This window comes from Hippocampus zosterae, chromosome 20 (genome assembly GCF_025434085.1).
Source record: "Hippocampus zosterae strain Florida chromosome 20, ASM2543408v3, whole genome shotgun sequence".
Lineage (NCBI taxonomy): Eukaryota > Metazoa > Chordata > Actinopteri > Syngnathiformes > Syngnathidae > Hippocampus > Hippocampus zosterae.
The window spans coordinates 12,593,187-12,664,755 of NC_067470.1; the positions used below are offsets into that span (position 1 = coordinate 12,593,187).

Consider the following 71,569-nt stretch of genomic DNA (forward strand, 5'->3'; position numbering starts at 1 on the left):
ATTTTTTTCATCCCGATTTTATTAGAAAAAAGGCTTTTTACAATTGGGGATGCTGCAAAATGTATAATATATATATTTTATCTACCAGTTTATTAGACGAAAATGTGTCAGTACCTCTTCCCATCTGTGGTTATGCAAATGGCTCGCCTGGCCGCTATTTGTGAAAATGGCATTTTATATGTTTCCCACACAATATGTCCCATTCACTTTGAATATGTTTAACGATAGACATATACAATTGAGTCGGGTGCCACTGTAGCGCTCCAATTTATTGGGGGAAGAGAGGACTCTCCTGCAGGTACACTGTCGGTCTCTGCGTCACTGAGTCTTAGCGATGGTGGTTTCCTGCTCTCTCTGGACTTCCTCCCTCCATTTGGCCTTCCTCTCCATGTTCTGACCAGTCAGGGACTCATTCCTGCCAGCAGCCTAAAATAAACGAATCAAAGACTTTCTAGTACAATACGGTACAAGCACCAACATAAGGTTGGGTCATCATGTTAAACAAATAAAACAGAATGCAATGATATGCAAATCATGTTCAACTTCTATTTAACTAAATACAAAGATTTTTTTTTTTTAAATCTTCAAACCAATGAAATTTATATATATCAGCAAATCATCATTCACTTAGACATTTATGGCTACAACATGTTAAAAAAAAGTGCAAACCTACCACAATCAAACTGGTAACGGTGCTCATAAAAGCGAACAAAGCCATCCAAATGACTAATATCAAGTGCACAACAGCAGTCACGGATTATCTAAACCAAAGCCACCAAGGTTTGTCAATTAAGCTCATGGGACATTTAGCTAAATTCAAACTTTGACTAACGTGAAGATGTTCCACTGTATTTGGAGCACAATTCCTTCCCACCCACCCAACATGAAAAAACAAAAACAAAAAAACAATTCACCCGTTTGCCCAGGACGACCATCAACAAGCAGGCACCGATTGTGACCACCATCATCACGTAGCAGGCTTTCACTCGTACTTTGTTTCTGGCAGCGTCGAGCATTTCATATCTGGGGCAAGGACACACAATATGGAACAAGTTTATGGCAGACAGGCCCGGTCGTACAGTGATCCCTCGCTACTTCGCGGTTCGTTTATCGTGGGTTCAATGCATTGCGTATTTTTTCAAACATTATTTATTTTATTTAAAAAATAAATAAATATATATACATATAGCTCTGGTGCTCAAGGTCTGCTCCTGAGCAGCCAGGATGAGTGCCTCTGTGCTGTCCTTCAGGCCAGCCCTCTCTAGCCACTGATAAGACTTCTTGAGATCAGCCACTTCAGTTATGGTCCGGTGGTACATCCCGTGTAGGGGCTTGTCCTCCCATGATGGTCCCTCTTCCAGCGCCTCATCTTCTGTTCCCCATTGTCTGAGACATTCTCTGAGTACGTCATCCGTTGGAGCCTTCTCCTTGATGTATTCATGGAGCTTGGATGTTTCATCCTGGACAGTGGCTCTCACACTCAATAGTCCCCGGCCTCCTTCCTTTCGGCTTGCGTACAGTCCCAGGGTGCTGGATTTGGGATGGAACCCTCCATGCATGGTTACGAGCTTTCGGGTCTTAACGTCCGTGGTCTGAATCTCTTCCTTTGGCCACCTTATTATTCAAGCAGGGTAGCTGATCACTGGCAGGGCATAGCTGTTTATTGCCCGGGTCTTATTCTTGCCATTGAGCTGGCTTCTTAGGACTTGCCTCACTCGCTGGAGGTATTTGGCCGTAGCCGCTTTCCTTGTTGCCAGTTCGAGGTTGCCATTGGCTTGTGGTATACCGAGGTACTTGTAACTATCCTCAATGTCTGCTATTGTTCCTTCAGGGAGTGAGACCCCTTCAGTGCGGACTACCTTTCCTCTCTTAGTCACCATCCGACTACATTTCTCAAGCCCGAATGACATCCCGATGTCGCTGCTGTAGATCCTGGTTGTGTGGGTCAGGGAATCTATGTCCCTTTCGCTCTTAGCATACAGCTTTATGTCATCCATGTAGAGGAGGTGACTGATTGTAGCTCCATTTCTGAGGCGGTATCCATAGCCTGTCTTGGTGATTACTTGGCTTAGGGGGTTCAGTCCAATGCAGAACAGCAGTGGGGAGAGTGCATCACCTTGGTATATGCCACATTTGATGGACACTTGGGTAAGTGGCTTGTTATTGGCTTCAAGTGTGGTTTTCCACATCCTCATCGAGTTCGCAACAAAGGCTCTTAGGGTCCTGTTCACCTTATACAACTCCAAGCATTCAGTGATCCATGTATGTGGTATCGAGACATAGGCTTTCTTGTAATAATTCCAAGCTGTGCACAGGTTGGTACGTCGGGCCCTGCAGTCTTGTGCGACCGTTCTGTCAACCAGGAGCTGATGTTTGGCTCCTCTGGTACCTCAACCAATGCCCTTCTGTGCTTCGTTCATGTATTGATCCATGTGTTCACTTATCTTAGCCGCAATGATGCCTGACATGAGCTTCCATGTTGTGGAGAGACAGGTTATTGGCCGATAGTTGGATGAGGCTGCACCCTTCGAGGGATCCTTCATGATCAGGATCGTTCGCCCTTCGGTTAGCCATTCTGGGTGAGTCCCATCCCTCAGCAGCTGGTTCATTTGTACTGCTAGGCGCTCATGGAGTGCTGTGAGTTTCTTTAGCCAGTAGGTGTGGACCATATCCGGGCCTGGTGCTGTCCAGTTCTTCATATCTGAGACTCTTTCCTGCATGTCTGCCACTGTTATGGTAACTGGGTTCTGTTCAGGGAGGTTGCTGTGCTCCTCTCTCAGGGTCACCAGCCATTGTGCATTGCTGTTATGTGCAACCTCCTTCTCCCATATGCCTTTCAGTTTCCAGTCTTGGTGGGTCAGCTCTGTTGTTAGGACCCTGTCACTGAGCATACACTTTCGCAGGTTGTGTTGCGAACAGCCTGTTTATTCGTCTGGCCTCATTCTCTTTCGTGTACCACTTTAGGCGACTTAGCCTCCAACCGTCTTTTCCATGGTGGGTAACGTATCTCATGGCTTCCATGGTTGCTCTTATAGCCCAGAGTCTCCAGGATCACTGATGCTGAAGTGTATATCAGCTCATTGGTTTCTGTGATCGTTACGGTAGGGATCGCCCTCAGTGCTGCATTCACACTTTCCATGAGACTTTCAGATGGTACTTCACATAGCCGTTGTAATCGGATTCTAGGTTGCCCAGCTTTCATTCTCGCCATGATCTTGGCTTTCAGGCCAGTTGCTGCCTCGCTCAGCATTTCATTCATTGGGGGTGGCCACCCAATCTCATCATCTGCATTCATTGGGGCTTCCCTCCCAATCTCTTGTATGACCTCCTCCTCTGATCTGGCAGCCTGGGGCCCTTCACCATGGAACCTGCGTTGTACCTCATCAATCTCAAGTTGTGACAGCAGTTGCCGTTTGTGGATGTTGGAACACTGAGCTACTAGTTGTTTCGTGGTCAACCGTGACTGTGGGTTTCGAAGTAACCATTTAGCCCACATTCTCTGCATGTAACCCCTCTGACTAGGGTTGCTTGAGTAGTAGCATTCCAACAGAGCCATGTTATCGCATCTCGCCCATCTCCGCTTTGTTCCAGTAGCCCAATTTTCATCAAGGTGCTCTGGTTCCCCAGCACCTGATGCAGACCTTGTTTGGCCGGGCGACGTCTGAGACGGCATTTCATTTGTTTTATTGTCTCTCATCATTGTATGAGGATGGCATTCGCGTGAAGGATCTTGCCCAAGGACCCACACTGGATGGTGTTATGTGCTCATTTTTGCCCCAAGCGGGATTCGAAAACCACCGTCTCCCATATGCCATACCGATGCCTTACCAACTGAGCTATCCAGCCGCTATATATATATATATATATATATATATATATATATATATATATATATATTCATTCATTCATCTTCCGAGCCGCTTGATCCTCACTAGGGTCGCGGGGGGTGCTGGAGCCTATCCCAGCTGTCTTCGGGCAGTAGGCGGGGGACACCCTGAATCGGTTGCCAGCCAATCGCAGGGCACACAGAAACGAACAACCATGCACGCTCACACTCACACCTAGGGACAATTTAGAGCGTCCAATCAGCCTGCCATGCATGTTTTTGGAATGTGGGAGGAAACCGGAGCACCCGGAGAAAACCCACTCAGGCCCGGGGAGAACATGCAAACTCCACACAGGGAGGCCGGAGCTGGAATCGAACCCGGTACCTCTGCACTGTGAAGCCGACGTGCTAACCACTGGACTACCGGGCCGCCTATATATGTATATGTAAACAATATTATATATATATATATATATATATATATATTGTTTACATATACATGGAGTACAGTACTGTATATGTTGCTCTATGTGACTCGCTGTTGTTTTGCAGCTTCTCGCGGACTGTTGGCGGACTTTAAAAAAAACGTATTTTTTTTACCCGTTTATGTTAATTGGACGCTACTTCACGGATTTTTGTTTATCGCAGGGGGTTTTGATCCCCATTAACCGCGATAAACGAGGGATTACTGGATAGCGCATTTTTTGGACGACAAGTCAGTTTTTGTTTTTTTCATAATTTGGCTCGGCCTGAGACGTACACACACGTGTGATAAATTTGTTTTTGTCTTCTCCATAGTGTGTGCGTGTGTGTCACACACACACACGGCACTCCGTATTATAAGGTGTGCGTTCAATGAATGGCCCATTTTAAAACGGTTTTCATATACAGGGTGCACTGCGTTATATGGCTCATAGAAACTACAATAATGGATGCAGTTGTGCTATGCATCCACTAGAGGGAGCTACACTAAAGGAATACACTACAATATAGCTTTAGTTATATAGGGCTTTCACAACTGCTCCACCTGTAACAAAGCCATTAGAGGTACAGTGCACTCCGCTTAATAGAACACCGGTTAATAGAGTAATCCGCTTAATAGAGCAAAAGGCTCTGGAACGGATTTGCCTAATGCAATTTCCTATAAAGATACTCCGCTTAGTAGAACAGATCTCCGCTTAATAGAACAGGCCGTAAGCAATGAACATTGTAAACTAGTGGTTTTCGAAGTGTAGCTATCGCGATACTGCACCACTATCGCGAGAAAACGCGGTAGTTCTAGCCGTATACAGTAACAGGTAGCACGCGTCACTCCACACATAGACACACGCACGTCACAATGGCTTCAACTTCATTCAAGAGACGAGAGAGAGACGAAGTGTAGCTATCGCGATACTGTACCACTATCGCGAGAAAACGCGGTAGTTCTAGCCGTATACAGTAACAGGTAGCACGCGTCACTCCACACATAGACACACGCACGTCACAATGGCTTCAACTTCATTCAAGAGACGAGAGAGAGACGAAGTGTAGCTATCGCGATACTGTACCACTATCGCGAGAAAACGCGATAGTTCTAGCCGTATACAGTTACAGGTAGCACACGTCACTCCACACATAGACACACGCACGTCACAATGGCTTCAACTTCATTCAAGAGACGAGGGCTATCACCTGCGGATAAGAAGGACATACTCAGACGATACGATGCATTGCCGGATTCTCAGAAGGTACGCCCGCGGTTTCCAGGACTTCCCTCTTATCCAGCGCATTGAGAGGGAAGTCAACCGCAAAACTACGGACTCCTGTTTCCAGACAAAAGTAACGAAATTTTTCTCGTGATTTGAGATGTTTGACTGAAGTTGATTAAAGTTGTTGTTTTGTTGTTTGATTAAAGATATGGACGTCCACAGTCGAAATATCTCTTCTAACTCGTCAGCAGGGGTTTTTCTGCGTGCATAACTTGGTCGTCGACGTGTCTGAAGGTGTACCTAATAAAGTGTCTCCGGTTAATAGAAACCCCGCTTAGTAGAACAGAAGCGCTTCGGCCCAATGGTGTTCTATTGAGCGGAGTGCACTGTAGTCACAAACACGGACATGAAACAAATTCAAATGGCATTACAAAACAATAAATGAAAGACAAAAATTATGAAGACAACCGATTCAACAAAAAGGCACAGAAATTTCATGGGCTCACATCCAAAAGCGGCGATGTATCCTTCGATGTCTTGCTATCTCCTCAATTTGTTTAGTCAGTAGTTAACGATGCTTTTGGTAATATCTTTGTTTCATAATAGCTACGCAGAGCTCACGAAGTAGTTGCAGGTCAATTAGTGTCGGGCAGAACCTTTATAGGTTACATTGGTTCCTGCTAATAATCACCACTAGATGGCATCGGACCGCTCAATGGGGAATATAAAGTCACTGGGGCACCACATATTAGGTACACCGGATTATCGGTGCATTGTCTGCTTTTGGGAAAATGTTTTTAGGTGTGCCTTATAGTGCTGAAAATAACAGGTATTTGTATTATATCATAAATCGCAGCTCTTCCACTAATAACCTGCACTTTGGCTGCAAATTTCACGAATTACATCTTGTAATCCGCTGACTATGATTATCTTTTGGGGAGCATTTTTGTTCAGACTTTCACTTTGTTTTTCCAGTTTATGTTACTGATGGTCACACCCACACACTATGTTTAATACGATTGCGGTTCATGCACTCAGCCATCCCGTTACCTCTGCGTCCGCGTCCGAGACTCATACATTTCCCGTGGGACGCAGTTCCAAATAATGTGCATTTTTGGTACGCAAGGAAATTTCTCAGTCAAAACAAAACAAAAAAAAACTACGGCAGGACTGAGGATTTCACGGTAACGATAGTTTCTTTGGCATCATTTTGACACTACCGAAAAATAATTTCCCATAAAGTCACCGCACCCAAGTTGACTGTACACGATCGAATCTCTCCTGTGTAATCAACACAATTTCACTGTGCCTGTTTGTGTGTTTGTGGTGTGATGTGTGAGTGTGTTTCTTCTAATTACTTTCGTTTTGTTTTCAGTGTTGGGGTGGGGGCGGAACAGATAACGTTATGTGCACTTGCAGGTTGCTATTTTAGTCCGCAAACTGAGGAATCGCGCGGATGAAGGTTTGAGATGGCGGCGAAAAAAACTCACCAAGGTCTACCAATTACGATATTTAAGAAATGGGAATGCTTGTCTGATTTTTCAGATGAATCGTCCATAGGGCGTATCACTAAACTCACCTGTGAAGTATGCACAGAACGCGAGAGCGAAATACGACGCGAGGCACGATTACGAGGCAAATTGGTTATTAGATTTGTAGGCTATTCGCTGTGAAAAATATTATGAAACAGTATTGGTTATTCTATAATTTACTGGTTGTAGCATGGTAACTTTATGAAAAAACATTCGTCACAAGGTGTAGTAATGCTAATGTTAACTGTTGGTAGAACAAATGATGACTTGTGTTGGATTCCTTCGTCAAATTGATAGTAGATTCCATGTGCATCGTTTTGGAAGATGTCAAGCCACATCAATACTTACCTGTATTAATAATTACCAGTCAATTAATCTTTGCAGTGTGAGACTGGAAAAAAATACTCTGATTTTGTGTTATGCTGTATTCATGATGCCATATGGGGCTGCCCGGTAGTCCAGTGGTTAGCACGTCGGCTTCACAGTGCAGAGGTACTGGGTTCAATTCCAGCTCCGACCTCCCTGTGTGGAGTTTGCATGTTCTCCTGCCTGAGTGGGTTTTCTCCGGGTGCTCCTGTTTCCTCCCACATTCCAAAAACGTGTGTGGCAGGCTGACTGAACACTCTAAATTGTCCCTAGGTGTCAGTGTGAGCGTGTATTGTTGTTCGTCTCTGTGTGCCCTGTGATTGGCTGGCAACCGATTCAGGGTGTCCCCCGCCTACTGCCCGAAGACAGCTGGGATAGGCTCCAACACCCCCCGCGACCCTAGTGAGGATCAAGTGGCTCGGAAGATGAATGACTGATGCCATATGATCCATTTATTTTATTGAATAAACCTGGAGTACACAGCTACTGATGAAATGTTCACTGTTCATGCATAGTTTTCAAACATTGACCCTTGAAACATTATACTTTTGAGCATCAGAATTCTTGATAATGAATATCAGTCAAAATAGAAAAATGGGTTCCCATGATGAACGTTTACGGAACCCAAAATTAGTTACCGTGTTTTCCCATTGGGTAACGCGACGGAACCGAAAAACGGTTTCTGCGAACTTCCGAAATCCTCAGGCCTGCTACAGTACATCTTTTTTCCCCGCAACGATCGGAGTTTGACAATCGCCGCCATTGTTGTTTTGATCTCGCGTGATGAGATTGGTGAGATCGGCCTTCACCACGCGGAAAGCAGACGATTGTGTAAGTTGTGTAACGTTAAAACAAGTGTTGCGAATAATAAGTTTACTTTGAGAAAGCCTTGCATCATTGGAAGCAGAGTAAAGAGAAGAATTTATGAACTCAAAGACTGAAACATGGGATGAAATAATATATAATAATAAATAAATGAAATAAATTATTTTGCAGCAAATATTATATGCTTGAATTATTTAAATTTTTGCAGCATTTTTTAAAATAATTTTATGTATATGTTTGTGTTATCAGATGCAATTGAATAAGTTGACCATTTCAGAATTTGAAATTTGGGACTCTCTAAATGCATAATGAGATTCATACTTTTCTGATCAGCGTGTCTTTGGGACTCGCTGGGGGTAAACCATAACATTATCACTGCATATTTTGCATTCATCTGTACCAATAAGGCTGGGAGAAGCAACAAATTTCACCGTTTCTATTGACCATGAAGTCACATAGCGAGTGGCCATGTAAGATGGCCGCCACTGGCTTCACTTCATGCTACAGTGAGAAAGCAACATTGTCTGTCAATATTGTCACAAACGGTGAAGCGAAATACGTCTCAGCATGCTTGTAAATCGTTGTGTTAAAAGTTGCTCGTTCGCCTGGTTATAAATTGTGCGTCGGACAGCTTTGAGATGGAAGGAGGATCAAAGGAACATTGCAGATGAAATGGTGGGAGTGCTGTGTTAAGTTTGAAAGGTTAGCTGAAGCAGGAGTCTGTGTGTGGGGTGACAGGATGTCAACTGTGGCCAATAGCAGCTCCTGAATGATTGTGCATTCTGTTCGTGTTACTGGGAATAACACAACTGAAGAGGATCGGCAACTGTGTCATCTTTAAACGCAAATTAGGGCATTGCGATACGTGGGTCCGTGCTTTGGCTACTATGTGACGAGTGACTCGAGTTCAAGTCCAACTCCTGCGACCCATTGCGAGGTACTGATGGGAGAATGGAGCGATATTTGATGACTACAGGGGTACCTCTACTTGGAAAATTAATTGGTTCTTAACGAGAAAATGTAAGCCGAGACGCGTTTTCCATGTAAATCCGCTAATTCCTTCCAAGCCCCCCAAAATTCAGACGTAATGTTTCCTAAAGCATAAAAATGCAACAAAATATGAAACAAATACACGTTACAAAAAGATTTTTGCCCAATAAATGAGAGTTGTGCATCATGTAAAAAAAGCAAAGAATAAAGAATATAAATGATGGTCATTTAACTGCATCCTCATCATTTATTGCCCTCTTTACTCCATGTTTTCTCTCAGAAGTGTTTTTTTTCCTGACGTTTGGTTAAAAAAACGGAGCCAAGGACGTTTGCTTTTGTCTGCTTTTAATCTTTTGAAAATTCCAAGGCTAACATCATAATAGTGAGCGATTGCTGGACTGGTCAACACTTTTTCTGGGGATTGACATTTACGTAAAACTATCGGAACACCTCATGGCCCGAGAGGCGAATGACGAGGACGCTGCATCGACATATCTGTCTACACACATAGACACATATGTTAGAAGTCTTTCTTAGCCAATGGGATGCCAGGCAGAGCAGCTATAAGTATGTTGCATTCAGTAAACTCGGAGCTGCGATTAACAGCCCATTCGGTATTTTTACCTTTGGTATCTTGAAATGTATTTCATAACAAGAGGCAATATTTTCCTGTTGAGGCGTTTTGTAACTTGAAAATTTCATATGAAGAGATGTTCGGAAATAGAGGTACCACAGTATCTGGTGTTCTCAGTAAAAATAATGCACCTGGTTAATTTTAACACAAAGCGCGATGCTAAAAACGAATTCGACGTCACGTTGACTGGGCCTTCCTTGCACTCACCAGTTGCTACTGATGTAAATCTGTGTCTTTTCTCTCTCTTGGTAATCGTAATAAGCCATTGGAGAAAAGGTCTTAAAGAAAAGGAGAGGAAAAAAAAAAAGAATATTTCTTCTGGACTGCAGACCTGGGGGACAAATCCTGACTATTGGTTGTGGCAATGCACCAAACAGCAGGTCAGAAGACCCACCCTTTTGGAGTCCTTGGAGGGTCCCCCATGGGGACTCTATCGTTCTGCTGGGATAGTGGGGAGAACAAAACCTATGCCACTACACTGAAACGTATCATAAGAGCATTTCCACCCTCCTGTCTGGAAGCAGTGCAATTACCATGAAAAGAGCCCCCCACCCCCATCCTGTGATGCGACTCGTTGACAAAACACAGATAAACAGAATGAGTCCACTTACGAGACCATCTCTGGGATCTGGTCCGCTGTCTTGTAGCGTCCTGACCAGAGCAGCATCTTCTTATCCATCTCAGAGGGTCTGTAACCAGGGATCTTGAAGCCAAGACGAGGGGAGTCTGCCAAAAGACCACGTCATATTTTATTTTGTGCGTGTGCGTGTGTGTGTGTGTGTGCGACTGCATGTACTCATCAGCATCTTAATGTTACGTTCTGCTGGAGCTGCAGTGGGAAGCTCTGCTTTGACCTCCTGCGGTTTATTGCACATCACTCTGTGGCTCCATGCTTCCGTAACCACTCTGCACCTCTGACCTGTGAAGAAAAATGATTTGGAATTTTAACCATAGAAGAAATCCACTGTACTATCCGTTTATTGGCCATACAACAATGTTGTGTCCAGGTTTGTGCTCTGTACACTAAGTTGGGGTGAGAATGTCAAAAACAAGCACCTGTTCACACAAACCTGCAGTACACAGTAAATGTACTGTGTAAATGGGTCCAAAAAAATGAGGTATGCTTTGATCGCTTCGATAACTAGAACAATTAATAAGGTAAATTACCGTAGCTTGACACCATTTCAGCAGACTGGGAGTATAGTTTAAGATTTATCTGCGCATGTCAATAAATATTTCAGGAATGATTATTGTATTTTTATTGTTAAAATTTTTATTTTTTGTGTAGAATTATATTTAAAACGTGCTATTTATTTTCACATTAATATTTTTCTATTTGAATGTAAAGTAAACAAATGGCCAAAATATCAAGCGTAAGTAGGACTGTTATTCTACATTACTCGACCAGGAAGTTACAACACTTAAACGAAAGCGGGCCGTAAAATATACACTCTTTAGCCAAACGTGTCGATGAAAAATCACATTTAAATTCATACAAACCCAAAAGCTTTGTGACTGAAAGTCGGGATCTCACGAAATTCATATTGTTTGTACGCCTGTGTTTGGTTGTACGTGCAGGTAAACACGGCCAGCCGTCCGCTAATGAAAGTCAAGTAGCCTTGTGTGACAAAGGACCACCCTTTTATACTTGTCCGTGTTTTTTGCCTGATGGAAAAAAAAAACAACAAACTATTCGATTAAACTTAACAGGGTAAGTTTTTCTACTGACAGCACAAATAAAATATTTTGAATCAAATATTTGATTCTAATGTGTTCAAGTGAGCAGAAAATAGATAAATCGACACAAAAGGCTTTGCGTTGAACACCCATGAGTGAGGGGACCGCTTGGTCCACTATGGCGGCGCCCGACGGAGCATTGAATTGTGAGGACTTTTCCATGTTTCAGGTAATTGGAAAATATTTTTTGTTCGTTCTGATAAGCTTTCTTGCACTCGGTAGGTGACCTTCAAGGATCCAACTCGAGACAGTTTCGAGGTCGTTCCTTTTTTTCGACATAATTCATCCACATTGACCCATTCCGAACCGAATGGATCCCGAGTCGAACGTTCATTGAAGAACCCTGGAAAGTGAATGCGGAGATATGTTTAGCAATTCCCTATACATGTTTGAAGGTAATTGCTGACGTACAACGAATGAGAATAACAAGTCCACACGTGAAAAATGCGAACGACATCCCCTTATCTTAAACCCCAGGAAAGCAAGGGAAACAAACAAACAAACAAACAAACAAACAAAAAACGTCTCGGGGAAAAAATGAGAATCCTTGAATAGGGACCACAGATGGGCGAATCCCCGTTTCGGAATGCCCACGCTGCAATGGATGCCAAGTGAGCAGCAACACATTATACGGTTCTATACAATGCAAATTAGAGAGCGTGAGAGTCCATTTGTATAGATTCTCACGCTATTATATATAAAATTGCTCTTCACTAGTTTGGTGAGGGTTTTTTTTTATCAATTTGGAAGTCTCATTGTATATACGCACCCATTCCGATTTGGTACGATTGTTACAGTAACAGCATTATTTTTTGTGGTGTGTCAAACTGAGTGTGTGTGTGTCTGTGTGTGCTCGCCAGAGAGAGTGAGAGAGAGGAACCTTATAAGAACAAAAGCAGGTCTCTGCCATCCTTAATTGTCTAATCAAATCTTAATTGATGAATCATAAACACGATGCAAGCAGTGGGATCGCGGGCCTGTGTGTGTGTGTGTGTTAGTGCGCTCTGCTCAAGCGCAACGGCCCACGTGGAGCATTTTTCTTCATGTATATGTTAATTGGTCGCTACTTCGTGGATTTTTCGTTTATCGTGGGTGGTTTGGTTTGGTCCCTGTTGTGTCTTGAAATGACGAGGCACACACACGCGTTTTCTATAATGTATTCGACCGTCGAGTTGCACGAGTTCCTCGTGGGGGAATTGTGCTTAGGCTTCCCAGGTAACATTTCACACATGCGCAGTAGATGGCAATACAAAGTACGGGAAGTCAATGTGTCCAAACAACATACAAATCTATGATGGTTAATACACCACATTACCTCCCCCATTAGTTTAAAGATACATAACAATTTCACATCTCCTTATCCATCATACTGCATAACATTTCTTCAATAATAAACAAGTGAACATATTTCAATTACGACATCACAATCAATCCCTGTAACGTAAAGGGCGTTGTGCTGTACGTCCTGAACGTCTCAAAGCTACTGTCTCTGGCACAAGTGGTTCAGGCGGGTCTGATGCAAAAGCTGGTGATGTAGGAATTGTGGACTCCAGTTCGTCAAAGTCTTTCTCCTGCTCAGCTGACTGAGTCACACTTTCAGGTCCAGGATCTAAAATGTCAGGTGGGTATCGAAGACGCAGCTGGTCTCCATGGCGCCTGTATACCTGATCAGTTTCACCTTGCACATGGTATGACACTGGTCCGGTCCGTTGTGTCACTACTCCAGGGATCCATTTGGGATGTTCTCCTACTGTGTTGCGGAGATAAATGGGGTCATCCACATCAAACTGTCTTTTGGCAGACTGACGATCATGTTCCTCCTTCTGTTGATACTGTCTCCTCCTCACCGTCTCAGAGATGCTCGGTTTAAGGAAATCCAGCCGTGTTCGTACATGTCTCTTTAAGAGACAAGTCTGCTAGTGACTCTCCAGTTGTACTATTTGGTGTTGTGCGATAACGCAGTAAGAAGTGTGAAATCTTATCCTCAACACTCAGGATCTCTTTTGCAAGCTTCTTCATGTCCGCCTTGAAGGTTGCGATGCATCTCTCAGCGAGTCCATTTGTAGCAGGATGCTTCGGTGCTCCAGTAGTGTGCAAGATTCCGTTCCTTTTCATGAAGAATTGGAACTCATCCGACATGAAGATTGTGGCGTTGTCAGTGACGATTTGTTCGGGTACTCCTTGTGCTACAAACAGTCTTTTAAGCCTTGTGATGGTGGCTGCTGAGGTTATCTGTGACATTTTGAAGACCTCTAGCCACGTGGAGTACGCATTAACCACTATATTAAACATGTGACTCATGAATTGACCTGCAAAATCAGTGTGAATCCTTCTCCATACCCCTCCAGGAAACTCCCATGGGTGCAGTGGAACATGGCGTGGCATGCGTTGTTCTAGCTGGCACGTCTCACACTGCTTGCAGACCTTCTCGACGTCCATGTCAATATTTGGCCACCAGACATATTGTCGTGCAATTGTCTTCATTTTTACGATACCAGGGTGTCCGTCGTGGATCTCTTTTAACACTACTCATCTCATTTTCTCTGGCACCACTACTCTTGTTCCCCACAGAACACATCCCTGTTCTACAGAAAGTTCATCTTTCTTTCTGTGAAATACCCTGAAATGTTCGGGAATTTCAGTTGGCCACCCTAACTGGATGTATCTGTGTAGTAGTGAGAGCTCGGTGTCTTTGCGTGTAGCCTTTGATATTTGTTTTGCACTTAATGGCGCCTCCTCCAGGTGCTCACAAATCAGTGCGTTGAGAGAAGCAGTTATTGTCTTTGTACCATCGTCCATTGTCTCAGGCAGGGGGATACGGGATAGCCCATCTGCATTACCGTGCTCCTCCGATCGCCTGTAGGTAATGTGATAATCATAAGCAGACAATATGATTGCCCATCTCTGTATGCGTGCTGCTGCCATCGTTGGTAGTCCCTTGCATTCTCCGAACAGCACGATCAGAGGCTTGTGGTCGGTTAACAATTCGAACTTCCGCCCCCAAAGGTATTGGTGGAATTTCTTTACTTCGCACACCAGACTCAAAGCCTCCTTTTCTATTTGTGAGTCGTTCTTTTCAGCCGGAGAAAGCGTTCGAGAAGCAAAAGCGATGGGATGTTCTTTCCCGTCAGGCGTCGTGTGCTGAATGACAGCTCCGATCCCATAAGCAGAAGCATCACATGCAAGTGTAAGTGGCAGGCGCGGGTTGTAATGGGTTAATATATTTTCACTTGTCAACAGTTCTTTACAGTTGTTAAACGCGCTCTGCTCATCTTTACTCCATTTCCACTTAGTTTTCTCCTTCAGCAGTCTGTAAAGTCGAGCCAAAACGGTACTTTGGCATGGTACAAAGCATCCATAGTAGTTCACGAGACCTAAGAAGGCTCTTAGCTCTTTAGTGTTTGTGGGTGCTGGAGCATCATGAATGGCCCTGATCTTATCTTTGGACGGGTAGACTCCTTTTCCATCCAGCACGTGCCCTAGGTACTCTATTTGCGTCTTACCAAAGTCACACTTTGTCCTCTTCACTCTCAGACCATTCTCTTTCAGCCGCTGAAGAACTCTGTCCAGGTTCATTAGGTGCTCGGATTCGTCTCGGCCCATCACGAGCAAGTCATCGAGGTAGACCACCACATTGAGGTCTTTCATTAGATTCTCCATTATCCTTTGGAAAATACTGACAGCAGAGTTGACACCAAAACACAGTCTATTGTACACAAAGAGTCCTTTGTGTGTATGGATCGTAGTATACTTCTTTGAGTCGTCTTCGAGAAGAATTTGTTGATAAGCTGCAGCCAAATCAATTTTTGAGAATATTTTCCCACCACAGAGTGTGGCCAACACCTCCTCAATGCGTGGTAGTGGATATGTCCCTGTGTTAATAGCTTGGTTCACCGTTATCTTGTAATCACCACACAAGCGAAGCCCACCATCCTGCTTGGGTACTGGAACCACTGGAGCCGCCCACTCACTGTACTTGACGGGGGTGATGACGCTATCTTTCTCAAGTCGCTCCAGTTCTTTTTCTACTTTTTCTTTCATGGCAAAGGGTAAAACACGGGCTTTGTGAGATTTAGGGACTGCAACAGGCTTGACGGATATTGTTGCCTTAATGTCCTTTAATGTCCCCAACTCATCTGTGAAAACATCATCATGTTTTGCGAGTACATCTTGGATTGACTTGGTTCTTGGAGATGCATGCATTTTGTTCTTCTGTGACAGTTTTGATCATTTCCCAGTTTAACTTTATTTTATCTAGCCACTCTCGTCCGCAGAGTGACGGTCCTTCAACTCCCACAACTATCAGTGGCAAGTCAACAGTCTGATTTTCATACTTCACTTTAGCCATGAACTGTCCTTTTACAGGGATTGTCTCTCCTAAGTAGCCTTTTAGTGCTACACTACTTCCCTCTAGTGGTATACGAGAGAATGATCGTTCATACACGTTTTCAGAGGTAATGCTGACTCCTGCTCCAGTGTCAATTTCCATTGGAACCTTCCTTCCATTTGCATCAAAAATGGCCCTATATGGTCTACGGCTGCCATTAGCACAATACACGTGGACATGGAACATGGGAACATCATCATCTTTCTTTTCATCAGTTTGCACATAGCCAGTCATTTTACTAAATTTTCTCTCATTGCTTATCTTCTTCCCCCTTTTCTTGCTCTCATCGTCAGATACAGGCGCTCGAGCCCGACATGCTTTCTGAATGTGACCAACTTTACCACACTGATGGCATTTTGAAGTCTTGTAGAAGCAGTCACTTGCACTATGATTCATGCCTTCACATCGGTAGCATCCATTTTGGTGTGTGGGTGAGCGTCCTCTCCTTTGGTTTTCCTTAACCTTGTGTACAGGTGTGGCGACATCTTCACCTTTCCTCAACTGCTGCGCATCCCGGTGGGCAGTCTCCATGTTGACGGCAAGCTCCACGGCTCTCGCAAACGACAGGCCATCCTCTGAGAGTAGGCCTCCGAAGCAACACCGCTGACGAAGCCATCACGGAGAGCCTCGTCCAGTCTGTCCCCGAAATCACACCTTGTAGCTAGTTGACGTAGCTCAGCGGCATATTCTGTAACCGTCTGGCTGTTCTTCTGCACACATTTTCGGTACCTGAAACGCTCCGATATCACCAACGGCTTGGGCTCATAATAATTCCTCAATATAGATACAATCTCTGCAAAAGTCTTGTCTCTGGGCTTGGCAGGTTGCACTAAATTACGGAGAAGTCCATACGCTGATGCGCCCAAAGAGCTCAGTAAAACGGCAACTTTCTTGTCGTCGCTGACATCATGCGCCTAGAACAGCAGTTCCATGCGTTCCACATAGGCCGACCACGATTCATTCTCGGGTTTAAACTCGTCCGGTCTTTGAGAAAAGTAAGCCATCTTACCTCACTAAACTTTAGAGTAATGCCTCCTAACCTAAAATCGACTTTTACTCGTCGCCAGATGTTGTGTCTTGAAATGACGAGGCACACACACGCGTTTTCTATAATGTATTCGACCGTCGAGTTGCACCATTAACCTCGTGGGGGAAATTGTGCTTAGGCTTCCCAGGTAACATTTCACACATGCGCAGTAGATGGCAATACAAAGTACGGGAAGTCAATGTGTCCAAACAACATACAAATCTATGATGGTTAATACACCACAGTCCCCATTAACCGCGATAAATGAGGGATTACTGTATGTATTACATTAAACCACAAGAGGGTGGTTAGGCCTGTATTGATACTTCAACATTGGGGGTCACTGATACAAATAAGTGACGTTGACTCTGACGTACGCGACATAGAAGAAGCGCCACATCTTCTAATTCCGAAGTTCGCGGAGTTCTTTAAAAGTGACACAGACGATGAAGATGTAGTGATTAGAAGATTTTGTTTGTCGGATTGACACTGATGGTTCGGTAAACTTGTTAGCATGTTTTTTATGCGCTTGTGATCTGAATAACTCTTAATATGTTACATGTGCAGACCAGACATGTTCTTCATTTGTTGTTTATGCGTCATGTAAAGGTAGCACATTGTACACTTGATTCCCCCCAAAATGCAATTTATAGTCCACTGCAATTTATACCTGTTTTTTTCTTCTTTATTATGCATTTTGTAGTTTATAATAATAATAATAATAATGCATTTTATTTAAAAGCGCCTTTCATGCCACCCAAGGACACTGTAAAAACAATAAGAAAATACAATGTAAAAAATTGTAAACGAGATGTTGTATAAAAACAGGACATAAAATCATAAAAACATAGGAAATGGAAGAGCTATGTGTTGTAGGCAATCCTGAACAGGTGTGTTTTTAGTCGGGACTTGAAAGTGGAAAGAGGTGTGCAGTTTTGGAGGTCCGGAGGTAGGTTTATACTCAGAATCGACTTGTAGTCCGAAGATGGTAGATGATTCGTAATAAACTATCCACAACAAAAAAAAATCACTGTCCCAGAAAATTTGAATCATACTTAATAAGACGATACAAAGAAAGGAGTTTGAGAAATGTTGGGCAACCGAAAAGTATAAACATGAAAAGTATGTAGATGTACAGGATTCAATACTTAGCCGGGGCACCGGTGGCATCGAATCGATCAGTGTGTGGCACTGCTCAGGTGTTAGAAGATCCCAAGTTGCTCGGTGGTGGCATTCGGTATTTCTGCATTGCTGGGTCTGGCATATCGGAATCTTCCTCTTAAACATGATTTGCATTGTATTCTGTTTTTATTTAATGATTCGCACAACTTCCGAACTTCGCTGGAGTTGGGTTTGTAGATCGGTTGCTCTAGGTAGTACCGTACTGGCCCGAATATAAGACGTATTTTTTTGCATTGAAATAAGACTGAAAAAGTGGGGGTCGTCTTATATTCGGGGTCTAGACATAACCATTCACGACGCTATATGATGCCATATATCATTGAAGCGAATGCTGAATTAGATTCCCCAGGCCAAAGTGAACTCCTGCCACGAGGAATAAAAATAAAAATAGCGGTAGCACGAAGAAGAAAAATAAAAAAGTAGCGGTAAGAAGGAAAAGAGAAGAAAATAATAGAAGAGATAAGAGAAAATGGAGAAACGTAGTGACAATCTGGAGAAAAGTGGGTCGAAGATTGGCCAGGTTAACCGGCAGCTGAGATGTTATAATGTAATTTACATTTCAAAAACCAGAAGCCATTCATTTATGAATGTGATTGCACTTTAGATCTGAATGAGGCAAAATAACATGCCTTTTCTCTCAAATATATTGTTATAATCATTGGTTTCAGATGTACTGTTATTATTTTCTGTATAAAAATTAATTTGGTGTTCAAAAAGTATTTTTTCAAACTTGAGTCTTGAAAAAGAGGGGGCCATCTTATAATCAGGGCCATCTTATATTCGGGCCAATACGGTAGTTTCTTTCAGCTCTTTCGTGATGTTTTTCAGGAGGTGTTGAAGCTTATGCGCACCATGGACGATCGCATCGTCCACGCTCTGAACACCACCGTGCCCACGGTCTCCTTCTCAGGCAAGGTGGACGCTACACAAACGTGCAAGCAACTGTATGATTCGGTGAGTGCCAATGTGCATATGCGTGTGTGTTTGTTAAACGTTAATGTACTGTTATCGCTACGTGTTAGATACTACGAGTATGTTAACGCAGGTCAACAGCAAGCCAAACTCTCAAACTTTATTCATGAGCCAGGAAACTGAGCGTCTTGCTCCTTTATTGCGGTCTTCTTGACGGCGTACAGTGAACAACTGTGACATCAGCTCAATGAATTGTAGAGTAAAACTGAAATGAACAGATTTAAAACGTGCATTAATATTGTTTACACAAGTACAACACAAATCGTCAGGTGTTTAACAAAGGACATAATTACAGCTCAAAATGTGACAAACAACGATAAACAATGCATTTTCGCAGCACCTTCACATGCTAATTAGCTTGTTAGCACCGATTAAGCATCGTCGCTACGTCGTTAGCAGTACTCTGAGCTAGCGAGTTTCCAATAACAACAATTGAGGGAAAACAATCTCCGAAACACATTTCTAAATTATGACAAATACGAGCAGACTGACAGCCATTGCTTTCGAAGGTGAAACGAAAGGAATATAAAAAAAAAGGAGGACCAGTTGCAACGACCACGGTCAGGCTTTCTGTAATGACTCGTCTGATGAAACATGGCGTCTGCGACCCACACTGGACCGCTATCACTAAATGAATATTCTAAACAGAATTACTATTAATGAAATGGCCCAAAACTTTTACTGTGGGCAGAACAGTTAAGCTTTTTCAATTCAAAAGGCTTAACGTGCATAAAATCCAATATATCGGGGTGATCGTTCGAATATTTTCGAAGGTTGAGGTTGGCATGAGTTAGCTTTGGGCGATATGGACAAAATTATATGTCATTGTTAAGCCCAGATATCTCAATATTGATACAATAAGGAGTTTACACACCCAATTCCAATGATGTTGCGATATTTTATGAATGTGTTAAACATAAATAAAAACAGAATTTACCCCCCAGGACATGTCATGTATGTGTATGTGGGTACCCGCATAAAATGGGTAAACAGTATTTATAATTAACATACAGTATGTGTGACAAATATTACTGCAGTAGATGTATTTACATACATCTTTATTTATAAAACCATGTACAGTAATTAACATTTATCAACTTTGCTTTCTGGGAGAGGTAAAGGGGCTTGTGTTGGTGGTGTAGAAAAAGGCTCTCTTGACCCGTACTGACTTCACTAGGTTCACTCGGAGACTCGGAGGCCCTGACTGTGTAGCCGAGGTTTTTAATTTGGAGCAAAACACGGTGATGACGTTCGTCTTGTCTTTTCATGAGTTGAAATAGGTTTAAGGTTTCTTTTTTTTATCAGACTACAGTCTTCTTTTAGTGAGGAAAAAAAATCTCATACTTGGCTGACAGTTTTGGTCGTCAGGTCAGCCTTCGTCTGTCACTCCTTCCTTGTGACATGTCTTGGGGGGGGGGGGGGAGGTCCTAAACGGTCAGGAAACCTTCAAAATAAGGCTCCCCAACCCCTATTCAAAGCTGCGAACCACCCCCTTGCCACCGTTGAAGTGTCTCAGGTGTGTGAGAGCATGTAATCCCCCTTTTGCCTGTTGATGGTGCCATCTCTGTGGAGGGACAATGGGGCTTACTTTCACCTACAAACCCTGGACTCATTGCTTCAACAGCAACAAGGTGTTAAGATTAAGATATCCTTTATTTGTCCCACACTGGGGAAATTTACAGCCTACAGCATCAAGAATGTGGGTAGAAAGAAGAAAGAAGAAAAAACAAACAAACACCGTTCAATTAAGTGCAATATAAATACAACATTGATAAATCGCAGTGCTATTTGTTTTTCACATCATTTAATTATTATTATTATTATTATTGTTATTATTTTTATTCAGGAGCCTGACAGCAGTCGGTAGGAATGAGCGTCGGTATCTCTCCTTCTTGCAGCGTGGGTATAACAGTCTCTGGCTGAAGGAGCTACCTTGCGTTGTCAGGGCGGCCGGATGGGGTGGGAGGGACTGTCCATCATAGCTTTTAGCTTAGTTTAGTATCCTGATGTTGCCCACCTCCTCCAGACTGTCAAGGGAGCAGCCCAGGACAGAACTGGCCTTCCTGACCTGTCGCTCCAGTCTCTTTCTGTCCCGGGCCGAGATGCTGCCTGACCAGCAGACAATGCCATAATGGATGGCCGAGGCCACCACAGAGTCATAGAAAGTCTTAAGGAGCGACCCCTGAACCCCAAAAGACCTCAGTTTCCTGAGTAGGAAGAGTCGGCTCTGTCCTTTCCTAATCAGGGTGTCCGTGTTTGTAGACCAGTCCAGTTTGTTGTTCAGAAGAACACCTAGGTCATCGTAGGTCATTGTAGAAGGTCATCAGTGCTGGTGAGGACTGTTTCCTGCAGAAATCCACAACCAACTCCTTCGTTTTCCTAGAGTTGATCTGGAGGAGATTCTGCTGGCACCAGTCCACAAAGTCCTTCGTCAGTCCCTTGTACTCCCGATCGTCCACCTCTGTAATGAGGCCAACAATCGCAGAGTCATCTGAGAACTTCTGAAGGTGGCAGTTTGGAGTGGCGTGTCTGAAGTCCGAGGTGTAGAGGATGAACAGGAATGGAGCCAGAACAGTCCCCTGCGGCGCTCCAGTGCGGCAGAGAAGCCTGTCCGACTCACAGCTCTGCAACCTCATGTACTGCGGCCGGTTTGTGAGGTAGTCTATGATCCATGCCGTGAGATGGTGGTCCACTCCGGCGTTCTGCAGTTCGCCTCCCAGTAAGTTGGGCTGGATGGTGTTGAAGGCACTGGAGAAATCAAAGAACATGATTCTCACAGTGCTCCCAGCCTTCTCCAAGTGTGATAGCACTGAGTGGAGGAGGTAGATAATGGGGTCTTCCACGCCAATGCCAGGCTGATAGGCAAACTGCAGCGGGTCCAGTGCCGAGCTCACCAGCGGTCGAAGGTGGGCGAGGACGAGTCTCTCCAGCGTCCTCATCAGGTGAGACGTCAGCGCCACCGGTCTGTAGCTATTCAGCTCCTTAGCGTGGGGGGTCTTGGGCACTGGGACCAGGCACAAAGTTTTCCACAGCTATGGAGCTCTGCCCAGCTTCAGGCTCAGGTTGAACATGTGCTGGATAATGTCACACAGCTGGTCAGAGCAGGTCCTGAGGAGCCGGGAACTGATCTTGTCTGGACCTGCTGCCTTCCTCACATTCATCTTCCTCAGTTGGTTCCTCACCTGCTCTGTTGTGACAGACAGCCAGGAACCAGGTGACAGACTGGGTTGTTGAGAGCTGGTCGAAAGAGGAGGGGGAGGAGAAGAAGTCCTCAGTGAGAGTGGGTGCAGTTGGTTGGGGGGAAGGGACAGACGACTGGTTGAAACGGTTGAAAAAACGGTTCAGTTCATCTGCCCAGTCCTTGTCCTTCTCGGTCAATGTCTTTGGGCCGTCGTGGCCTGAGATGGGCCCCTCCAGACACCAGTGACATTGCTGGCCTGTAACTGGTAATCCAATTTCATCCCGTATGTCATCTTCCCCTCTCTGATCTTTCTTCTCAGCCAAATCTGCACGGCCTTCAGCGCCTCTCTGTTTCTCGACATAAAAGCTCTCGTTTTCTCCTTCAGGAGGGCCTTTATGTCAGGATTAATCCATGGTTTGTTGTTGGAAAAACACTGCACAGTTCTGGTGGGTACGGTGTTCTCCTCAAAGAAGTTTATGTAGTCCGTGATGGTGTCAGTGAGTGCATCAATGCCCTCCCCATGAACCTCGCTGAAGAGTTCCCACCTGGTTGTGTCGAAGCAGTCCCGCAGAGCATCTTCAGCTTCCGTGGACCATCTCCTGACCATTCGGGTCACAGTTGGCTGCCTGTGCACGAGGGGTTTGTACACATGCTCGAGAAATACCAAGTTGTGGTCTGCTCTTCCAAGAGGGGGGTTTATATGCCTCCTTCGTATTGGCATAAAACAAGTCCAAAATTTTATTTTCTCTTGTGGCACAGGTTACATATTGCGTGATGGTTGAAAGGGAGGATGACAGAGAGACATGGTTGAAGTCCCCAGAGATGATCAGCAGGGCGTTGGGGGACTGTGTTTGCAACCTGTTCATGACAGTCATCAGGGCATCACACGCTGCATCACCATTAGCCGACGGGGGGACGTACACTGTCACAGCTATGACGTGTGAGAATTTCCTCGGGAGATAATGGGGCCTGAGGCTAATGGCTAGCAGCTCAATGTCCCAGCTGCAGAGTTTGTCTTTGATCATGATATGCCCCGGATTGCACCATTTTTCGTTCACAAAAACAGCTAGTCCCCTACCTTTTCTCTTTCCACTCCCTTCATTCCTGTCTGCACGTATGAGTTGGAAGCTTTCCAACTCGGCATGTGTGTCCGGAGTGATCGCTGTTAGCAACGACTCCGTGAGTATCATGAGGCTAGCCTCGCGGTACTCCCTTTGATGTTGCGTAAGCGCCGCCAGCTCATCCATCTTGTTAGGGAGCGATCTTGCATTCCCCATGATGACGGATGGGAGGACATGTCTGTACCTTCTCCTCCTTGTCCGGCGGTCCTTCCCGGCTCGACACTCTCGTCTCCTCCTTTTCAACCCGCGTTAGCCCCCCATGCTAACAGCTGGTCCTTACTGTAAACAATGGTGTGTGCTATCGGGATCTCCGTTCACAGGATACGTAAAAAGATAAAAGCAAATAAAGGAGATGAGCAGAATGTAATGTAAGTGAACCGTAGTGCGGTGGTACCACCCAGTTACAACTGTGAGACAATGTGCAAAGTATCAAGCCGAGCTAAAGTGATCAGTGGTCGAATACAATACGATGACAGTTTGTACAGTCGGTGCAGAAATTCTTTCTCCATTGCGAGACTAATAAAGGTTTTCTTAATCTTAATCTTAAAATCATTGAACCATTTTAGAGTGACCGTATTGTGATGGTATTTGTTGTACAAGAAGAGTGACTACATCAGGGAATGTTTAGGGAGTTAATGGCTTGAGGGAAGAAGCTCTTTAAGTGTCTGCTGGTTTTGGTGCGCATGGATCTGTCGCGCCTGCCTGTGGGGGAGTAGCTGGAAACCTCATGCAGGTAATCCTCTCTCGTACATCAACATGAAAACAACGCATGAAAAATCTTTCTGCAAAATGGCTGCCGATATGGCTTTGTTTTTATTTTTTGATTACTTTTTTTGTGCTAACAGTATTTTGGAGAAAACCTTGAAGCACCAAAGCTGCAAAACGAGAAACGAGAAGTGAAAACGGATTACAGTACAATAATTTGCAAATCATGTTCAACCTTTTAATTAATTGAATACTCAACAAAGACAAGATATTCCATGTTCAAACTGATATATTTGATTGGTTTTAGCAAATAATCATTCACTTCGAATTTTATGGCAGAAACGCATTCCCAAAAAAGATTGGACAGGTGTCAAAAAAGACTTATAAGGATGACGAACGATGATCACACACCTAATTGGGTGCTCACCCATTGACTGGATTTAACTGTCAATGAACTTAGCTTGAGTTGGACACATGAATCGTGGTGACAATTGATCATTGTTTTGGTACATCAAGTGCCCTAAAGCGTTAAAAATAAATATGTATATATAAAAATATCCTCGTCTCACCCCCCCTCGGGTGGTGTCCGTCCCTCATTCAGCTCGGGTCCTCTACCAGAGGCCAGGAAGCTTGAGGGTTCTGCGCAGTATCCTTGCTGTTCCCAGCACTGCACATTTCTGGACTGAGATGTCCGATGTTGTTCCTGGGATCTGTTGCAACCACTCATCTAGTTTGGGGGTCACTGCCCCGAGTGCTCCGACCACCACAGGCACGACTGTCACCTTTACCTTCCAGGCTCTCTCCAGCTCCGCTCTGAGCCCTTGATATTTCTCGAGTTTCTCGTGTTCCTTCTTTCTGATGTTTCCATCACTTGGGACCGCTACATCCACTACTACGGCTTTCCTCTGCCCTTTATCTATGATCATGATATCTGGTTGGTTCGCCATTACCATCTTGTCAGTCTGGATCTGGAAGTCCCACAGGATCTTCGCTCTGTCATTCTCAACCACCTTCGGAGGTGTTTCCCATTTTGACCTTAGAGTTTCCAGTCCATACTCCGCACAGATGTTTTGGTAAACTATGCCAGCCACCTGGTTATGGCGTTCCATGTAGGCTTTCCCTGCCAGCATCTTGCACCCTGCAGTTATGTGTTGGATCGTCTCAGGTGCCTCTTTGCACAACCTACACCTTGGGTCTTGTCTGGTGTGGTATATCTGGGACTCAATGGCTCTGGTGCTCAGGGCCTGCTCCTGAGCAGCCAGGATGAGTGCCTCTGTGCTGTTCTTCAGGCCAGCCCTCCCTAGCCACTGATAGGACTTCTTGAGATCGGCCACTTCAGTTATGGTCCGGTGGTACATCCCGTGTAGGGGCTTGTCCTCCCATGATGGTCCCTCTTCCAGCGCCTCTTCTACTGTTCCCCATTGTCTGAGACATTCTCTGAGTACGTCATCCGTTGGAGCCTTCTCCTTGATGTATTCATGGAGCTTGGCTGTTTCATCCTGGACAGTGGCTCTCACACTCAATAGTCCCCGGCCTCCTTCCTTTCGGCTTGCGTACAGTCTCGGGGTGCTGGATTTGCGATGGAACCCTCCATGCATGGTTTACTAGCTTTCGGGTCCTAACGTCCGTGGTCTGAATCTCTTCCTTTGGCCACCTTATTATTCCTGCAGGGTATCTGATCACTGGCAGCGCATAGCTGTTTATTGCTCGGGTCTTATTCTTGCCATTGAGCTGGCTTCTTAGGACTTGCCTCACTCGCTGGAGGTATTTGGCCTTAGCCGCTTTCCTTGTTGCCAGTTCAAGGTTGCCATTGGCTTGTGGTATACCGAGGTACTTGTAACTCTCCTCAATGTCTGCTATTGTTCCTTCAGGGAGTGAGAGCCCTTCAGTGCGGACTACCTTTCCTCTCTTAGTCACCATCCGACTACATTTCTCAAGCCCGAATGACATCCCGATGTCACTGCTGTAGATCCTGGTCGTGTGGATCAGGGAGTCTATGTCCGTTTCGCTCTTAGCATACAGCTTTATGTCATCCATGTAGAGGAGGTGACTGATTGTAGCTCCATTTCTAAGGCGGTATCCATAGCTTGTCTTGGTGATTACTTGGCTTAGGGGGTTCAGTCCTATGCAGAACAGCAGTGGGGAGAGTGCATCACCTTGGTATATGCCACATTTGATGGACACTTGGGTAAGTGGCTTGCCATTGGCTTCAAGTGTGGTTTTCCACATCCTCATCGAGTTCGCAACGAAGGCTCTTAGGGTCCTGTTCACCTTATACAGCTCCAAGCATTCAGTGATCCATGTATGTGGCATCGAGTCATAGGCTTTCTTGTAATCAATCCAGGCTGTGCACAGGTTGGTACGTCGGGACCTGCAGTCTTGTGCGACTGTTCTGTCAACCAGGAGCTGATGTTTGGCTCCTCTGGTATCTCTACCAATGCCCTTCTGCGCTTCGCTCATGTATTGATCCATGTGTCGACTTATCTTAGCCGCAATGATGCCTGACATGAGCTTCATTGTTGTGGAGAGACAGGTTATTGGCCGATAGTTGGATGGGACCGCACCCTTTGAAGGATCCTTCATGATCAGGATCGTTCGCCCTTCGGTTAGCCATCCTGGGTGAGTACCATCCCTCAGCAGCTGGTTCATTTGTGCTGCTAGGCGCTCATGGAGTGCTGTGAGTTTCTTTAGCCAGTAGGTGTGGACCATGTCCCGGGCCTGGTGATGTCCAGTTCTTCATATCTGAGACTCTTTCCTGCATGTCTGCCACTGTTATGGTAACTGGGTTCTGTTCAGGGAGGTTGCTGTGCTCCTCTCTCAGGGTCACCAGCCATTGTGCACTGCTCTTATGTGCAACCTCCTTCTCCCATATGCCTTTCCAGTACCTTTCAGTTTCCAGTCTTGGTGGGTCAGCTCTGTTGTTAGGACCCTGCCACTGAGCGTACACTTTCACAGGTTGTGTTGCGAACAGCCTGTTTATTCGTTTGGCCTCATTCTCTTTCGTGTCCCGCTTTAGGCGGCTGGACAAGGCTTGCGGCCTTTGTTTGGCAGTTTCGAGTGCTTCAGGTATGGTCATCTGGATGTACCTCTCGGGTATCAGCCTTTTCATCACACCTCTCTGGGCCTCCGTCAATTAACTCACATCTTTCCGGGCCTCCTTGATTTTAGCCTCCAACCGTCTTTTCCATGGTGGGTAACGTATCTCGTGCCTTCCATGGTTGCTCTTATAGCCAAGCATCTCAAGGATCACTGATGCTGAAGCGTATATCAGCTCATTGGTTTCCGTGATCGTTACGGTAGGGATCGCCCTCAGTGATGCATTCACACTTTCCATTAGACATTCAGGTGGTACTTCACATAGCCGTTGTAATCAGTTTCGAGGTTGCCCAGCTTTCATTCTTGACATGATCTCAGCTTTCAGGTCAGTTGCTGCCTCGCTCAGCATTTCACTCATTGGGGCTGGCCTCCCAATCTCATCATCTGCATTCATTGGGGCTTGCCTCCCAATCGCTGGTATGACCTCCTCCTCTGATCTGGCAGCCTGGGGCCCTTCACCATGGAACCTGCGTTGTACTTCATCAATCTCAAGTTGTGACAGCAGTTGCCGTTTGTGGATATTGGAACACTGAGTTACTAGTTGTTTCGTGGTCAACCGTGACTGTGGGTTTCGAAGTAACCATTCAGCCCACATTCTCTGCATGTAACCCCTCTGACTAGGGTTGCTTGAGTAGTAGCATTCCAACAGAGCCATGTTATCGCATCTCACCCATCTCCGCTTTGTTCCAGTAGCCCATTTTTTATCAAGGTGGTCTGGTTCCCCAGCACCTGACGCAGACCTTGTTTGGCCGGGCGACGTCTGAGCCGGCATGTCATTCATTTTATTGTCTCTCATCATTGTATGAGGTAGGCATTAGCGTGAAGGATCTTGCCCAAGGACCCACACTGGATGGTGTTATGTGCTCATTTTTTGCCCCAAGCTGGATTCGAACCACCGTCTCCCGTATACCAAACCGATGCCTTACCAACTGAGCTATCCAGCCGCTATATATATACTAGCTGGTTCGCCGCCCTCCGGGCGGCTCATCAGCTAGTTCCTGCAGAAGGCTGGTAAGGTGGTGGTTCACCGCCCTCCGGGCGGCTCATCAGCTAGTTCCTGCGGAAGGCTGGTAAGGTGGACCTTCGGCCCCCAAAAGTGTTGTTGCTTGGTTCAACTTTTTGTTCATCTTCATTGCTTATCGCGAAAATAAAGAGATGTTTAGCTCTACAAATAACTAACAATTTCATTGCAATGCTTGTGGGTAGACAACATTTCTTCGCTAAGATGCCCGCGCGATCATAGTGAGCCACTGCCTGAGCGGCGCAGTGGCGGCGCGCAGTGGCGGCGCGCAGTGGCGGCGCGCAGTGGCGGCGCGCAGTGGCGGCGCGCAGAGGCGGCGCGCAGCGGCGCGGTGAAGTAGGTACGTTTTGAAAAGGGACAGACGGAAGGACAGACCGCGTGCGGGACGACGCGCAATATATATATAAGATATATATATATATATATATAGATTTTTTTTTTTTTTTTAATGAAGCATTTTGGACTGTTCTGTTTGAATGCCCATCCTTGAAACGCAGATGATGGAGGCCCATCTCAGCCGGAACAAAGCCATCAAGGGGTGCATCACGCACACGTCCGAGGTGGTGGCGCAGCTGCGAGAGGCAAGAGCAAAAGACAGTGCCGACATGACTCTCATCAAACAGCTCAGGAAGGAGCAAACCAAAGTACACTTTTTGAAGAAAAAAAACATTCGCACACTCATGATTTCCGCTTCGGGGTCACGAATCAATCTTTTTTTTTTTCCTCCAGCTTAAGCTTATGCAGTCAGAGCTGAACGTTGAGGAAGTCGTCAATGATAGAAGTCTGAAGGTAAGAAATTAAATAAAATCAACTACCATCATAATGTAACCAACTCACGCAATATTACAATATACGGGGCTTTAAATCACTGCGTGATACAAAACTGTTGACCACATAACTTTGGATCGTACATACTGTCCAGTTGGTCGTTGAGAGACGAGTGACCCTCCTGAGTTTTTCGAGATCAAAGCTTTTGAGAGACGGTTTTAAATTTAAACTTGCAAGTGAAAACTCAAACTCATTTCACAACAAGCAGTAATTCTTCCAAAAAGAGGCTTCAAGCTGTTTTGTGACACTCTCAGCTGAACGATCGTGTCTAACTATATGCCAAACAAAGAGAATGGCCATAAAATCTTCGAGGTTTTACCAATGAATTTCATAAGTAGAGGTACCACTGTATATTTTTGTATGTACGAGATCCAAATTTGAAACAAATTTTGCATAAAAATGTCCCCTTTTGGACACATTGACTCCCATTATAAATGCCAATTTTCAATTTTATGTACCGTATTTTCCACACTATAAGAGGCACATAAAAGAATTCTATTTCCTCAAAAGGTGACAGAGTTTTATAATCTGATGTGCCTTATATATAGATTAATGTTAGGATTTATCGGATGCAGTATTTAAAATGTTCTGTAAAGTGCTTTGTTACAGCTGCAGCGGTTGTGAAAACACTTTTAAAATGGTGCATTCATTGAACCCCTCCGTGAGTCGTCACCTTACCGTGGTGGAGGGGTTTGTGTGTCCCAATGATCCTAGAAGCTAAGTTGTCTGGGGCTTTATGCCCCTGGCAGGGTCACCCATGGCAAACAGGTTCTAGGTGAGGGGCCAGACAAAGCACGGCTCAAAGACCCCAATGATGATTACGATAAATGGATCTCGGTTTCCCTTGCCCGGACGCGGGTCACCGGGGCCCCCCTCTGGAGCCAGGCCTGGAGGTGGGGCTCGTTGGCAAGCGCCTGGTGGCCGGGCCTACACCCATGGGGCCCGGCCGGGCACAGCCCGAAGAGGCAACGTGGGTCCCCCTTCCCATGGGCTCACCACCCATGAGAGGGGCCAAAGGGGTCGGGTGCAATGTGAGCTGGGCGGCAGCCAAAGGCGGGGACCTTGGCGGTCCGATCCTCGGCTGCAGAAGCTAGCTCTTGGGACATGGAATGTCACCTCTCTGGCAGGGAAGGAGCCCGAGCTGGTGTGTGAGGCAGAGAATTTCCGACTGGATATAGTCGGACTTGCCTCCACACACAGCCTGGGTTCTGGTACCAGTTCTCTCGAGAGGGGTTGGACTCTCTTCCACTCTGGAGTTGCTCACGGTGAGAGGCGCAGAGCAGGTGTGGGCATACTCATTGCCCCCCGGCTCAGTGCCTGTAAATTGGGGTTCACACCGGTAGACGAGAGGGTTGCCTCCCTCCGCCTTCGGGTGGGTGGACGGGTCCTGACTGTTGTTTGTGCATATGCACCAAACAGCAGCTCAGCATACCCAGCCTTTTTGGAGTCCCTGGAGGGTGTGCTGGAGAGTACTCCTGCTGGGGACTCCCTTGTTCTGCTGGGGGACTTCAATGCTCACGTGGGCAATGACAGTGAGACCTGGCGGGGCGTGATTGGGAGGAACGGCCCCCCCGATCAGAACCCGAGTGGTGTTTTGTTATTGGACTTCTGTGCTCGTCACGGATTGTCCATAACGAACACCTTGTTCAAACATAAGAGTGTCCATATGTGCACTTGGCACCAGGACACCCTAGGCCGCAGTTCGATGATCGACTTTGTAGTTGTATCATCGGATTTGCGGCCGCATGTTCTGGACACTCAGGTGAAGAGAGGGGCGGAGCTGTCAACTGATCACCACCTGGTGGTGAGTAGGCTCCGATGGTGGGGGAAGATGCCGGTCCGTCCTGGCAGACCCAAACGTATTGTGAGGGTTTGTTGGGAGCGTCTGGCGGAATCCCCTGTCAGGAGTTTCAACTCCCACCTCCGACAGAGCTTTTCCCATGTTCGGGGGGAGGCGGGGGACATTGAGCCCGAGTGGACCATGTTCCGTGCCTCTATTGTTGAGGCGGCCAATCTGAGTTGTGGCCGTAAGGTGGTTGGTGCCTGTCGTGGCGGCAACTCCCGTACTCGCTGGTGGACACCAGCAGTAAGGGATGCCGTCAAGCTGAAGAAGGAGTCCTATCGAGCCTTTATGGCCTGTGGGACCCCAGAGGCAGCTGACGGGTATCGATTGGCCAAGCGGGCCGCGGCTTCGGTGATCGCCGAGGCAAAAACCAGAGCGTGGGAAGAGTTCGGTGAGGCCATGGAAGCCGACTCTGGATTGGCAGACCTGGGTGGTAGTCCCTCTTTTTAAAAAGGGGGACCGGAGGGTGTGTTCCAACTACAGAGGGATCACACTCCTCAGCCTCCCTGGTAAGGTCTATTCAGGGGTGCTGGAGAGGAGGGTCCGTCAGGAAGTCGAGCCTCAGATTGAGGAGGAGCAGTGTGGTTTTCGTCCCGGCCGTGTAACAGTGGACCAGCTCTACACCCTTAGCAGGGTCCTTGAGGGTATGTGGGAATTCGCCCAACCAGTCTACATGTGTTTTGTGGACTTGGAGAAGGCGTTTGACCGTGTCCCTCGGGGAGTTCTGTGGGGGGTGCTTCGTGGGTATGGGGTACCGAACCCCCGGATACGGGCTGTTCGGTCACTATACCACCGATGTCAGAGTTTGGTTCGCATTGGCGGCAGTAAGTCGGAATCGTTTCCAGTGGAGGTAGGACTCCGCCAAGGCTGCCCTTTCTCGCCGATTCTGTTCATGACCTTTATGGACAGAATCTCTAGGCGCAGCCGAAGCGTTGAGGGGGTCCGTTTTGGGGGCCTCAGTATTGCATCCCTGCTTTTTGCAGATGATGTGGTGCTGTTGGCTCCTTCAAACGGGGCTCTCCAACTCTCACTGGAGCGTTTCGCAGCCGAGTGTGAAGCGGTTGGGATGAAAATCAGCACCTCCAAATCTGAAACCATGGTCCTCAGTCGGAAAAGGGTGGAGTGCCCCCTCCGGGTCGGGGAGGAGATCTTACCCCAAGTGGAGGAGTTCAAGTATCTTGGGGTCGAGTGGGGGCAGGAGGGAGCGGGAGATCGACAGGCGGATCGGTGCAGCGTCTGCTGTGATGCGGACGTTGTATCGGTCTGTCGTGGTGAAGAAGGAGCTGAGCCAAAAGGCGAAGCTCTCAATTTACCGGTCGATCTACGTCCCAACCCTCACCTATGGTCACGAGCTATGGGTCGTGACCGAAAGAACGAGATCCCGGATACAAGCGGCTGAAATAAGTTTTCTCCGCAGGGTGTCCGGGCTCTCCCTTAGAGATGAGGTGAGAAGCTCAGTCATCCGGGAGGGGCTCAGAGTCGAGCCGCTTCTCCTCCACATCGAGAGGAGCCAGATGAGGTGGCTTGGGCATCTGATTCGGATGCCTCCTGAGCGCCTCCCCGGTGAGGTGTTCCGGTCATGTCCCACCGGGAGGAGACCCCGAGGAAGACCTAGGGCACGCTGGAGAGACTATGTCACCCAGCTTGCCTGGGAAGGACTCGGGATCCCCCGGGGAGAGCTGGAAGAAGTAGCTAGGGAGAGGGAAGTCTGGGCTTCCCTGCTAAAGCTGTTGCCCCCGCGACCCGGCCCCGGATAAGCGGTAGATGATGGATGGATGGATGGATGGATGGATGGATGGATGGATGGATGTCATTCATTGAAGGTGTGCCTTATAATGCGGAAAATACGGTAATCCTGATGGGGTTTTTTCCGTGCATTTCCCGTGATTTTGGTGTTCATTTCTACATATGCGATTAAAACATACGAACAAAAAAAATCATTCTGTGAAACACAATAATTTTGAATTTCAATTAAAAGAAGACAGAGGTGATACTGTTTGGTCCCATTGGCCCTTGTACATACCATCCGCAGTGATTTTTAACTTGACCAGCAAATTGGTGCCGTTGTTAAATTCAGCTTCTTTCATCTGAGACAACTGGCTAAAGTAAACCCGCTCCTTTCTCATGAGCACCTTGAGACAGTAATTCATGCCTTCGTCACATCCCCGCTCGATTACTGCAGTGCACTTTACTTTGGAATCAGCCAATCCTCCATAAAGCGTCTCCAGCTGGTCCAGAATGCTGCTACTCGCCTCTTGACTTGTACTCGTAAGAGGGAGCCCATAACTCCTAATCTGGCATCCCTTCACTGGCTCGCTATACATTTTAGAGTTATTTTCAAGATCCTAATATTTGTTTTCAAATCTTTAGATGGCCTCGCGCCACCTTACCTCTCTGAGCTCATCCGCCCCGACGCACCTGCCCGGCGGCTCAGGTCTGCGGACCAGACATTATTAGAAGTACCAAGAACTAAACGGAGGTTCAGAGGGGATTGAGCCTTTTCCATTGCTGGTCCCTCTCTGGAATGACCCCCCCACTGAACATTTGGCAAGCCCCCTCGCTGCCCATCTTTAAAACCCGCCTCAAAACTCTCTTGTATTCTTTGGCATTTGACTCGGCATGATTTTATCTTAGTTTTACTGTTTGGTACCTTCTACCATCTTTGTTCCTGATTTATTGCTTTATTGTAGGGTATATGTTAGTTGCTCCATGTACAGCACTTTGTATGCGGCGATGGCTCTATAAATACAGTTGAGCTGAGAGTTGAGAATAACCACCAGGTAGTGCTGCAGGTTAAGTAATGATAGCGATTACATTGCATCAGTGCTCTTTCAGGGAACAAAACATTCCGCACACTGCTCGCAATTTTTGCAGATGGCTGGGTTACTAAGTGTATTTTTGTGCTTTTGCGTGTGTGTGCTTGTGTGTTGTTTGGTTCGTGTAATAGGCAAGTGTACTTGTCAGCGACTGCACTCTGGTCAAACAGATGGATTTAAATTCCTTTGTCCTTATCAAACCATGTTACCAAAGCAGGTTCGAGAAACCCGGTGAGAGCAAATCGCTACCGTTGAATCCTTTGGGGGATTTTTTTTGGTCAAGCATGCACCGATATTTCCCATTTTCACAAAAACAAAACAAAGTCAAGTCAAGTCAACAGTATTTATAGAGCACTTTCAAACAGCCATCGCTGCTTACAAAGTGCTGTACATGGAGCGATTTAACATATACAATGAACAGTAAGACGAATCAGTAATAAGTACTAAGTAATAAGGCGGTAGAAAGCACCAAGCAGTAAAACCAATAGCAAATCTAAGTCATGCTGAGTCAAACGCCAAAGAATACAAGTGAGTTTTGAGGAGGGCTTTAAAGATGGGCAGCGAGGAGGCTTGCCGAATGTTCAGTGGGAGGTCATTCCAGAGAGATGGACCAGCAACAGAAAAGGCTCGATCCCCTCTGAGCCTCAGTTTAGTATATAAACCTAAAAACCTAAAAAATAGTAAAATAAACCTCGCTCCTCCGAGAAGCTAACGGAGCAATTTACCGGTACATAATCCCTCACTTGTCAAAAAGCGCCAACAGATCGGCTCAAATGCACAACACCAATTGCAGACAACTAAGAATGAAGTACCGTATTTTCACGACTATTCGACGCATCGTACTAATGGCCGCAGTCTCAGTAATGCGTGACATTTCTGTATTTTACACATACACAGGACGCATCGTACGAATGGGCACAGTTTTACAGTGGTAAAACATACGCCAGCTTAAACATACGGCATGCATGCGCGCACTCTAACACGTTAGCTTGAAGCATACGGTAGCACGGCAAGACATACAGATAAGATAAAAACACGTTTTTAAAAAGGCAACGAAAGCAGAACTGAGTTTGGGTGTATTTTATTTAGCCATCGTACAATGTTCTCATGTTTTTCGATCAATCATCACCCAGAAATCCATCAAAGTCCTCATCCTCTGTATCAGAAGCAGAGGACTGCACATCTCGGTTGTCATTGAATGCATGCTAGTGTGAGTTGCCACGCATTGCCGAGCGGAAAGAAAGAGTACCAACAGCAAAGTCAACATTTCTCTCGTGTGAAGCTTTCCCACATTTGAAAGTAAAGAACAGAGCGAAACATGGTGGCAGCGCGTGTGTGTGTAGAAAGAATTGAACAATTGTGCAAGTACCGTAATCCATCAAAAACGCCGCGTTCCCTCTCGTTGTTGCGTATTGTGGCGTAACTCGCCAAGCGCTGCCTCTCACTCTTTGTAAAGTTGTGTTTGCCACCGATCATCCATTGTTCCCATGCCGTTTGCAACTTTACTTGAACGCCCGGTTGATGCCAATGTCCAGCGGTTGGAGTTCTTTAGTCAAGCCTCCGGGAATAACGGCAAGCTCAGAGTTCATTTGCTTGACTTTTTTTTTCACCGCTGCTGTGAGATGGAGGACGCATGCCAAAAGCATAACCGGTGGCTTTAAGTTTGAACTGAGCTTCGTAGGCGTGTCTTTTTGTCGAATTTATTTTCAGGGGTTCTTAGAAACCAAAACCGGAGTTGTTTTGCAACAATGCACATTGCCACACTCTATACAAGTGTTGGTACTGGCTTGAGGCGTCCACTTACACGCGCACCCTTCACCATTGGCGGACTAGCTTGTCTGTCCTCTCTCTCCCTCTCTCGCTCTCGCTCTCTCTCCCTCTCCATATATGTATATATACACGCCCACCCTTCCCTGATTGGCCGACTTCTTTCATGCCTGGCCACCGTCACTTCCGCCTTTTCTCTATATAAACAGCGTGTCGGCTGTCAGTCAGATTTTGGAACTCGGCGCATATAAAGGACGCTCCGCACCATAAGGCGTCCTGTCTATTTTGGAGAAAATTTAAGACTTTTAATGGCGCCTTATAGTCATGAAAATACGGTACTTTTCTTCCTATCGAGCCATGGTCCACAAAAGGAAATAAAACCCTTGCTAAACTCTTGAGAAATTGTCACAGTCTAAAATCTTCACTCTCTGTTTCAGGTTTTTAACGAAAGGTGCCGAATACACTTCATGCCTCCCAAGGTGAAATGATGCTCAGTTCCATCCAAATCACTGAGGCCGATCCAGAAACTGTGACCATGCTACCGCCATCTTGGCTCCAGAATGACTGCTCAGATGCCTCTCTCTATCACTCATTTCCGTCGTCGATGATTGTGTTTTGAATGACCTTCCAGTTTTATGTTTTGTTTGGGGGGCGGAGGGGTTCCCCAAAAAAATATACTGTACTGCACTGTTTCAAAGACAGTCCGAGTGTGCAGGGAGGATGCATTTTATCAAGCACACCACCAGAGTGCAGTCGCGCATCAACAGGAGACTTCTGGCATGCTTTTCCACTCTCAATCAACTCATCCTACCCAACTGATGCCCAACCGGTGTGCCATGGCACATTCGTGTCCTACATCAGGAGTGCCATGGGAAATTTTCTACCTAGTTTGTCTGAAAATGATTCTTCCTTTCACACAAATATATCTAAGTCGAGCTTTGCCGGTGAGATCGTGACATCCAGAAAACGCACTTCCATGAGATGGCAGAAAGTACTGTTGGATCAATTCTTGCAATTAACACACAATAAATCATGGCTTCCTGCAAATAAATCAGCTTGGTGTCCAATTCAACCGGGACCAACCGAAGTCAATTTGTGAGTAAATTAAGATGACATTATCATTTTTTTCTGTTATCATATTTCTTTCCAGGTGGCAATTTGGCAAATATGCTCCAATTTGATTTGGCAATCCACGCACACACAAACACACAAAAAGCGTCATTCAATAAATAAGGTGAACTTTTCGGTATAGGGACTTCTAATTCAGATAGAAGCTTCCCGGGACTTTTTTGTTTGTTTGTTTGTTTTTCGCTGCCACTTTGTCCAAGAGGATGTTTCCTCCCCAGACACACTTTTTATGCACGTCCGCTGGCAAAGGTACCAGTGGCGACCCCCCTTTTTTTGGGTGCTTTTCAGGATGCTGGGGCTTAATTCCAGGGAGCTCAGGCTTACATCACCCATGACACTTCGGATTTTGCCACAGACACCTGCCCAACGCAGGTGTCCTTTGCCCAGCCACAGTTTGACGTAGACCAGGGGTCAACAACCTTTTTGAGAGTGAGAGCTACTTCATGTGTCCTGATACTGTGAAGGGCTACCAAATACAGATACATGCCTGAAATAACATTTGTACAAATTACATTTAATAATACTGTATTGGATAGATACTGTAGCTAGATAGCCAAATAGGTAGATGTAGAATTGATACTAATGCCCGTGTTAGCATTTTGAAATCATTTCGACTAGCACAATCCCAGCACTGGCAGGCTACTGGTGTGGTTCTTACGGGTTACCTGGTGCCCGCAGGCACCACGTTGGTGACCCCTGACGTAGACGTACACCGGCCTGTCGCACTCGGAGCTTGGGCCACAACACTTGGAATTATTCCATTGTTCGAGGCAAGTGTCCTTTGCCTGGCCACACTTGGACACACACTGGCCTGCTTCACCCGGAGCTCAGGCCATGGCACTTTGAATTATTCCACTGCCAGAAGCAGGCTGTCACACCGCGGTGAGAGTTGTTTGTTTTTGTATGGTCACTTCCTGCTTTATTTTGAAATAATGACTCTCCGCTCGTTTCAGCTCACTTACCCTTCCTGCTGTGCCAATCTGATTGTCAGCCCCGCTCAGATTGTTTCCACCCTTACCTTGTGTTTTAATGATTCTTTGTTTCCCTTTGTCCTGTCCCAGTGTGTTTCGTCCTTATGCATGCACCCCATCCTCTCGCCGCAGATCTGACCGGTCCTTGCCCTGGTTCCACAGCTTTGTCATTTTGAGTAGTCAGTGGCTGATCTTCAAATAAATCTTCTTTTACTCTGAACCCTGCAACTGTGTTCTGTGTCCAAGCCTGGTTCTGACACAGGTGTCCTTTGCCCTGACGCACTTAAGATTCAGGCCTTCCTGCCCCTTCGTACCTGCCGTCGGAGGTAGAGAGGGAAGGGTGTGGTTGGAACTCGCCAACAAAAACTCGGATCGAGGAATGACTTTCAATGCATTGGAGCAAGGGAGCTGCTCTGCTATGAATGAAAGCCTGACCCAGAATTGGTTTGTCTGCAAGTAATTTAACACCCAACTCTCCACACACAAGTGCAGTAAACCGGAGAGGGGGCACCCATCGTCCAGGCGCACCGCAGCCCAGTGTTGAATGCCGCCGGCGCTGCTTACCCTGACCAACCGGGGGGCCGCATCGAAGCGGGATTCTGACTTAAAGGCGTTCAGTCATCATCCTTTGCACCATTGGTTCCTCAACCAAGCACATTCCAAATGTCCGAACCTGTGATTCCTGTCGTACTGAGCAGGATTTCTTTCACGACAACACATCCTAGGTAGGGTCAAACTAAACTCATGACTATCTCATGGCAGTCTAAACGTTATCCGTACCGTGGCGCTTTCCAGGGAATGTGCCCCTCACATTCTATGGTGTCCTCACTGAAAAAATATGACTGTCACGGGGGCACCCGAGAGCTTATCCAGATCTATCAATTAAAAAAAAATAAAATAAAGCAATTGTACAGTGAATTTTGGGACAATGGTGGGAGTCACAATGAACTGAATACATTTCCCATGGAGCACATTGAGACTTTCTCTCATAATGTAAATTTTGCTGATTAAGCTCGCTGCTGGACTTTATTTTTTTCTTCTTTGGCTTTGCATAGGAATTAACAGACAAATGAATCCATCAAAAACTAATTGCTTACCGAGGTAACCACCACTGAGTTAGTTTAGAAGTTCAGAAAAATGTGAAAAGAAAAAAAAATTCACATTGTTGGCTGTTTTTTTTCCATCATAGTATGTATGATTTTTTTCCATCAAAATTCCCCACACAACACCCCAATGACATCAATAACATTTTCCTCCATCCATTCATCCAGCCTTCCATTTTCCAATCCACTTATACTCACTAGGGTCGCGGGCGTGCTGGAGCCAAGAACATTTTCATTCTTTTCAAATATGTTCGTTGTTGTTTTCTTTTGTGCACATTTGTTGAAAATAAAGGAAAAATATCACATTTTTATTATCAGCATTTGCTCATTACTTTCCCCATGCACTTCTGGCATCAATTGCAGCCTCATCTAATTTTGAATGTGATACCGCAAGCTTGGCACACCGAACTTTAAGCTGTCTTTTCTATAACTTATATGTGCATATCTATTTTAGATGAGCAGGATACATGTTGTGGTAAATGTTTCATTCATTTGTGTTGCAAGGTTATTAGAGTTAACCAAAAAAAAAAAAAACTAAATAATAAAAAAATGATACTGAGAAAACATTTTTGTTAGTGGTACAAAAAAAAAAGATTAAAAGGAAGGTTAATTGTTTGAGAAATATAATTTATTACACAATACGTTTTTAAAATCTTGCACGCTACAAACATTCAGTGTATAAAAAACTATAACAAAGCATTTAAAAAAGGAATATATATATAGATATATATATCTATATATATATATGCACTATATATATATATATATTTGTGGCAAAAATTAGCACATCACACCATCCAGTGTGTGTCCTTGGGCAAGACCCTTCACGCAAATGCCTATTTCATACAATGATGAGAGACAATAAAACGAATGACATTGCCCGGCCAAACAAGGTCGGCGTCAGGTGCTGGGGAACCAGAGCACCTTGATGAAAAATGGGCGAGTGGAACAAAGTGGAGATGAGGTGGTCATACCAGAGATTGGGAGGCCAGCTCCAATAAATACAGATGATAAAATTGGGACGCCAGCCCCAATGAATGAAATGCTGAGCGAGGGAGCAACTGACCTGAGAGCTAAGATCATGGTGAAAATGAAGGCTGGGCAACCTAAAACCAATTACAATGGCCACCTGAAAGTCTCATGGAAAGTGTGAATGTAGCACTGAGGGCGATCCCTACCGTAACGATCACGGAAACCAATGAGCTGATATACACTTCAGCATCAGTGATCCTAGAGATGCTTGGCTAGAAGAGCAACCATGGGAGCCATTAGATATATTACCCACCATGGAAAAGACATCAGTGGGAGGTCATTCCAAAGAGAGGGAAACCAACGGAAAAGGTTTGATCCCCTCTGAGCCTGCGCTTAGTTCTTGGTACCTCTATTAATGTCTGGTCCGCAGACCCGAGGCACCGGGCAGGTGCGTAGTGGTGGAGGAGCTCAGACAAGTAACGTGGAGGCCATTTAAAGATTTGAAAACAAATAATCGGATCTTAAAAAGAACTCTAAAATGCACCGGGAGCCAATGAAGGGATGCCAGAGTAGGAGTTATGTGCTCCCTCTTATGAGTACCAGTAAAGAGGCGAGCAGTAGCATTCGAGACAAACTGGAGACACTTAATGGAGGATTGGCTGACTCCAAAGGAATGTGCATTACAGTCATCCAGCTGGGATTTAACGAAGGCATGAATCACCGTTTCAAAATGGTCATGAGAAAGGAGAGGTCTTACTTTAGCAAACTGCCGAAGATGAAATCAGCTGTATCCGGATTTAACAACGGCACCAATTTGTCGGTCCAATTTAAAAACACTGTCCAGTTTATGACCCAAGTTTGAGACTGTTTGCTTAAGATAAGGACCCAGGGGGCTAAATTCTACAGAATGGGATGTACAAGGGCCACTGGGACCAAACACCATCACTTCTGTCTTCTTCTCATTGAAGTTCAAGAAATTTAGTGTCATCCAGGTCTTGATTTCCTCCACACAGGACAAAAGTGGCCTTTATGTCCTTTGTGGCCTTAGTCATCAGCATAGCAGTGGAAGGAAATATCGTTTCCTTCAGATGGAACCCAATGGGAGAAGATGCAGTGAGAACAGCCAAGACCCCAAAATTGAGCCTCGTGGAACACCACACAATAGTTGGGCAGTTCATGAGTCAGCGTAATGAAGCCTAACACAGCACAGCAAAAACATGCTGGTCTTTGATGGTTTTTTTTCTTGTTTTATTTTTTTTGTTGGTTTGTTTTTTTTTTTAAAGGCAATATTTTTTTCACAGCTTAATACATCTTTGTATTCTGTTAGCTAGACTTTTGCCAAAGTCACAAATCACAGGCACCTTGACTTGCAGTGCTTACACAACGCCAAAGAGCAATTATATTTTGGGAGTACAGACTATTTATATGAAGAATAAATTCAGTTTTGACAAATAGATCAACTGTTTTGGCAGACATATGACCTTTTGCAGGTAATCGATGTGTTGTGCTGAATCCTCCAGGTCATTTGAACCATCCACATTATTTGGTTTTGGTTTGGTTTGTTTATTGAACATAAAACATATAATTTGACAGAAAATAAGGTAAATAAAATAGTAAAAAGAAAGATATCAGTCTTCATTCGACAGTTATTATGTTCAAGACAGTAGGAAGAAGTAAAAAACTTATCTAGTCCTACCCCGTTATGTGTTTATATCTAATAAATCATTTTTATATCAATCAGAAAAGAAAGTAAGTAAGACGAAAGAAGTCTCCATTAAGGCTCATACTTTACCCTTAACCGTGATATTTTTACAACTTTTGGTTTGTATCCGGATTATATACATCCACACCCTGGCACTCTTGTGTCAATTTTATCTTGTATTCATAATGGATATTTCAATACCTTTCTCTGTTTATCAACTTAGTTCTGATTTATCATTATATTTAATGTTTAGAATTTATCATTTTAACTCTGATTGATGTAGGTTGTTTGTACTATTTTTTTGAATTTGTTTTTGAACTCAGCAAGCGATTTACTCATTTTCAGGTCCGTTTTGAAATTATTCCACGGATTAACACCTTTGATAGATACACTTCTTTGCATGATGTTTGTTCTTGTTTTGAGTTTTTTGAATAAGTTGGTACCTCTTAAATCATAGCTGCTTTCTCGAATTTCGAAAGACTTCAGAATGTTTTGGCAGAGCAGGTTATTGTGTGCTTTGTACATTAATTGGGTGATTTTAAAGTCAACCAGGTCATAAAATTTACATGCATTTAATTTGATAAATAGTGGATTTGCGGGTTCCGTATATTTTGATCTATTAATAATTCAAATAGCTTTTTTTTGGTTTTAGAATAGGGGGTGTGTTTGTTTTGCAGGCATTTCCCCATATTTCCACACAGTAGGTCATATATGGTAATAATAATGAAGTGTATAATGTGTACAAAGATCTCTTATTTGACACTTCCTTGGTTTTGTAGAGGATTTACGGTGGATCCTTGTTATATTGGTGGTACTGACTCTTTCAAATCCAGTTTGAAGCTTTGTAATTAGTTTTGAGAGAGGTTTTTCAAATAACTGTATTGTTGCCCAGAACTGTAAAACTGTTTGGCCAAATGGCTTCTTAGTTTTATAAATGTCATCTCTGTTTCAGGAAATTAGCCAAACCATCGGAGAAAAACTGTGTAAGAAGTATCAACAATTTTCCATATCAGAACATTTCATGCTTCTGCTGTATATTTGTGCAGTGAATACTTTTGCTCCAACAAACAACTGAAGAGAATTGTTAAGAATGTTTTTTCTCAAACAAGTCTTGCCATACATAAGTCATGTGTTTTGACACTCAATCAATGAGGTTTTATTGACATTTGAAGTGACATTTTTTTTTTCCCCTGACAGTTGACAGGGCACTTGTGTCGTGGGCCTGCAATGTTGATCTTGCGTATTGTGCATAGGGGTGACGGAATGTAGTTTTGAAGGCGTTGATTGATGCTTGTGAATAAGAGAACGTCTCACACAATGGATGGATTTTGGGTGTGTGTATGGCAAGGGTGTGGCTGAGGAGGAGGAGGGTGGGGAAGAGTGACGATTATGTGTTCACGTACAGTATAGTTCCCATACATATAGATTCGATTAAACAAAATGAAATGTCAAGTATGTTTTTATGTCTCCACTACAGCAAAAATAGTCCCCACATTCAACATTACTAACGGCAAGTATTTTTTTTATTTTTTAAAATTTGTTTGGGTGGGGTCGGAGTAAAATCCAATGTGCATATCAAATGTCATTACATTACATTATGCCTCAGTGTTTGTTGGACTGCCAGGGATACAAATAACAGAGAACAAAACATAGCCTTGGGATTCCGATTCCAAACGATTCTTGATGTCAATTCTTTTCAGGTTGTCCATTTATTATTATAGCAGCCTGCAGGAGAGACTAAAATAGCATTTGACACAGCCCGTGTCATTTTCGTGCTTTGCACTATGGTACTACACTGAGTGACAAGAGAGGAAGTTTCTTCTCTTCTCTCAGTTCCTTATTTCAAACAAATCTGTCTTGACAGAGCAGTTATTGAATAAGTCCTGTGTTCCTCCATCACAGTTTGGTTTGTGGCCGCTACAAAAAAAGGTCAAAATCCGACGGCATCGGACAATTAGTACTGCGGAAAAAAATCATTGGCACCGCCCTACCCACTCTTGAGGACTTGCACACCGCAAGAACAAAGACAAGGACGTGGAAAATCCTATTGGACCCCCCACACCCTGCCCACCACCTTTTCCAACTACTCCCCTCAGGCAAGCGCTACCGATCCATACGCAGCAAAAACAGCAGACACTCAAACAGCTTCTTCCCTCTCAACGCGGACTAAACCCACACAGGAAGGCCGGAGCCTGGAATCGAACCCAAGACCTCAGTACTGTCAGAATGACCTGCTAACCAGTGAACCACCATGCCTGACCGATACGGTGTATATACAAATCAATACTGTATGATAAACTATAATATATCTTTACCTACACTAATGAATTGGTTTAGTGCTGAATGAAACATGCTTCCTTTGATGTTTCCATCGTTGGCCCTTCAAAGTTTGGAAGACAATCGAATGGTTGTCCAGTCGATTCTGGACGCCACATGCCCAAGTAAATCTGACCAACATGATATCCAACTGCAACCTCTCTCGCTGAGGACTTCTTCTCCTCCCCCTCCTCTTTCGACCAGCTCTCATCAAGCCAGTATGTCACCTGGTTCCTGCCTGTCCGTCACAACAGAGCAGGTAAGGAACCAACTGAGGAAGATGAATGTGAGGAAGGCAGCAGGTCCGGACAAGATCAGTTCCCGGCTCCTCAGGACCTGCTCTGACCAGCTGCGTAACATTGTCCAGCACATCTTCAACCTGAGCCTGAAGCTGGGCGGAGCTCCACAGCTGTGGAAAACTTCGTGCCTGGTCCCAGTGCCCAAGACCCCCCACCCTAAGGAGCTGAACAGCTACAGACCGGTGGCGCTGACGTCTCACCTGATGAAGACGCTGGAGAGACTCATCCTCGCCCACCTTCGACCGCTGGTGAGGCCGTCACTGGACCCGCTGCAGTTTGCCTATCAGCCTGGCATCGGCGTGGAAGACGCCCTTATCTACCTCCTCCACTCAGTGCTGTCACACTTGGAGAAGGCTGGGAGCACTGTGAGAATCATGTTCTTTGATTTCTCCAGTGCCTTCAACACCATCCAGCCCAATTTGCTGAGAGGCAAACTGCAGAATGCCGGAGTGGACCACCATCTCACAGCATGGATCATAGACTACCTCACAAATTGGCCGCAGTACGTGAGATTGCAGAGCTGTGAGTCGGACCGGGTTCTCTGCAGCACTGGAGCGCCGCAGGGGACTGTTCTGGCTCCATTCCTGTTCATCCTCTATACCTCGGACTTCAGACACGCCACTCCAAACTGCCACCTTCAGAAGTTCTCCGATGACTCTGCGATTGTTGGCCTCATTACAGAAGGGGACGATCGGGAGTACAGGGGACTGACAAAGGACTTTGTGGACTGGTGCCAGCAGAATCTCCTCCAGATCAACCCTAGGAAAACTAAGGAGTTGGTTGTGGATTTCTGCAGGAAAAAGTCCTCACCAGCACCGATGAACATCCAGGGTATGGACATAGAGAGGGTGACCTCCTACAAGTACCTTGGTGTTCTTCTGAACGACAAACTGGACTGGTCTACAAACACGGAAACCCTGATTAGGAAAGGACAGAGCCGACTCTTCCTACTCAGGAAACTAAGGTCTTTTGGGGTTCAGGGGTCACTCCTTAAGACGTTCTATAACTCGGTGGTGGCCTCGGCCATCCATTATGGCATTGTCTGCTGGTCAGGCAGCATCTCAGCCCGGGACAGAAAGAGACTGGAGCGACTGGTCAGGAAGGCCAGTTCTGTCCTGGGTTGCTCCCTTGACACTCTGGAGGAGGTGGGCAACAGAAGGATGCTAACTAAGCTAAAAGCTATGATGGCCAGTCCCTCCCACCCCCTCCAGCCCGCCCTGACAGCACTTGGTAGCTCCTTCAGCCAGAGACAGTTACACCCGCGCTGCAAGAAGGAGAGATACCGACGCTCGTTCCTACCGACTGCTGTCAGGCTGATGAATAAAAAATAACAATCATAATAAGATAAGATAAGATATCCTTTATTCGTCCCACAATGGGGAAATTTACAGCCTCGTTTACAGAATCGTTTCCAGTGGAGGTAGGACTCCGCCAAGGCTGCCCTTTGTCGCCGATTCTGTTCATAACCTTTATGGACAGAATCTCTAGGCGCAGCCGAAGCGTTGAGGGGGTCCGTTTTGGGGGCCTCAGTATTGCATCCCTGCTTTTTGCAGATGATGTGGTGTTGTTGGCTCCTTCAAACGGGGCTCTCCAACTCTCACTGGAGCGTTTCGCAGCCGAGTGTGAAGCGGTTGGGATGAAAATCAGCACCTCCAAATCTGAAACCATGGTCCTCAGTCGGAAAAGGGTGGAGTGCCCCCTCCGGGTCGGGGAGGAGATCTTACCCCAAGTGGAGGAGTTCAAGTATCTTGGGGTCTTGTTCACGAGTGGGGGCAGGAGGGAGCAGGAGATCGACAGGCGGATCGGTGCAGCGTCTGCTGTGATGCGGACGTTGTATCGGTCTGTCGTGGTGAAGGAGCTGAGCCAAAAGGCAAAGCTCTCAATTTACCGGTCGATCTACGTCCCAACCCTCACCTATGGTCACGAGCTATGGGTCGTGACCGAAAGAACGAGATCCCGGATACAAGCGGCTGAAATAAGTTTTCTCCGCAGGGTGTCCGGGCTCTCCCTTAGAGATGAGGTGAGAAGCTCAGTCATCCGGGAGGGGCTCAGAGTCGAGCCGCTTCTCCTCCACATCGAGAGGAGCCAGATGAGGTGGCTTGGGCATCTGATTCGGATGCCTCCTGAGCGCCTCCCCGGTGAGGTGTTCCGGTCATGTCCCACCGGGAGGAGACCCTGAGGAAGACCCAGGACACGCTGGAGAGAATATGTCACCCAGCTTGCCTGGGAACGACTCGGGATCCCCCGGGGAGAGCTGGAAGAAGTAGCTAGGGAGAGGGATGTCTGGGCTTCCCTGCTAAAGCTGTTGCCCCCGCTACCCGGCCCCGGATAAGCGGTAGATGATGGATGGATGGATGAACAATTTTAAAGTTGTGGTCAAAAGATCGCCGAGCAAGAACAAGGAACGTTGCAAAAAGAAAAGAGATCTAATCTATTTTATTTTGGGTAGAAAGAAAAGGCAAGAAAATAACATCTTTTAATTTGATTTAACATGAGATCAGACGATGAAACATTCATTCAAAATTGAAATGAAAAACTAGAATTTGAACAAAAGTCACTTATTGGGTCATCTTTTAAACAAGAGCTTGTATTAATAATAATAATAATAATACATTTTATTTGCGGGCGGTTTTCTAGAAGCACACCTTACAACAAGCAGTTAAAATCACAAATACAATGCTAAAAACAACATCAAATAAAATAAGAAAAAAATACAACAAAAATAAATAAATAAAAATAATGGCTTCATGGTCCGAGTGAATAGGCTTGTCTAAACAGATGTGTTTTGAGGCTGGATTTGAAATGTGTTAATGAGTCTGTATTACAAAGGTCAGCGGGGAGTGAATTCCAGAGCTGGGGTGCAGAGCAACTGAAGGCTCTGTTTCCCATGGTGACGAGGCGAGCAGGGGGAACAGAGAGGAGGAGAGAGGGGGAGGAACGAAGAGAGCGGACAGGTGTAGGAATATGGATGAGGTCAGATAGGTATGGAGGGGCTAGGTTATGGATGGATTTGAATGTGAGGAGCAGGATTTTATATTGAATGCGGTGTAAAATGGGGAGCCAGTGGAGATGTTGGAGGACAGGTGTAATATGGTTTATGTATAGTATGAGTGTGATAATGCGGGCGGCTGAATTTTGGACCAGCTCAAGCTTATGGAGGGTTTTTTGAGGGAGACCGAGCAGGAGGGAATTACAGTAATCGAGTCGCGAGGTGATGAGGGTGTGAACAAGTATAGCAGTGGACTGAGGAGAGAGAGAAGAACGGAGCCGGTGGATGTTTCGAGGATGATAGTATGCAGAACAAGTGATGTGGTTGATATGAGGTGAAGGAGGTCCTATCAAGGATGACACCCAGACTCTTGACCTGAAGGGACGCGGCGATGAAAGAGCTGTCGAAGGGAATAGAGAAATTGTTTATTTTGTTTAGGGTGGATTTGGTGCCAATGAGGAGGAGTTCGGTTTTATTGCTATTCAGTTTGAGGAAATTTGAGGTGAACCAAGATTTTAATTCGTGCAGAATCAGAATCAGAATCATCTTTATTGGCCAGGTATGTAGAACACACAAGGAATTTGTCTCCGGTACAACTCGCTGTTTTAGTATCATCGTAAACAACAAAATCATTGAACCATTTTAGAGTAACCCGTAGTTTTGTAGAACCATTTTGTAGTACAAGAAGAGTGACTACGTCAGTGACTGTTTAAGGAGTTAATGGCTAGAGGGAAGAAGCTGTTTAAGTGTCTACTGGATTTGGTGCGCATGGATCTGTAGCGTCTGCCTGAGGGGAGTGGCTGGAAAAGGTGATGGGCAGGGTGCGGGGGATCCAGGAGGATTTTCCGTGCCCTTGTCTTGATTCTTGCAGTGTGCAAGTCCTCACGAGTGGGTAGGGCGGTGCCAATGATTTTTTTTCCGCCGTCCTAACTGTCCGTTGAAGTCGGAGTTTGTCCTTTTTTGTGGCGGCCCCAAACCAAACCGTGATGGAAGAACACAGGATTGATTCGATGACTGCCGTGTAGAAATGGCGTAGCACCTCCTGTGGCAGGCCATGCTTCCTCAGCAGCCTCAGGAAGTACATCCGCTGCCGGGCCCTTTTCAGGATGGAGATGGTGTTGACTTCCCACTTCATGTCCTGGGAGACTGTGATTCCCAGGAACTTGAAGGTCTCGACGGTTGACACAGGGCAGTTGGATAGTGTGAGGGGCAACTGTGGAGAAGAATGTTTCCTGAAGTCCACGATCATCTCTACAGTCTTGAGCGTGTTCAGCCCGAGGTTGTGTCGGCTGCACCAGAGCTCCAGCTGCTCCACTTGTTGGCGGTACGCAGACTCGTCGCCGTCTTTGATGAGACCGATGACCGTGGTGTCGTCTGCGAACTTTATGAGTTTGACAGCTGGATCTGTTGAGGTGCAATCGTTTGTGTAGAGAGAGAAGTGCAGTGGCGAGAGGACACTTCCCTGTGGGGCTCCAGTGCTGGTGGTGCGTATTGATGATGTTGTTGATCCCAGTCTCACCTGTTGTGTCCGTCCCGTCAGGAAGCTGAGGATCCACTGGCAGGTCGTAGGGGACACACCGAGGTGGAGTAGTTTGGGGGTGAGGAGTTCCGGGATGATGGTGTTGAACGCAGAGCTGAAATCAACAAACAGAATCCTTGCGTAGGTCCCTGTGCTGTCGAGGTGCTCGAGGATGTAGTGCAGACCTATGTTGACTGCGTCTTCCACAGACCTGTTTGCCCGGTAGGCAAACTGGAGAGGGTCCAACCGGGGTCCAGTGACGTTCTTTAGGTGGTTCAGCACAAGGCGTTCAAAGGACTTCATGACCACAGACGTCAGGGCGACAGGCCTATAGTCGTTCAGTTCCGATGTTGCCGATTTCTTGGGAACTGGGATGATGGTAGACTGTTTGAAGCAGGATGGGACCTCACACAGCTCCAGGGATCTGTTGAAGATTTGTGTGAAGACCGGAGCCAGCTGGTCAGCGCAGACTTTCAGGCAGGGGGGGGACACTTTGTCGGGCCCTGCAGCTTTCTTGTTCTTTTGCTGCTTGAAGAGCCGTCTCACGTCCTGTTCGTGGATCTGTAGTGGAGAAAAAGAGGGTGGGGGGGGGGTAGAGTGGTTTCTGGTAGGGGTGGGTGTGTGTGGGAAATGGGGGTGTCCTTTTCAAATCGGTAGAAAAACATGCAGGCAGTTGGTTAGGGAGGATGGTGGAAGTATGGTATTAGGTTTGGTAGAGATGTAGAGCTGGGTGTCATCCGCGTAGCAATGAAAGTGAATGTGATGTTTCCTGAAGATATTACCAAGGGGAAGAAGATACACTAGAAACAGCAAGGGGCTAAGGACAGAATGCTGAGGAACACTTGAAGTGAGGGGAAAGGGGTGAGATCTAAAACATTTGAGCTGGATAAACTGGGTGCGGTCAGAAAGATAGGAGCGGAAGCAGAGGGGGATGCTGGTGATGCCAATGGAGGAGAGTCTGTCGAGGAGGATGGAGTGAGAGATGGTGTCAAAGGCTGCACTGAGGTCAAGCAGGAGGAGGATGGCGAGTGAACCGGAGTCAACAGAGAGAAGAAGGTCATTGCATATTTTGAGGAGGGCAGTTTCGGTACTATGGAGGGGACAGAAGCCAGATTGAAATTGTTCGTAGAGGTTATTGGAGGAAAGATGGGCGTGAAATTGAGCAGCTACTGTTTTTTCTAGAAGTTTGGAGATGAATGGAAGGTTTGATATGGGATGAAAATTGTTCAAGTCGGAGGGATCAGAGCCAGGTTTCTTCAGTATGGGAGTGACACCAGCAGTTTTGAGATGGGAGGGTACAATGCCAGTAGAGAGGGAAGTTTGAATAATGTTAGTGATGAGAGGGGAAGGGGGGATAGAAGCTTTGACTAGAACAGTAGGGAGAGGGTCAAGTTGACAAGTAGAGAATTTGGACTTCTGGATTAAGATGGGGATTTGGTGGACAGATGGGAATGTGAATGCAGAGAACAGGTGGGTAGGAACCGGGGAGAATGGAGAAGGAGGGTTGGGAGCAGATGAAGGGGTGAGTTGCTGGTGGATAAGTTGGATTTTAGATGTAAAAAATGAGCCAGAGAATTACAAAAATCAGTGGAATAGAGATGTGAGGGAAGAGTGTCAGCAGGTTTAGTGAGTTTAGAAATGAGTGAAAAGAGTGATCTGGGGTTGCCTTCATTGGAACTGATTAAACAAGAGTAGAAGATTGATTTGGCTTTAGATTTTGAGTCCTTGTAATGGAGGAAGTGGGTAGTGTACATTTCTTTATGAATAGTGAGTCCAGTTTTTCTATATAATCTTTCAGTTGACGGCCTTTTGATTTGAGTTGTCTGAGGGTAGGGGTAAACAAGGGTGCTGTTTGGTTGAAGGAGACAGTTTGGGTTTTGCGTGGGGCCAGGGTATTGAGAATGTTATGGAGGTTTGTATTGTAGTGTGTCAAAAACTCATCTGTTGTAGAAAGACAATCAGTACTGGGGAGGTTGTTGATAAGTGATTCTAAATTGTCTGGGTTAATGTCCTTGATTTTACGTAAATGTATAATGCGTTGTGGGTTGGATTTGAAAAAGTACAGGTTAACATTGAATGAAAGCAATAGATGATCTGTGTATGGGAGGAAATCGGTTCTACAGTTTGTTGGTGATAATCCTATACACCAGATCAAGTCCAGAATATGTCCTTTACTGTGTGTGGGAAAGTTGACAAACTGTTGAAAACCAAAACTGTCCAGACAGGAGATAAAGTCTTTGGTTGAGTGAGTTATTGATATTGTCCATTGTGTATATTAAAAACTCCTAAGAGAATTACATTTGGTGATAGTGTATAGAGATGAGTGAAGAGTATAGTTGTCACGTTGTACCCGAAGCGACAGAATAATCGCTTCGTGTACAACAAAAATAACGAAGTGGATCCCCAAAAAAGCAGACACAGAAAGATGTTTGTCAGAGAACAAAGGAGTTTTAATATAAACACAAAAATACCCGTCCGGGTGAATAACAAAAGGCGCTGGTCAAAATAAGGACCAGGAAAACAAATAAGGAGACAACAGAAAACGCTTGCGGAAAAAATAGCAAGGAGGGTCTGATTGGACAATGCTATAAATTTCACTCGAAAGAGGAATAACGACGTGCAATAACAGCCACAAGGCTAAGAGGCAATGAATAATTCGAATAGGAATGGGCGAGAGAATTTGGCACGGCATGGAATACTCCGGCAGTGAGTCCACTGCCAGAGCGCCCAAATAAAGCATGTGTAATTAGTCACCAATGGGTGACAGGTGTGCAGGAAGCCTGCCCCCTGCTGGCAAACACGGGACGTGACAGTAGTAATGTCAGTGATAAAATTCTTGTTTGGTTTTGGTGGACGGTAAATAGTGGCAATCTGTGGGAGTTGATACAGAGAGCTGTATAACTGTAGCTTCAAAAGATAAAAAAGTAGGCACATTTACAGGTGCAAATTTCCAATCCTCGCGCAGAATCATCGCAAGGCCACCTCCCCTCCCAGTCGTGGGAGGCACAGCGTGATAAACAAAGCCCGTGGAGTAGCTTCATTAAGAGTACCATAATCATTTGGCTGCTGCCAGGTCTCAGTCAGGCACAGAATGTCAAATTCATGGTCTGTCAGGAGGTCGTGGACAAACTGGCCCTTGCTAGTAAGGGAGCGGATGTTCAGTAGGCCGACGTTGACAGCAGTGCAGCTGCGAGCGACCGCGATGCTATCCGACCTCGGGACGCGTGTCAACACAGAAGCATCCGCACGGCGTCCGGTGGGCGGCGAGCGGTGGACCAGAACTACCTGATGGAGCTGGAGTTGTCGTATTGATAGTTTCGGCACCTTCGCCGGGGCACGTAAAGGATGTCCGTGGTGTTGGAGCAGAGCAGGCAGTGGTGGACCATGTGGATTAGAAGTGAGTTTGAGCTCAGTGGCTGCATGCTGGTGAAGCGCTTCCAATGGGTGGTGGAGAACAGACAGGACGAACCAACAGAAAGCAAGCCACTCACAGCTGATCGACATAGCTGGACTGGAGTAATGAAGTCGGGAAGCAGCAACAGGTAGCAGGTAAGCTAGCCGCTAGCCGCAACTCGACGACAACTCAATATTCTATGACAGGTAATGACAGTTTACGGAGCCCCTAAGGGGCTTTTTTCCTTCCATGTCCCTTTAGGGGCTCCGTAGTGATGCAAACCAATTGTAATGCCTCATATGTTTTCTCTCTTTCTCAAGTGAATTGCAATAGTTTTATCATAAACGCGTTATGTCCGATCAGTTGATTTCATCTAATTGCATTAACAAGTTAATCATAAACCGATTACTTGAATGAACCCCACAAAATCTAATTATGTTTTAGTTTAAGTGATTATTCTCAATCAGGCACTGTTGCAAGATTGAAAAAAAAACCCTCACAGACAGATGTTTTGTGTGCACATGAATCCTCGAGAAATAAACCCTTTTTGTGAATGAATTGGGTGGAAAGCTTAAGGTTTCACCTGCCCATCAACACCGCCTGCTACTGATATTTTATTACAGATATTTACAAGTCACAACTTAGTACAAACACGTATAAAGCGGAGGCGTAGGAGGTTTCAAGACTTCAAGTTTGAAGCCAACCAACGTAGAAAAGCCCCACCTTGGAAACTTTCACTGTTTTACAAAACAGAGCCGTATAGCTGAAAATATGTTCAAAAACAAACATGTTTCGTCGAGGTAAAACGAAACAAAGATAATGTTAAAACATAATTAATCCTAAAACGTAAAAGTTACTGAATCGGCAGGCTGAATAATGTAACGGTTTACTCATCGAAGGTATCATTTAAGTTGTACCACCCCCCCATGTCCATCTGTGAATGGAACTGACCATTAGTCATCGTCACATGATAAAGCTGGAATTTTTAGCCGGAAAAACGCACAGTAATTTAGTCATTCCTACTTTTTTTGTCTTCTGACAGTGTTTGATAGACATCAAAATGATATGCGGAGGACTTACAGATGGCACAAATGCCGACGAAGATATTCAGAAAATCTGCAATGAAGTGAGTATTGAAATTTGACACTACACTTTTATTGTTGCCTGCTTTGAAAGTAAACGTTGCACACGAAAAACATGAAAACTAAACCCAATAATTTCCAGGTAAAGTCTCAAGCTGAGCAAAAAACGCGGAAAAAGTACGACGTCTTCGTCGCCAAGGTTTACAAATCACAGGTTGTGGCTGGGACGAACTACTTCATCAAGGTAAGCACAACATCACACATTTCATTCCAATTTTATTTGTATTATTTGGGTCTGAGCAGCAATCTGCCAGGTACCTATTGTTTATGTAGAACTGTTATTATTATTATTATTATTACAAACCCAATTCCAGTGAAATTGGGAGGTTGTGCTAAATTTAAGCTTTTGTTAAATTGTTAATTATGATCATTTTATATTTAAGCATTATATCCTTTTATGTTAGTTACCTTAATTATACTCTGTTTAATACGTCCTGAAATATTCTCATGAAGAAAAGCAGGAAGGTGGGTCGTTTCCGGAAGGGGGAGTGTTCTTCGAGAGTTAGGATTCAGCCGTTGAAAAAAAAAGAAAAAAGAAAGTGCTTTGTCCAAACGAAGTCGTCCTCTCATTTTTGCCCATTCTAAACGTAGAGCAATCCATCTAAAACCTACGAACCCCTCAACTTACACTAAACATGAATACAAACAGAATACAATAATTCATCCATTTCCGAACCGCTTTATCCTAACTAGGGGGTGGGGTGTGGGGGGGGGGGGGGGCTGCAGCCTATCCCAGCCGTCTTTGGGCAGCAGGTGGGCCATACACTGAACTCGTTTCCAGCCAATCGCAGGGCACACAAAGACGAACAACCATCCATGCTCACACTCACACCTAGGAACAATTAGAACAATTTAGAGTGTTCAATCAGCTTGCTTGCTGTGCATGTTTTTGGAATGTGGGAGGGAACTGGAGTACCCAGAGAAAACCCACACAGGCCCGGGAGAACATGCAAACCCCACACAGGAAGACCGGAGCTGGAATTGAACGCACTGTGAGGTCTATGTGCTGAGGTCATATTCTAACTAAGTCCTCCTTGAGGTTTTAAGATAAGAAAACCTTTATTAGTCTCACAATGGAGAAAAATTCCCAATTCACAGCAGCAAAGTTATTAAAGGAAGAAGTAGAACAACAAAATATAGGAGCTGCTGGAAAGGCAGCCACTCTCGCGGTGCCATTTTGAAGTCAAAATAACAACACAACACATAGGACAGGCAGTCGTGCAATCTTCACCACATTCTGCATACACTTTGTTGTCTGAAGCAGTGATAGATGAAAGAGGAGAGGATCAAAGTGTCCTTTCACCAGTGGATCAGAGACGTCATGCTGAAAATGTGCACACGTCTGCTCCAAGCTAAGTTTTGAAAGCAAACACGAAGCTGTAGCGTCCATTGACGAAAAGAGATGAGTTCACTTCTCCTGTCCCACGTAATCCGCTTCAAACTCCAAGCCGTGACTCCCAGTTCCAAATCCGCATCGGCGCCCAGCGCTCCCGCTCCTTTCTTCTCATCGTCGGCTCCTCAAGCTATATCCATCCAGCCGCAGACCGTTCAACAGCACCGATCTCTCCGCTGAACAAAGCGGGGCTTCAAACCTTGGGTGTTTGATCTAAACATCACACCCTCGAATACACGAAAATGTTTCATTTGGTACAGCGCATTGCCATGGCAACAGTGTTTGACGACATAAAAAGATTTTGATATTTTCATCATAACCATTTCGGACGAATCAGGCAAACTTTGACGACGATCGGATAGATTATCTCGGAGGACCTTGTTCAGATATGACCTCTATGAAAGACCCCATTAATTACGGATTTCATTCCAAACAGGACATCTTCATTACGATGAACCGCATAATGTATTTTCACGTATACATTTACAGTTTCTACATGTGTCAAACCGTTGCCGTTCTCATACTTTGGGCGTAGGTGCACGTGGGAGGAGATGACCACATCCACATGCGTGTCTTCAAAAGTCTGCCACACGCCGGGTCAGTGCTGAAGCTGGCTGACGTCCAAGAGGACAAGACACATGCCGATGCCATTGAGTTCTTCTGAATGACGAAGGCTGACAGAAGCATACCCATTTGTCTGTACAGTAACTAGTACATTGCAATTAAATACAAAATAATCCGCTATGTACTCGAGTTAATGACCTTTACAATAAGAGTTCATTTGTTTACAAAAAAATCAAGATTCTGGTATGTGATTTCACGCATCCAATATAACATACATGGGCAATGCATGGGACACAGAGTGGCTCCTGAATTTTTGAATACACTTCCGATGGCCATTTCAGTTTCAAGTTGTAATAACACTGTCCACTACTTGATAGCAAACATTAATTTACAGCACTTGAGAGCAAACATTATTTTAAAGCACTCATGTCCTGTAATTGCCATGAAAGATAACTCGCATCAAGAAAAAGACTTTGGTTTACCACGATGAAATTCAACGTCGCGATTGTCTAATCGTCAGCAGGAATGTCAAGCAAAGGTATCCGGTGAGTGAGTCTGCCTACATTTGAGAAATCTGAATGACACTACGGCTTCACAGTGCAGAGGTAACGGGTTCGACTCCAGCTCCGGCCTCCTTGTGTGGAGTTTGCATGTTCTCCCCGGGCCTGCGTGGGTTTTCTCCGGGTGCTCCGGTTTCCTCCCACATTCCAAAAACATGCATGGTAGGCTGATTGGACGCTCTAAATTGTCCCTAGGTGTGAATGTGAGCGAGGATGGTTGTTCGTTTCTGTGTGCCCTGCGATTGGCTGGCAACTGATCCAGGGTGTCCCCCGCCTACTGCCCGAAGACGGCTGGGATAGGCTCCAGCACCCCCGCGACCCTAGTGAGGATCAAGCGGTTCGGAAAATGGATGGATGGATGAATGACACTACGAGAGATAAATCTACGAGAGTTAATTTTGGTGGAAATATATGCTGACGATGAGTTTTTGCTCATATTGTTGGTTTATTGTTCAGCAAGTTTATGCCATCTTTGAATGGTATCAGGCACACTTTCAAAGAATGCAGCATTTTAAAACGTTTTTCATAGAGAGTGCGCACCACATTATAAGCCGCATAGAATAGGAGCTACAATACTGGCTGAGGTTAGGTTATGCATCCGCTAGATGGAGCTATGCTAAGGGGAATACCATAAATTACAGCAGTGGCGTGCGGTGAGGTTCATGGTTGGTGAGGCACTGACTCCTTTAGTGTCAGATTTACAAATGTATCAACCAAAAACAGTAGCTTATTCAATTGCCTACTGGTTATTTCATATCCAAAATTTGACCCCATGGGTAAAAATACAATATTCTATTGTATTTTTCTTAGACCAATTTATTTTGTTATAAGATTTTGACAGGCTCTGCAGTTTGGTGTCATCAAAATGTTGTGACATCTCATTAAATGTTGTACAGTCGACCACATCGAGGAAAGTTAGCTCACAAAATGATCAAACCTAGCTTTCATCTGAACACTGATGTTGACCATAATCTTGTCGAACATTTGTTTTCTCTCATCTCTGACCGACTGATTTCTTCCACTGTTGTTTCGGCCAAGTGTGCTGCATTTCTGCTCAAATCGCTCATACAGTGTGTTAAAGTCCCGTCTCATGCGTTCAACAACTCCGATGGCGTCGTGGGTTCGCGCACAACAATATCCAATGTCCATGACTTTGTTTTGTAGCACTCTAAAAAGTGCATCAGTTTCACTGAAAATGCCCTCATATGCCATCATTAAAAAGCATGTCGATGCTTCTGACAGCCATCGATCATATCCAGTGACCATCATTTGAGTATCATTGTCCCAGCGATCGGGATCATAGGTTTGCGCTACTAGTTTTTTAACTGTTTTAACAGCTGTTTTCTCCAACACTTCCAAGACATACGCAGCTACAGCAGGGGCTCGCCTATCATCACTTACATCATCAAATCCTAAAAATGCTTCCATCACCACAGTCCACTTCACTTTTGGCAACATAGCGCAAAATAACAGATCTGTGCTTTGTTTGTGATATCCGTAGTCTCGTCCAACTCTATGGAAACAAATGGGGCAGCATTGATCTCCCTTTTTAGATCTTTTATTATCACATCACCGAAAGCTTCAATTATATCGTTCTGTATTCTATTGGACAAGCCAGAACGCACACTGGATGAGTCCAAATGTCTAGCTAACCTCTCATCTTTCTCATCAAAAGCATGTGATAGTTCTACATAATCGCCACGATTAGAAGAGCTTGCCCTCTCGTCGTGATCACGAAATGCCAACTCCCGTTTAGCGAAAAAGCAGGTTGCATGAATGAGGTCTTTCACAATCTCTCGGTTTTCCCTTACCTTGGCATTGCGGATGCGAACGTTGAACCTCCGCTGTTCGTTCAATGCCAAATCGATTCTTGCGCTTTTCATATCACAATATCCAGACAAGTTGAGAACAAAAGGCAGGAAAAACAGTAAAGACGGGTTTTCGAAGGACAGCCACATCACCGTTTTTTTCGGCTTTACCACTCCGTTTGAAAAGTTGTCCGGGCTGTCCCGTAGTTTGAAGCAAACCTTTTCACTCCGGCGTTGGTCTACCTGTGTTAATCACGTCCACTTTTGACTGAAAGTCCAGTTTTGAGAAGTTTTTAAGCTTCGCTATATAATCCTTTTCTTCCATTTTGGCTGTCCGACGTAGCAAATTTGAAAAAGGATCGCCTGGCGCCTCTGCACAGAAGAAGAGCGCAACATACCTGTTTGCTCACGTACGCCCTCTTAATTGCGGCAGAGAACGATCTGCCGCAACCTATGCCTTTTCACTGCGGTTTTATTTCCCATCAGCAAATCTAAATATGTCACCAAAAAAACATTAAACTTTAATGGTTTAAAAACATTAGCCAGACTTAGGAAAAGCAGATCAAATAAATGTATCTGCAAATGTTATATTGCTGATGTGCAGATGTACGGCAAGCAGGACGTGCCAGTTGCATGTATCGACCCAGTTTGTGATGATTGCGCAATGCAATGCGCGTTCAGAGGTGCGGCACTGCCTCACCTGCCTCCCCTGACCGCACGTCCCTGAATTACAGCATTATATATATAAAGAGCCTTCACAACCGCTGCATCTGGAACAAAGCCCTTTCCAGAACATTTCAAACACTATGTCCAAGAGAGCACAGGTGTCAAACTCACGGCCGGGGGGCTAGATCAAGCCAATTTTATGTGGTGCGTGAAAGCATGTGTGTGACACACTTTTGCAATGCACCGTGAATAGCCCTATAGCCATTATCATGAGCTGCTATGAGCATTACGGTACTCCCTATGGTCCTTTATGGGTCATTACTATTCGGGCCTTGGTGGACTCTGGGGTGGATTATTGTTTTTTAGACCCCAACTTAGCTAAGGAACTGGGTTGCCCAGTTGAGGTCTAATGAGAAACAAAGCGGGTTCACGATCTTGACGGGCGACTCTTGGCGGAAGTAAAAGAAATCACCGGGCCGGTAAAACTAAAATTATCGGGCAATCACATCGAGTACCGAAGATTCTATCTCATGCGGTCTTGATCCGTTCCCTTAGTTTTGGGGTTGCTGTGGCTGCGTGAACATAACCCTGTCATTTCCTGGGAACGTCCTGCGATCGAGAATTGGAGCTCATTTTGCTATACCCACTGTTTGCGTTCGGCGGCAGAAAATAGAGGGCCGACCCGTAGCGCGCCACCAGAAGTCATTTGTTTGGATAATGTGCCGAGTATTTACCATGATAGGTGCCAAGTATTTGGTAAAGACCGTGCCCAGTCCTTGCCGCCTCACCGGCCCTATGACTGCGCAGTCGACCTGATAGACAACGCCCCGCTCCCGACTTCCCGATTATATCAGGTCTCACAGCCGAATCAAGAGGCTCTGAGGGAATATATCGATAACTCACTCTCGGCTGGCCTCATTCGGCCGTCTAAATCTCCACTGGGGGCCGGGTTCTTCATCGAAAAGAAAGACAAGTCGTTACGCCCGTGTGTTGATTATCGCGGCCATAACGAAATCACAATCAAGAACAAGTATCCACTTCCATTGGTAGATTTGGCATTCGCCCCCCTCCAATCTGCCACCATATTCTCCAAACTCGATTTACGAAGCGCTTCCCGTCTGGTTCGAATTCGGGAGGGGGATGAATGGAAGACAGCATTCAAGACGCCTTTAGGGAACTTCGAATGCATTAATGATCACTGCAGGAATGGCGACATTGGCTCGAAGGGACCGAAGAGCCATTCACGGTGTACACCGATCACAAGAACCTTGCCTTCATCCGCTCTGCCAAGAGACTAAACTCCCGCCAAGCACGGTGGGCGCTTCTCCTCACTCGGTTTAATTTCACACTCACCTACTGCCCTGGCTCAAAGAACATTCGTCCTGATGCACTCTCCCGTATCCATGATCCCGCGGAGAGGAGCAACGAACCCCAAAGCATTGTTCCGGACCATTGTATTGTGGGGGCACTGAGGTGGGCCGTCGAACGTAGGGTCAAGGAGGCCCAGAATGGAATTCAAGTCCCGGCTGGTTGTCCGGCTGGGAGACTTTTTGTACCCCCACCTCTGCGCGTGGAGGTATTACAGTGGGGGCAAACGTCTAAGGTGGCATGCCATCCAGGGGTGAACCGGACCTTGGACCTCGTGTCGCGGCGGTTTTGGTGGCCGGAGCTACGCAACGATACACAGGACTATATCAAGGCCTGTTACACCTGCGCGTGCAGTAAGGCGTCCCACCAACCACCGGCTTGCTGCAACCGCTGCTTGCTCCGTCTCGACCATGGTCCCACATTTCCCTGGATTTCCTCTTCCTGGGGAAAATCATACTCGCCATAGTTGACCGCTTCTCTAAATCTGTCCATTTTGTTGCGTTGTCCAAGCTGCCCTCTGCCCAGGAAACCTTCTCGTGAGACACGTCTTTCGCCTTCCTGGGATTCCGGTGAGATTGTGTCGGACCGGGGTCCTCAATTCGTCTCCAGGGTATGGAAACGTTTCTGTCAGGCCATGAGGGCCACGGCGAGTCTGTCTTCTGCTTACCACCCGCAGTCCAATGGCCAAACGGAGCGCATGAACCAGGACTTGGAGGCAGCTCTGCGCTGCGTTTTCCTCCATCGCCCCTTGTCGTGGTCGGCTCACCTGCCTTGGGTGGAGTACGCCCACAACACCCTCGTCTCATCAGCTACCGGTCGGTCTCCTTTCATGGCGGCTTATGGTTACCAACCTCCTCTGTTTCCTTCCCAGGAGGGTCAGGTGGAACTCCCATCCATACAGCTCCATCTGCGACGGGCCCATCGCGTATGGAGGGAGACCAGAGCAGCGCCGTCACGCACTGCTCAGCGGAACCGGCAGATCGCTGACCGCCGCCGATGCCCAGCACCCAGCTATCAGGTGGGGCAGAAGGTATGGCTGGAGACCAAGGATCTGCGACGAGCCGGTACATCTCGCAAGTTGGGGCCTCGATTCACTGGACCGTTAGTGGTGGAATCGGTCCTCAGCCCTGTCTCCGTCAAGCTCCGACTGCCGCCCACTATGAAGGTCCACCCCGTCTTCCATGTTGCCCTGTTGAAGCCAGTGGCCACCAGTCCCCTGGCTCCTCCGCCCACATCTCCTCCTCCTTCACGAGTCGTCGACGGTGACCCGGTGTACACCGTGCGAGAAATTTAGGACTCTCTGCGCAGGGGTAAGGGGTTCCAGTATTTGGTCGACTGGGCGGGCCACGGCCCGGAGGATCGGCAGTGGATCCCCCGCTCCTGGATCTTAGACCTGTCCCTGCGCCGGTCTTTCCACGCAGCGCACCCGTCAAAGCCGGGTGGTCCACCAGGAGGCGTCCGTTGAGGGGGGGTACTGTCACGTTTCGGTTTTGCGGTCTGGCCAGCAGGTGGCATGAGCGGACTTTCTGGCACACCTGCTGCCAATCTGTAATCTTTAGACTCAGCATTTAAGGACTCCTCCGCCATTCACCTCTTGTGGGAGTATTGTTCTATGGCATTGCTTTCTTCGCTGTTCTTTGACTTATTGGCTTTCGACCTCGTCGTGATTTCGCGTTATAGTTCTCGGTACCCATTTTTGAGTAAGTACTGTTTTGTTTTGATGATCTGGCTTTTGTACGTGTACTGGTGTTACATTGTTTTTCGTTCGTATTTTGCGGTCTTTATTTCTCTTCCTTGCTCTTTTGTGCAAGCACTTTTTGTTACTCGTTTGAATTTGCCTCCTGGTCCTTATTGTGGACCAGCGCTTTATGTTCTCGCCTTATTTTCGGTGCGATTGAGACATTAAATTGTCTTTTTCCCTACGGAGACCTTGTTTTTGTCTACGTTTTTGGATCCCCCCAAACTTGGTTTATCCTAAACTTAACAATGGATGGCACGGCGGGGATGTCCAACAATCGGACCCAAGCGGTGACTGAGCTTAACCGCAAAATGGATGCAGTTTTGGAGCGTCACTGCAAGATGGAAAACAACGGGAGATGGTGAGATCTGCGCTCAGAAAAGAAATTGTGGATTTGGCTGATCGACGCCATTGAAGAGACAGAGGCCACGGACTCAAGGCTGTCTGGAATTGTTGGCAGCCGTTCCCAAAACATCTGCTATCTGGACCTTTCCTCTGGAAGAAGCTAGTGCCCTACCATCACCCCCTCCCCTCCTTCTCGGCCATTGACTGATAAGCCAGGACTGTCTCCATGAGAAGACCTTGAAGAAGCAGCTGCGGCCTGACACGCGCACACACACCCTTGGCATCACCGCCTTCGTTATTCCTGGTTTGCTTCTGCTGAGCGCTCGAATGGACTGGGCAGCTCGCCGGTCGGGCCGCGGCGCGCTCCCCCGCGCTCCCATCCATCCGCCCCTCATTACATGTTATATCTTGTGACTTGTAATTGTCTTTTTGGTCTTTTTTCTGATAGACTTTAATTATCCTCAGAAGTGGATAGTTCGAGCATGTTTTTTTTCCCCCTCTCGCTCCCTAGTGGTTTCCTTTCTGAACTAAGATCTCGGGGAGCTGTGCACACAGCGAGTACCGAAAGGCCCTTTGCACTGTATCCCATGTTCGTCATTGTTTTTCACGTTTCTTGTGCAGAGCATGCCTGTTAAGTCCTAATTGCCCCATGGGGATAAATAAAGTTTCTGAACCAAACTGAACTGATTTTTGAAACGCGCTCAAATCAGTCACGAAAGCAATTATATATTGTTTGCTGTGCCGACTTCATTTCATCAGCTTTCTGTTGAAGGTGCTAAGGAAAATGGTTGATGTTTTTGGGGTGGCCAACAGCCCTCTCTCACACAGAACTGATCCAGCTCTGCACTTAACAGCAGCCAAATTCAATCGCCCCAGTGAGAAAAAAAAAGATAAACTGACAAATTTTCAGTGCCCTGAGGATCATTAATGCAATGTCTTTATTGTAGCAACCACAAATGCCCTCTGAGAACTCTGACATTTGAATTTCGCGCCGTGAGACTGATCAGCCAATCGGCGGCCCCCGCTGCCGCTCGCTACCAACCAATCACAGCCCCCGGGTGGGCTGGACGTTTGTTTACACTAACGTCCGCTTTGCTGGTATATAAATGATCGTATGTTTGCTAAAATAAAGCAGTGTACCACAGCTCTTCGAGTACTTCACTTCGCCGGGGCGTCGCTCCTTACAACTGGTGACCCTTCGCCGTTCTCAACACGCAACCTTCGAGACTCAAGATGTCGACAACTCCGCCGTGTCCACCGCTTTCCAACGGCCTGCTCCCGACCCGGTCGGAACTGCAGACGTCGTCCGACAACAACCTCACAATCCACGCCGTCTCGGTGAAACTGCCGCCTTTCAGCACTCAGGAACCCGTTTCCCGGTTTCGCCCGGCCGAAGTACAATTCCGCCTCCGGAAAGTCACAGATCCGAGAACAAAAGCGGACTACGTCTTAGAAGCCATCCCCGACGGCGGTTTCCAGCACGTTTCGGCATGGTTGGACCAGCAAGACGACGAAATCACGTACGACTCGTTGAAAAATCACCTGCTGAAAGAGTATACTCTTACCGTCAGCGCCCGCGCCAAACGACTGCTCGCCATGCCCAGTCGGGATCTAGGCGACCGCACAGCTCTCAGTTTGTGGAACGAGATGCAGTCACTCGCCCGACTACCCGGCGCCGATCCATCTACTGGCCTGCCTTGCAAAGTCGACCTCATTCTCGAACTATGGCTACAGTCCATCCCGTCCTCAGTTCGCGCCGCCCTCCACGACGCCAATACGCTGTCAATGTCCGCACTAGTCGCCAAAGCCGATGACCTGATTACCGCGACCAAAGCCGCCGAGAAGTCGACGCCGGTCGCTGCCGCCTGCAGCGCACTCGCCCCGCACAATGTGGACGCAGACATCAATGCCGTACGCCACCGTCCAGGCCCACCGCATGATCGCCGTCAAGCTCCGCCCCAGAACCAGTGGTCCCGCGGCTACATGCTACCGTCTGGTATTTGCAGCTACCATAACAAGTTCGGCAGAGACGCGAGAAACTGCCTCCCGAACTGCAAGTTCTCAGAGGGCATTTGTGGTTGCTACATTATAAATCAGCCAGAGAGCACTGATTGGAAGAAACAAATGTTGCCTCTTAAAATAGAATGATCTTTATTCACTGAAGTGTTTTGAATATAAATTGTTATTCTCATCATCACTAATGGCTTAACTGTATCTTCTTACACATTTTTTTTGGTCACGTCGCCGGCCACCAGGGGGCCTCAGGCCGCAGTTTGGACACCACTGATATACCAAAATAAAAAGACTGCCAAGTCACCTCCCGCTGACACAAAGAGCCCGCTGCATGAAAAGCACCTGTCAAACCAGTGCTCAAAATGTGTCTGATGTGATGTGGCGGGCCAGATCTGGCCCCCGGGCCTTGACTTTGACACCCGTGGTGGACATGAACACCCATGAAACACACAGGGCTCACTCGAGCCCGCTATTTTATTGTTTTTATTTATTTTAAACAAAGCAGCTTATGACATTTTGGTGGTCTTGAAATGTAAAATCGAACAAGAGGGCAACCATTTTGAATTTACTGTACTTTAAAAGTTGGTGTCTCCTTGACGACAAAAGCTGCTGTCACTTGATCCACGCGATCAAATAGTCGAAAGATGTCTCACATTTGATTTTATTCCAGGGATGAAGAAATCCATGAACCTATTTTTCATCGTAGTGGTATCGCCACCTACTGGCTAAAGCAAAGATGTTTTTGTTAAGGAATTATTCCGCTAGAAGTAGTAGTAGAACATTGTTGAATTTCATCTTGGTATGAGAACTATTGACACTAGTCTCTCTCCTGAAAATCTGCTGAAGTAGTTAAAACAAAGAATGTACTGTGAAGTTTAGAGCCCATTTCCCTTTGGTTAATTAACAGCCCCCCAAGGGTTTTCTTGCCTCCACCACCTCATAAAAGTCCCTGAAGGCTCTCGAGTGCCCTCAAAGAGGAACCCTAATCTCAAGATCTGTGACCAGCAGCAGTGGTCTATACTTTGTCATCATATCAAGATCGAACTTTGCTTGATCTTCCTTATCTCTGCTTTTTACTTGGTTATGGTGTTGTTCCTTCCTGTTGGTTGTGTTTGTTCAGACACTGAAAGAAACAATGTACAATGCGGTTGAAGGTATTTCCTGCTCAATGTTATTACAATCAACTTTAGTGCCCTCGACCCCCACCACTTCTGGGGCCCCCCTCCACGGGACATGTTGTAGAGGAGCTGTTATCTCAGGTGTCTGTGTTCCTGCCATCGCACCAAATGGGGGGTAGTGGTGGTCTGGTCTCACCTCACCGCTCCTGGCTTCCTCCGGCCACACCGGGTCAGATGACATGTTACTTTCTTTGTTTCGGGATTTGCATGAGAGGCGTACCTCCCCGCCTCTCATTATCATATTGTCTCTATATAATCTCATGAATGTGTTTCTTCGGGGCTTCCTGATGAAATCTGAGACTCACAGGAGCCCGAATCGATTCGTGTTGCGTTGCGATAAACTGAAGAAAAGACTACGTGGTGTTGGGTCTTCTTCCACCTTATAGAGAGATAAAAGAATCTGTAACCAAGGAAGGGCCAAGAGCAAATTGACAGCTCCCGTTCCTCAACAGTTTTCTTCTTTGACATTTTTCCTCCAAGCAGGTTGACCAGATTTATTTACCCAATCCTATTTACTCAGGAGTGTTTAGGCCCTGATGATGTTGCAAGGCAATTTTGTCACGGCGCTGTTGCTGTGGTATTGTGGAGTGTGTCAAGAAAACACTACTTTTTAGGGTCTAAACATAACACAAAAAACGAGGGGAAACCCTTCAGCTGTGGTTACAAAACCAATCTTTGATTTGTAATTTTAAAAGTAAAAAATGGCCTTAGATTGTCTTACCTGAATGTATGAACACCTGGTGGTATATGTAACAGCCCAAGATAAGACACATGCTAAAACCTCCTCGCCCTTATTAAAAATAATAAGTCCACCTGTTTTTTATAGCGAAGCAACACATTTAAGTCACCCTAGAATTTGTTTTCATAATAATGAAAAGCACAGCCTTTATTTTCCCCACCGCTCACGTTTGCCTGGTCTTAACATTCGTGATAACATGGCACACATCTCATGCTTGCCATCATGATCATTGTATTTGTTAATGGTGGGGGTTTTGTCTTCAAAATGGCTCAGTAGCCTTCCCTGGAAAATATGAGTCAGCTCCGAGCCAGTGTCACATTTACAAAAAAACATTTTGAAAAACAAAAAACAATTCTAAACTGTATTTAAGAGGTTTATTCGGCCATTTCTTTCAAATTGCCAGTACCCCAGAGTGGCTCAGGCAACAAAGGCCACTCATTTCTTGTAGCTCCAGTACAGCGACCCCTCACGCCTACACACGCACACGCACACGCACACACACAACACACACACACACACACACACACACACACACACACACCCCTCCGAGTAAATACCTGAAGAAAAAACTATTTTTCATCCAAGCAAATATTCTTCAGCGGCTTTATTAGTCATCACTGATCACAGAGGTTGGCAACACTGAGCAGTCATGTTAGAATCGACTCAACTGCTGTTCACATCACGGCGAGCAGACAGGAAGCGTCCGTCAGCTGGGGGCTTCCGATCTGGTCACGGCGGAGACGTCACATCAGCCTGACGTCCCTCAGCAACACGTCATGCCACATTCTTAGTGCTGTAATGCTTTGCAGGTCTGCATCCCTGTAGATCAGGCATGTCCAAAGTCCGGCCCGGGGGCCAAATCCGGCCCGCGGTCGAATTTCATCCGGCCCTCGGCCCCTGTCATAAAATCAGTGCCGTCTGGCCCGCAGGTTGGGCGCAATGGAACACGTGTTGCATTGACTGAGGTCTCGTAGACTGGTGAGTGATGTTTCATAGAGTACTGCTTCCCTCTAGTGGCTAAATGAGTAATAGCATTCACTAAATGAGTAATAGCATTTAGACACTAGAGGGCATCACTCACGAGTCAACAAGACATCACTCCGTGTTTATATTGACTGATATGTCATATTTCAAATGATCCTTGCAGTTGTGGATATGTGTATTGCTTGTTCATTTCCCTGTTGTTCGAGTCAAAGGTTTTGTGACTATTGAAAAGTCATGGTGATACATTTTATGTTTCAAATCAATCAATTTGCACTCAGGAGACTTCTGTTCAAGAAAAAGTCAAGTGAATAAGCAGTTGTATGTGATATACGTGTTTCAAATGAACCAAAAGAAATTCTTAAGATTGTTGAAATTAAAATAAAAATGGAAATGTGAAACAGACTGGCTTACTAAAATTTATTGAACAATATTGTTGTTCAATGTAAAGAATGTCAGCCAAGGTCTGCCCCCCCGACATTTTACCACATAAAATCTGGCCCCCTTGGCAAAAAGTTTGGACACCCCTGCTGTAGATGAACTCCAGCTGGTGGGTGCCATCGACGGTCACGTGGAAGCGGTCGATGTCACACTGGATGATCATCTGAATGACATGCCAGTAAGGTGAGCTCCGCAGCTTGCCAAGAATGCTTGAACCAGTCAATGACTTTTTCCTGTACATCTCAATACCCAAAAAATGGTGAGCTGCAGTTGACTAAGAACTCATGAACCAGTCACACATTTTTCGTTGTCTGTCCGCGTCTGTGCGCACGAAGAGCAAGGTTGTCGTGGTTATTGAAAATGGACAACCTCTCAAAAACCAAAATTGAAGACCATCAGATCACAAGGAACCAGATAGTGCGGTCATGGAGATTTCGTAGAACGATGCAGTGATTTCTGACCTCAAAATCCTGGCCGGGTTGGAGGTTACTGCCACCGCTGAGCAGCCCCAAAAGGTCGACTCTGAATCCGAGCTGCGCAAATACAATTTTCAAGGAAATGCAAATGATGTGGAATCGTTTAAGACGCTGAAACCTGAGTGCTTGTACTCAGTCTGAGCAAAAGACCGTCATTCGTGATATGAAACGCGTCCTTCAGAAGTCATGCCAGAAATCCCCCACTCACCGGATGAGGCGCCACAAGAAGTTTGCCCAAGCCTTTGCTGTCATCAGGCACATGCGTCAGAGAAGGGTTTTCACTCCAGTTACCTGGTCCTGATGTTGGCAGCTGGGGAGGAGGACAAGTAGGAAGACAAGTGGTTATGGTAGGAAGAGTAGGACAGGCCATAGGAGGAAAAGGGGGACACGTCGTCGGAGGGGCACAAGTCGCACAACGACACTTAGGACAACGACAAGGGGGACACGAAGGGCATGGACACTTGTCACAGGGACAGACAGGACATGGTAGACAAGGACAAAGGTAGCCCATGGCTACGGGAAAGGATTTTGGGTCAGGGCACACATTCAAAGACATGCATTGTACGTTGAGCGTTCATGACTCAAGGAACTTCTTTTTTTGTTTGTTTGTTTTTTAGTTGAACAGATGAATGGCAGGTAAACGCTGTCATGTGTGCAAAGTTTGGACAATTCATTGTTTTTTTAAAATGTGATTTTCATGGTGGGACAGCAGTAAAATCAATTGAGGTTTCGTCTTGCTCAAGAAAGCAAAAAAATGTGATCAAGCGATCACATTTTTTTCACAGTTTATCCTCAACTTTTGCCCTTCCTTTTTTTTGGAGCTCATAGATAGATATGTCCGTGAGGACAGAAGCATCCTTTCCCGAATGAAGACAATTCAATGGCAGTTGACTTGATAAACATTCAACTTTGCAGCTTGTACCACCATTCCATGTTGAGAAATTATGGTGCAACTTAAAGTGAAGGCAATACTGAGGCCTTCACGCTTTTATCTGTAAATGTTGACTACATTTTGAATGCAACCAACAATTACTGTATATATGTAATGCACACTTGCGGTATGAGACAATCAAAGTGCCTGTTGATACAAAAATCCACTCGGAAACATACTCTTCGCAGGTATTAAGCATTTTTTTTTTCATCCACACTCACACATGAGGGGAAACGCCAACAAGCTGATGAAACACACCCACAGCAAAAGTGGTGACATGGCGACTGCTACCGCGATCCTTCTCGTCAGGTGGAATTACTCTTTGATGTGATGAAGCCAGCAGGTTTGTCTGCAGAATTTAAGCGCAGCTTGCCACTTATGTACACACGGACGCACCCCCAATATCAGAAGTTGAAAGGAAAAGAGCTGAACTTTTAAGGTTGGTGATTGGCCATCGTAAAGTCGGGCACGGGCGGTGCTACCGGGAGGCCGGCGGGGGCGCTAGCTTTACGAGGACACATTTCAAAGTTGTACACCGAAAACAAAGCGGTCGTTGTCATCTTGAAATCGAAGGCAAGACTCCAGGAAAACATAACGTACTGGCTTCCGTGCTGTACTTTAGCTGGCAACATCAAGACAGGCATTGCGCAACAAAACATTTCAACTTTATTTTGGACTTACCCCTTGCGAAGAGTCATGCCATTTTCTAGGTGATCCAACAGACAAAGTTAACAGAACACATTGAACACGTCATTGCAACCCACCCCCTGTACCAATCGCGTACAGACTGACACAGTTCGGGGACAAACTGAATGGAGATTAGATCCCACAAACACCGACACAAAGCCCGTACAAAAAATATTTCTGAGCAAAAGCGCACTGGCAAAGTAGAAACAGTAATCAATGGTCCAAAAGAACCAGAAAAATAGTACATGAACAAAAAGCCATTGCAACCGCAAAATCATAGTTGCTCCAAAAATATAAACGAAATGACATCAGTCCACTGTGCGTGTGCGCCAGTGTGTGTGTTTGCGTCTGTGTGTGTGCGTGTTTTTATTTGTCCCTTTAATCGTATCTCACTTGTGAACTATGTTGCGTCCGAAGGTAAAATAATAAGGCCAGAGTGGAGCCAAGCACTATTTTCTTCACAGGCAATTAACAGCAAAGCACGAGTTTGTACGACTCCGTTCGTTGCCTTTACAAAACCTTCCTTTTTCTATCTCAATGGTATTGTTCAAGCAAAACTGCCACCAGGTCAACAGTCAGAGAACAGAACGCTGTACCTACGACACCCATATCACGCATGATGAGTCCAGCTCTTAATAAGGCTGGCTGTGTTGTTGTTACTGATTTATTGCTTGATTGTAGATGTTAGTTTCTCCATCTACAGCAGTTTGAATGCAGCGATGGCTGTTTGAAAGCGCTCTATAAGTACAGTTGAGTTGAGTTGGGTCCCCCCCAACCCTATTTGAGGCTTGGATTTCTCAAAATAAAATTTGAATGATTCTTATTCTTATTCTCATGCCATCATCGTAGCTATTTCCACGTTGAGAAATACTGATGTTGAGTTGCAGATCACAAAGACGTGAACAATCAGTGACATCATTTTTCTTTTATTAATGGCCAGTCTGATTATAGCGTGACTGAAAATAAGGTTCGGTCGGCAGCCATATATTTGCCATGAACACGTTTGCATGCAAGAGTCCTGCACATTTTTCTAAGTGAGGCATTGTGTCATGTGGCAAGACATGTCACGTGTTTTATGGACGACGTGTTTCTAGCGTTGAAGCGACATAAGCTTTGCTCTGAGCGCTTCGATGAAGACACCCTCAACTCCTTCACACTTGGGCAATCAATGGAATGTTTTCAGAGGTGGATGTGACAAAAACTAAAGATGTCAACATGAATTTAGGTGACCATCGAACGCACGTTTTGCACAGAAGCGACTTTTCAATGGTGCGACACCGGAGGGCCATTTTACCTTCGTTTCGGCAACGAAAGAGCCATTTGAACCGTTTTATACAAGATTCCAAACTCTTCAAATGAAGATGCATATTCTTTTTCTCTTCCTCGTCAGTTCTGTCGCAGACAATTGTTGAATCGGGGCAAAGCGATATGTCAGCCCATCCGCCTTAATGAAACTGGCTTGCATATGAGCCATCAATTTAATGTCAAAGTTTGGGCCTCTGTGTTGTTTTGGTTTCAACGATATTGATGAAGATTTGATGTTGCCGTAATTGGATGTGAGATGGACAGTTTATTCCGACTTTTTTACAATCATATGAGTGAAATGCTTCTGAAGGCTATTTGTCATGCTAGTCAAAATCTGAACCGATATTCAACATCAAACTGATGTCAGGATGTCCCCGCAGGGTTATTGGTTGTTGATGCCCATTTATAAAAATCATTTGTGAAGTGATGTTTGAGTGGTTAGCACATCGGCTTCGCAGTGTAGAGTTCAATTCCAGCTCCGGCCTCCCTGTGTGGAGTTTGCATGTTCTCCCCGGGCCTGCGTGGGTTTTCTCCGGGTACTGCGGTTTTCTCCCACATTCCAAAAACATGCATAGCAGGCTGATTGAGCACTCTAAATATTCCCTGGGTATGAGTGTGCGAGTGGATGCTTGTTCGTCTCTGTGCGCCCTGCGATTGGCTGGCAACCGATTCAGGGTGTCCCCCGCCTACTGGCCGAAGACAGCTGGATAGGCTCCAGCACCCTCCGCGACCCTAGTGAGGATCAAGCGGTTCGGATAATGAATGGATGGATGTTCGAGGTCATTTTTTGGCAGTCGTGTTCCTGAGACGTGCGCTTGTCATTGTTGTTGTTGTTGGATTGACATAAGACAGGAGATGTGAGCCAATTTCTTTTTTCGTCAATGGATGCTCGAGAATCTTGTTTGCTTTCAAACTTAGCTTGTAGCTGACATGCGCACATTTTCAGCATAACGTCTTTGAGGGGTGCAGGGGTGGCCAAACGTTTTGGACCAAAGATCGATATAGATCAACCAACATCCCGCGATCGCCCCCGTTGTAGCTCACACGTACCGTTTTAAAGTTCTTCCCTGGGCCCTCGAGATTCTTATTCTTTGCTCGCGCGCTCGGTGAATTGTACATGAAACAAACTCCGAATGATAACGAAAAAAGACAAGCTGCAATTGCAGACTGCTGAGGGCGAACAACTTCCTGTGATGCAGGTCACACGCCACCGTCGGTTAAAGATTTACCTGCTTTGTTTTATTTTATTTTTTAAATACTTTTTTTCTGAAAATGAGACTGATAGGATGATTAG

General features: G+C 45.8%; 3 protein-coding genes across 3 annotated transcripts; 2 read left to right on the forward strand and 1 right to left on the reverse strand.

The window, feature by feature from the left end:
- Nucleotides 1-243: 243 nt before the first annotated feature.
- fam162a (family with sequence similarity 162 member A) lies at nt 244-11,518 on the reverse strand. The gene is made up of 5 exons (XM_052054315.1): nt 11,365-11,518; nt 10,682-10,783; nt 10,476-10,590; nt 915-1,023; nt 244-426 (listed from the first exon to the last, which is right to left on the reverse strand). The coding sequence occupies exons 1-5, from the start codon at nt 11,405-11,407 to the stop codon at nt 319-321; spliced, it is 477 nt and encodes a 158-aa protein (XP_051910275.1). The 5' UTR covers nt 11,408-11,518; the 3' UTR covers nt 244-318.
- Nucleotides 11,519-11,671: 153 nt separating this feature from the next.
- Nucleotides 11,672-36,619, forward strand: mix23 (mitochondrial matrix import factor 23). Its single transcript, XM_052054316.1, has 5 exons — nt 11,672-11,770; nt 19,026-19,151; nt 28,791-28,937; nt 29,023-29,082; nt 35,985-36,619. The coding sequence occupies exons 1-5, from the start codon at nt 11,693-11,695 to the stop codon at nt 36,033-36,035; spliced, it is 462 nt and encodes a 153-aa protein (XP_051910276.1). The 5' UTR covers nt 11,672-11,692; the 3' UTR covers nt 36,036-36,619.
- A 16,119-nt stretch (nt 36,620-52,738) lies between these two features.
- Nucleotides 52,739-55,219, forward strand: LOC127593097 (cystatin-B-like). The gene is made up of 3 exons (XM_052054326.1): nt 52,739-53,066; nt 53,165-53,266; nt 55,011-55,219. Exons 1-3 carry the CDS (start codon nt 53,001-53,003, stop codon nt 55,137-55,139), a joined length of 297 nt encoding a protein of 98 aa, XP_051910286.1. The 5' UTR covers nt 52,739-53,000; the 3' UTR covers nt 55,140-55,219.
- The last annotated feature ends 16,350 nt before the right edge of the window (nt 55,220-71,569 follow it).

What these genes read in the sequence shown, in the direction of transcription:
- fam162a (XM_052054315.1), bottom strand. Translation starts at nt 11,407, where the DNA reads ATGAATTTCGTGAGATCCCGACTTTCAGTCACAAAGCTTTTGG. An exon ending in TTCAGTCACAAAGCTTTTGG is followed by an intron (nt 10,784 to 11,364) that starts GTTTGTATGAAT and finishes TTTTCTTCACAG; the next exon opens with GTCAGAGGTGCAGAGTGGTT. An exon ending in CAGATCCCAGAGATGGTCTC is followed by an intron (nt 1,024 to 10,475) that starts GTAAGTGGACTC and finishes TCCTTGCCCCAG; the next exon opens with ATATGAAATGCTCGACGCTG.
- mix23 (XM_052054316.1), top strand. Translation starts at nt 11,693, where the DNA reads ATGAGTGAGGGGACCGCTTGGTCCACTATGGCGGCGCCCGACGGAGCA. An exon ending in GCAAGCAACTGTATGATTCG is followed by an intron (nt 19,152 to 28,790) that starts GTGAGTGCCAAT and finishes CTTGAAACGCAG; the next exon opens with ATGATGGAGGCCCATCTCAG. An exon ending in TCAATGATAGAAGTCTGAAG is followed by an intron (nt 29,083 to 35,984) that starts GTAAGAAATTAA and finishes TCTCTGTTTCAG; the next exon opens with GTTTTTAACGAAAGGTGCCG.
- LOC127593097 (XM_052054326.1), top strand. Translation starts at nt 53,001, where the DNA reads ATGATATGCGGAGGACTTACAGATGGCACAAATGCCGACGAAGATATT. An exon ending in TTCAGAAAATCTGCAATGAA is followed by an intron (nt 53,067 to 53,164) that starts GTGAGTATTGAA and finishes AATAATTTCCAG; the next exon opens with GTAAAGTCTCAAGCTGAGCA. An exon ending in GGACGAACTACTTCATCAAG is followed by an intron (nt 53,267 to 55,010) that starts GTAAGCACAACA and finishes CTTTGGGCGTAG; the next exon opens with GTGCACGTGGGAGGAGATGA.